The 72,089-nt window shown below is 35.6% G+C and overlaps 1 protein-coding gene across 2 annotated transcripts; it reads left to right on the top strand.

Annotated features, from left to right (window-relative positions):
- The first annotated feature begins 24,946 nt into the window (after nucleotides 1–24,946).
- On the top strand, nucleotides 24,947–56,163 carry LOC18431713 (Rubredoxin-like superfamily protein). 2 transcript variants are annotated; one of them, XM_088866453.1, is made up of 7 exons: nucleotides 24,947–25,197; nucleotides 28,685–28,776; nucleotides 28,892–28,942; nucleotides 29,859–29,897; nucleotides 54,910–54,976; nucleotides 55,163–55,242; nucleotides 55,766–56,163. In XM_088866453.1, exons 1-7 carry the CDS (start codon nucleotides 25,023–25,025, stop codon nucleotides 55,832–55,834), a joined length of 573 nt encoding a protein of 190 aa, XP_088722579.1. In that variant the 5' UTR covers nucleotides 24,947–25,022; the 3' UTR covers nucleotides 55,835–56,163. The 2 variants fall into 2 exon arrangements, with proteins under 2 accessions (XP_088722579.1, XP_011622412.1); XM_011624110.3 differs by lacking the exon at nucleotides 29,859–29,897.
- Nucleotides 56,164–72,089: the final 15,926 nt, after the last annotated feature.

Genomic DNA, 72,089 nt, shown 5'->3' with positions numbered 1-72,089 from the left:
TGGGCTGCACTAGACCAGACATAGGTGGGGCCTGTGAGATGGTTGGAGGATGGAATGGGTAAGCCTGAGCTTGGATTGGAGGAGCTGGAGGCTAATAAGCCTATGCCGAGGCCTGGAAATGGATAGTCGGGGCCTAGTGCATAGGATATCCCAGGTACGGGTGACTAGAGGATAGGACTGCAACCAGAGGGTATAGAGTCGACTGGTATGGTTGACTTGGGGGATACTAAGTTGGAATAGGATCCGAATAGGGTGCCTGTGACTGATGGTATGAAACTGGGGTGGTCTGAAGAGGCTACATGGGTAGATGACTATGCATAACTTGTGGAGGGTCAAGTCTAGACTAACTATGAGATGGACGGTCATGTGGTCGAGCCGGATCTATAAGAGTTTGAGGATGAGAAGATTGGCGATGCCGGCTCGCCGAAGGGGTAGAACTCACATGACTTTGTTGGTCATGAGCTAAAGAGGTCCTCTGATTTTGACCTGACTGATGAGTCGATGCCCTAAGTGAGGCATGTGACTCAACAAGGCCAGCACGCTTCAAAAAATCCTTGACCTTTGGTACGTTCTTGAGCCTCTCAAAGGTGTCATAAAACTCGGGGAGTTCTTGATCAAATTTATGGATCTAAAGGTGCATACCCTTGTTGGATGAACTATTATGGCTCAGATTCTAACTATTGGAACCCCATAGAATGCGTCTTTTGAGGATTTCGACGTGATTTGACCAAACTCTCACCTTGAGGAGGTAGACTCGGGTCTACTTGACCATGTGGGTCAGGCGCGTTAGGGGCTGCTGGGGTGTTGCCGATAGTATAAATTTTAGCAGCACCACTCTCAGACTTGGACTTTTGTAGAGGTGGATGGCGTGCCCCTAGTTGGGTAGCACCAGTCTTAGACTTTGATGATGATGTGGGGTGAGCTGCCAGTTTAGCGAGACTTCCTTTAGACTCAGGCACTTGTGGGCGATGCGACCTTAGTTGGGCAACATCTCCCCTAGATTTGGAAGATAGACGGGTTTTAGTTACTGATTGGGCGGAATGTCCCCTAGAACCAGAGTTTTGTGGGAAATGTGCCCCTGATTGGGCATCATCTCCCTTAAACTTAGACCTAGAAGATGAAGTTGGGTTCAACTCTGATTCTTTAGACCTAGGTCAACTACCTTGACTATTGAGGGTGCCTCAGGCCATACATACTTGCTAGACTCCACGACTAGAATGACTTACAGATGTGTTAGCTATGCTTAACCTTGGGTGTGGGACAATGGACCCATTAGAGCCTGATCTCAACCGACTTGAGAGTGGGTAGGGCCAGGGAACTGAGCCGTAAAGTCCTGTTGGTCTAGTCATCTTAAGGGGCCTAGATGCCGCAGTAGACTCAGTATCCGAGGCATCACGAACTACAGACATGACTAGAAAAATTATGTAACAAAAATCTTCTCTTTTTTTCTTTTTTTTTTAACTTTTTTTTTTTTTTGCCTCCCTAGTTTTTTTTTTAGCTATCTAAAAAAAACAAGATAAAGATGCGTCTAAAAAGAAACAGATTTTTTTAAAAAAAGAAGGAAGATAATGTAAAAAAAATTATAAGCTATGCAAATAAGATTTAACAACAAAATATAAGATATATTTCTAATCTAAATAGATAAAACAGAGAAAGCCTAGATCTATCTTCTTTTTCTTTCTTTTTTTAAAAAAATATTTGTCAAAAGAGGTAAAAATTATTATTATTATTATTTATTAGGAAAGAAAAAAAAATTATTTCTAAAAGATGTATTATAAAAAGACAAAGATGCACATAAAGAAGATAATTATTATCTAAAGAAGATAAGTATGAATGAAAGAAGATATGAAAAAGATGATAGTGATGATATAGATGATATCAAGATGGATCTAAAGATGTTCTAAAAAAACAAAGATGATACAGAAGATCTAAAAGGTTATCTAAAAAGATGATCTAAAGATAAAGATGATCAAGATAGATTAAAACAAAAATGATCTAAAAATAAAAATGATCTAGAAGGATCTAAGAGAAAGACGATCTAAAAAAAAAAACTAAAGATAATCTAAAAGATGAAATAAAGATTGAGAGGAAAAAGATCTTAAATTTTTTAGGGAGGGAGAAAAAAAATAAGATCTAGAAAGAAAGATAGAATCTAATAAAAAGAATTTTTTTAAAAAAAAAAATGTACCAAGTTTTTCTTATTTTTTTTATATATTTTTATTTTTATTTTTGCTGAAAAAATAAATATGAGAAAAAAAAGAAGCTTTTTTAAGTCTAAAATACGGATCTGAAGCTCAATGTGCCCCACGGTTGGCACCAAACTATTTACTCTCAGATTTTGCACCGATCTTTATGATGAGATCTGCTGTAAAAAGTGAGTTACTTTTTGAAAAGGTAGAGAAAGTAGGGTGGCTTGAATTATAGGCTCAGAAAAATCCCAGATCTATCCAGATTCGGTCTTTCTCTGAGTCCACTGGCAGCTCCAACTCGAAATCCGTATTTTGATAAAAAACGCTTCTAAATAAGAAAAACAATGATTTTGAATTCATAAAGGCGTAGATCTTGAAATTCACCAAATGAACGGTCTAGAATATTGTTGGAGGGGACTCATTTTGATCATATATAAGGTGTAAATTAATTAATTTTTTTTTTAGATTGATTATTGAGATGAAGAGAATGTGAGTGCAAATTTTGGGTCATACAAATACCACAAGCATGATTTTCTAGAAGTATGCTTTCATTATATTATAATGGCATGGTGACATATCATTTCCAATGTCTATTACATATAATATATATTGTATTATACTATCTTATATTATATTATATTATTATAATATTATATTTTATATTGTATTATTAAAATAGTTTATATTATATTATAATATATCATTATATTATCATGTTATAATACTATTATATTAGTATGTTATATTATAATGTATCATTATATTATTATGTTACAATACTATTATATTAGTATGTTATAATATCATAATATTATATAATATTACTATATTATATATTACATTACATATTAAATATAATATATATTGTTATGTATATTATAATGTATATAATATTTATAATGCCACTATCTTAGTGTTAATTCATTGATGGCATGAGTTACGTTCAAAGTAGTCACGTTGAGGTACCTTAAAGCAGCAGTTTTCTTTAGAAGAATAGGGAACGAGAGAACTTGTGTTCCGACTTTCCCCCATTTTACTGTTCCCAAACAAGTGAAAACTTTAGTAACAACGAAAGTTAAGCACTTTCACTGCTTTACGTAGTTATCAAACACCCCTTTAAGGGTGTTTTAGAGGAAAATATAAAGGAAAATAAGAGAAATGAGTGTGAAATAGATGGCCAAGATTAGGCCAATCTCTCCATACCAAAGATCTACAAGCCTCAATAGTGGGTCTTTGATCTTTTTTAATGTAATTTTTAGCTACACTATGGGTTTTATTGGCTTGATCTTTTTTACAATTTACATGGCATGTTTTTTCTAGGGTTCAATATGGGGTTCAATATGGAATTACGGAGATACATTTATGTTAATTTATTTTTAGTTTTTAACATCTATCCAACTTAAATTTGTTTTTACAATATGTTGTTCTATAGGCTTATGTTAATTTATTGCGAATCCCAAATTTTCGTGATGCCCAAAAAACTACAAATTGTACGATTGTATTTATTTTATGAGTTGTTGCATAAGCAGCATTTACGTCTTATTAAATTGATTTTGCATTTTAACATCTCTATGTTTTTTTATGTGTGCAGTTGTAGTAGTCTATGTCAAAGGTTCATGTGACACTAACATTTCTTGTGTTGATTTATTTTGAGTTTTACTTTGTTTTTACAGTATGCTTTTATGTAGGTTTGTGTTAATTTCTTAAATTTTTATGATGCCAGAAATAAAAATTTGTGTGATTGTATTTAATTTATGAGTCATTGCATGAGCTACATTTCCCCATAACATCTCTTTTCATTCAAATTATTTTGCATTTTGATATTTCCATGTTTTTGATATATGAAGTTTTAATGTAGGCTATGTTAAATGTCCATGTGACATTGACATCACTAGCACATATGATGTAAGATTGTGCGATTGTGATAATTTATTTTGAGTTTTTGATGCCTATCCGGCTTCAAATTGTTTTTATAGTATGTTTTTCTATAGGTTTGTGTTCATTTCTTGCCAATCCCAAATTTTTGTGATGCCAAAAATCTAAAAATTGTTTGATTATATTCCATCTAAGTTGCAGCATAAGCTACAATTACCCATAACACGTATTCAATTTATTTTGCATTTTAACATCGCTATGTTTTTTATATCTAAAGTTATAATGTAGTCTATGTTAAAGGTTATTGTGACATTGATATTTTTGGCACATATCATGTATAAGATTAACTCAATTTTTACAAACAAATGTTAATAGTAGTTGCTTTTTTTATTTTTTTTCATTTCTCATTTAATATTTCTTATTGTGCTAGGACTTTGGGGCTTGTTTGCATTTTATAGTTATTTGAATTTAGGTGGTCATTTTTTGTTTTGTGAACATTAACACATGACTATTATTAATTGTGTAAGGGTGGAAACACAAAGGGAGAATTATAAACAGAAAAAATACATCACAAAAAGTAGTAATCACCATGGAAGATTAATGAGCACCTCCCTTGACTAATGAGCTTCAACATTTGCATCATGGTAGCAATGGTGTCTTTCAACTTTAAGTGTCTCAAGAATATCTTCAATTTCATGAAAAATTGTGGATAGTTTCCAAGGTAATCTAGCTTCTCCTTTACACCATGCAACAATCTTTGCTGAATCTCCTTCAATGATCTTTCCTTCATCAAATTTTGTAAGCAGTTTAAGTCCTTCCAAGAGACCTTCAGCTTTGGCTTTATTCACCGTTGTGTTACAGTAAGGACCAAAGTAGGACAAGAGTATGCGCCCATAATGATCTCTAATAAGCCCCCCCAAATCCTGCAATCCCCAGAGTTCCAAAAGAACTTCCATCAAAGTTAAGTTATAAGTTCTTTTGTTTCGCTCCTTCCAAATTTCCCAAAGCACACTCACCCAAATTGATCACCAAACGATGGTACCTATCTTAGGGTTATCCACTGTTCAAGGAGAGACTTAGCATTTCCTGGAATAGGCAAACGAAGATTGAACAATTCAACGAGCCAACTCTAAAGTTGCATAGCAAAGGGGCACTCCAAGAAGAGATGGTAGACATTTTCGTTATCACCTTTGTATAGGATTCATACGTCGATGATGTTGAAGCCCTTTCTCCATAGATTATCAATTGTGGCTAGACATTCTTGACAAATAATCCATAAGAATATTTGAATCTTTGCTGGAACATTGATCTTTCTAGTCTTTAGCAGTCAGGGATTCAAAGCTCTCTGAAGATTATTGTACAACATATTATAGGTAGATTTTACTGAGAAATCCCCAGATTGCGTGCACTCCCAAACGATTGTATCTTTCTTATTGGGTGTAATAAAGACATTCTGTAGTTTATTCAGTAGGTTCATCAATAAAATAATCTAAGACTCTCTTGTACCTACAAGGAAAAGACCAAACCATGTTAGTATAATCATCCCCACTAGCCACTTTTACATTAGCCAAGGGGTTAGTAACTTTGGTTAAGACCTCAGGGTATTGTAATCTCAAGGCCTCATCACCCAACCATTTATTAAACTAGAATAATATCTATTCATCATCACCGACAACCTTCTTGACATGGTTCACGTAAGTAACCTTGCTGTGATTAATGCCTTTCTGTAAGAAAGTGAGATTAGATTTATTTCTTGGAATTTTATGTGAAATTATCCACTCCGTATTTGTCTCTTAAGATCTCTACCCAAAAGGCATTTTATTGTGTATATATCCTCCAACACCACTTAGTCAATAGTCCCGAATTCATAATATTCAATCTTCTGATGCCCATGCTTCCTTCCCTGACAGATGTACATATCATTTTCCATTTTACCAAATTTAGTTTCTTTTTTTTGTCCACATTCCCATATAGCATTAATTTCTCAAGTTATTTAACGATTTGAATTGGTATACGGAATAAGATCATATAATATACTGGGAGATTGGATAAAGTGGACTTAATTAAGGTATATCTTCTTCTCAGAGATAGGGTCTTTGCCTTCCATAATTCAACTTTTTCTTAAATCTTTTTATTATTGGATGCCATATAGATATTGGAGGTTTACAGTCCACCAAAGGAATACCTAAATACTTACAAGGAAGTTTTTCTGCACCACAGCCCAACAAATTCGACAACCTATCGATAAGATTGTCTTGACATCCAAGCCCAATAAGTTTAGTCTTGCTGAGGTCAACTTTCAAACCTGTTATCAATTCTACACATTTGAAAAAAAATCCAAAGATCAGTAACTTCCCTTTCACAAAGATTATAGAATATAATTCTATCATCTACATATTGCATATGGGACACTCAATTTTCACACCTAAAATGTATCCCTTGGAGGCTACTCTCTTGAACATAACACTAAAACATTTAACAATCAAAGTATATAGAAAAAGCGAAAGAGGGTCACCTTGTCTAAGCCCTCGGGAACCTTTGAAAAAACTAGTAGCTTTCCCATTGATTTGCAACGAAAAGTGTGTAGAGATCAAGCAACCCTCAATCCAAAACCTCCATCTAGATCTAAAACCCATACCTCCCATTATGTTCTGTAAATCCTTCCAATCAACTTTGTCATATGCCTTCTTCCTTTTCTTTTTCTTTCTTATACTAGAAATTTCATAGAATTGATAGTTAGTTTTCACTCTATTGAGTAACTTGCTAATATTTAATCGAATCAATCACTTTTTTACTTTGATGTGATAATAACAAATGCTTCTTTAAGGGAAAAAATAGATTTAAATAACGACTTAGGTTTATTCTATTATCAATAGCCTTAACCTGATGTCTTTCCTTTTATATTTAATAGGGTCTTATTGGTGTTGGTGTTCATTCATAACTATAGAAGTTATGCGAAATGAACAAAAAATCATTATTTGAAATTTTCCATTGATGATTATAAATGCGTAGGACATCAATAAATAACCAAACCACTTATTTTTAATTTAAGAATGCCTTCTAAGTTGGCAGACTATTACAAAGAAAGAGATCAAAGTTGTACATTAGTCATTCTCTTGCCATAGATGATTGAATACGATTCACAATCCCTTCCCCTTGGATGATATACACGAATGGGATTAGTCTAGCATTCTAAGAGTCATTTTGTCAGCACAAATAGGAAACCTTGGTGAATGAGCAGTGGCTATTCGTCTCCTCATTTGTATTTCCCTTTCTCCGAAACAACAGATGAATGAGTTCGGGTAAAGAATCGAGAAATCGCTATTATCCAAGAATTAGCATTGAATTTTAATCAAAAGCAAGTAAGTGAATTTCATTGAATTTGAATCCCTTCAACAAGTCCAAATTTAGCCCTCATAATGAAAGAACTTGTTTGAAAGGCCCGAAATTACTTATGATGGTATTTTTAGTTTGAAGTTTAAAATTCCTATATGTAAGCATAAACTATCAAATATTTGATAATTTTTTGAAGTAATAATTGTAAAATCTATGTATACTAGCAACATATTTTGAGGCACCTATTTTCTTTAATGTAGATGTATCACAATATCAATTTGATGCATGTCCATTTGTGAATAATCTTTTCCATAATACTTTGTTCATTTCCATTTTTCATGGATTCATTTTTGTTAATTTGGGGTTTAGGCAAGCACTTGTATTGGTTGGCATGGATGAAATTGTTATTTCATACTTTGCAGTACATGTTTGGTTACAATTTTCCTTGATCATCTATTTTTTATAGAACCTAAGGTGTCATATTCTACTGCACTAGTCAAACTAGGGAGTAGATATTATTTGTGCCCTACATAATGAAGGAGAAACTAACAAACGTGAGAGGAAGAGGAAGATGGTATGATTTATGTTGTTTACACTGTAATTCTATGTACTATAATTGCAGTTGTGGCGGCTTGTACTTGTTAAATAAAGGATCCCAGACATAGGTCATTGGCTACCAAGTACCACCCTATAAGGTTTATGTAGTCATTAAACGCCTTATGAGAGCATATAATCAATATCTAATATATTAGATCAAAGAACTCCAGTGGGAGTATGGTCTTGAAGGACCAAGAGATTATGGTCTAGAGGGACCGAGATAGACAAATGTTATTTGCCGATACTCAGAGTTGACTTGACGAGTTAAGCCAGTCGAGTTGGAAAAACCCTGAAATACCTGAGCATAGAGTACAACCGATGATGGTTTATGGGTTATACCTTGATGAGGTTGGAGTTGCTCAAGGGAGTGAGCCAAAGGACTATGTAACTCTTTGTTTGTGATGGTTGACCTCTACAGACGAGGGCCAAAGCCTCATCATTGAACCATCACATGGCATGTGCATATAATAGCATATAATGAAAGCAAGACACTATTACAGGTGCAACATGAACATGTGTGAGAGATTACTCCTATATACCATAGAGTTGTGGTTGCATTCGGTTTAGGTTACTATAGATTCGTCTCTAGGGGAGAACATGCAATCTATAGAGTGGAATTATGTCTATTTGCCTATTGGCTGACTTTGGTAGCTCAAACAAGAACCCCTACAGTAGTATGTGGTCATGGGAACTGTTGGGTTAGTTTGAGAAAGCATTGTCGATTATAGTCTATAATAGAAGATGGAGTGCTTCAGAAATATTAATTCTTAAACCTAGAAGGATCCTATTCCCATCAAATTTATTTGGTTTTATTTATTTTGATGTTAATTGATTTTTAGAGTGATTATGTAAATTTTTGTGCATCTCTAGATATTTTATTTTTGTAAAATGAATTTATAAAATAAAAAATATTTAATTTTCAATATTTAAATAATCATAGAAAAATAAGGATTATTTCTCAACTACTAAAAGTCAACTTTCTTATTTTAAAAATTAATATAACAGATGAGGGCTCATGAGGGCCCATCAGGACCCCATTGGGATGTGTATTGAGGTCACTATGGGAGCCCTAGTTGGCACGCCCCACTAAAATGGGGAATTGTCTACAATTTTGAGATCCACTTATTTAGGATCTATTGATTTGGATCATGTCTTGTTGACCAAATCAATTAAAACATGATATGCTCTATGAGTCATAAGAAATTAGGATTTCTAAAAGAATTATGCTTTAAAGACTTCAACTCTTAAAAGGATTAGAATTACGTAAAAAAGATATTTACATAAATATTTTACTTACCTTCTATTTGATGGGATAAAAATTTAGGAAACTGATGGATAAGGTTTTACATCATCCTTTAAATCATCAAATCACGATGGCTGATCTAAAGAATGATATACTTAGATCTCTCACCTTACTGGTTTTCTATGATCAATTGGTCGGGATCAATCTATAAAAATGGTTATCCCTATGGAACCCTATCACCCTGAAAAGTCTATAAATAGGGACATCCTCACCTCTCATTCTCTACACTAAATCTCTCTCTCTCTCTCTCTCTCTATATATATATATATATATATATATATATATATATATATATTAATGGTCCTATAGGACCCTCTCCCACCCATGTGTGTAGGACCTCAAAGGATCACTATTAAATTTGGCACGGATCTATAGAAAAGTCAAGTCCCACACCTATGTGATAACTTTTCTGGAGATCCGTACCAACTTTAATAGTAATCCTTTAATTTTAGGTGTGTGTTCATAAAAAATAGGTGAATCTTCAAAAAATATCAAAAAAAATATTTTACATGCAAAAATGATCAAAATACCCCCCTAAAATTTTGGGGGTTTTTTGGTCAATTTTATTTTTGCAGATTATTGCTTTTATATTTTTATTAGATGTGGCTTGATGAGAAGAACATATCCTAAAATTTCAAGTGATTTGAATTTGTAGAAAAAAAATTAAAATTCAAATATGAAATTAGGTCGTGACCGTCAGATCGGCTCATATTGAATCTGGGCCGTCGGTCACATATCTTCCTGTTAGCCCTTGGGATATATATATATACTCTCATAGGTAGAGGTGAGAACGGGTCGGATTGGGGCCAGATCTAACTAGATCTGAATAGTATATTTCGTATCTGGATCTAGATCTGGATCCAAATAGTATACATCGGATCTGAATATGGGTTATATATATACTATTTAAAAAATATATATATAATAAATATTCTATTAAAAAAGCCAGGGTGGATCCGAATCTAAATCTGGGTCGGATCCGGATTGGATCCACCTGCACTCAGATCCAATCCAAATTTTAATTTAGATCTGATTTTTGGATCCGAATCTGGATTTTAGATCCAAATTTTGAGTCTACCCGATCCGAATAGGATTCAAAATCTGGTTTCGAATCCAGATCATGTCAATTCTCACCCCTACTCATAGGGAGTCACTCCACCCCTGGGATTTCTTCTCTCTCTCTCTCTCTCTCTCTCTCTCTCTCTTAAAGGTATCATCTCTCTCAAGAGAGATAGGGGGACACACCCCCAAAAGAGACTATAGAGGTGGGCACACCCCACTCATAAAATTCCCTATGGCTCAATCAAATAGTTCTTGCTCTCATATTTCTATGAAGGGATTTGGACAAGTGTAACGACCCAAATTTCTTGGGCATGTCGCTGCCATGTGGCGATGGGAGAGAAGAAGAAGAGGAAGTGCGCGGGACGATAAGAGAGCGCACGGCTATAGGAGAGAAGAAGAGAGCACGTGGCAATAGGAGAGAAGGACGAGAGTGCTCGACGATAGGAGAGGAAGAAGAAAGCGCACAATGCTAATAGAGAAAGAAAAGAGCGCGTGGCAATAGGGGAGAGAAGAAGCATGCACAATAGGAGAGGAAGAAGAAGAGAGAGAGAGAGAGAGAGTGCGCAACAGAAGTGTGTGTGGCGATAGGAGAGAAAGAAGAAGAGAGGAGTCACCACCGTGCATGCAAGACGACCACCTGCTTACGCATGCTGCCATGTGTGCCATTTGTCAACTTGCATGACTTTGAAAAGGCCACTTAGCAAGCTCAGAGTGCCACCTTCCCACCTTTGGAGTATAAGTCTCTCTTTCTCTCTCTACACCTCAGGTTTTGGGCCTAAGTTTAGCCCTTTTGTGCCATTAGTTGGAGAGCTGGAGAAGCTTGCTGAAGTGATCGGTGGAGGGAGATTGCAATCACCTTTGGGGACACAAAAGGTAAGTAGATCACTATTTTGTAGAACCCTGAGCATGAAAACATGAATGACGCATGGTTTGAGCATAGTATGAACTTAAGCATGTATAAAAATGGTGACTGCATTTTTCAGAAAGTCTGCCTTCTTTTACAAGGTGAAAATAAGCATTGAAATCCTTTTGATGGCCTTGAATTTCTATGGGGTAATACTCTTATGAGTCTACTTTAAGCTAGAATTGGTCTCATGTTGTTGCCTTGCGTAGATTACGAGTTAGGAGATGATTTTGGAAAGTGTGTCATGGCTAGACTGTGATTTTTCAGGGAATTTACATGCTTTTGTAATAAGATTTTGACTAGGCCAATGATGCCCAATTGGCTTCAAACCACCACCATATGAAAGATCTTTGAGTCTATCTCGAATTTGATGTTTATATCTAGTTGATATCCTTGATGGTTAGGAAGATATGTTGCATTTGGTGCTCACATGCCACTGTTAATAGACTGTGATAATTTTCAACTTTGTCTGACTTATCGAGCCCAAATGACACAAAAACACAACCATTAGATAGATGCCTAAGTGTTCTATGATTTTCATGTTTTAACCTTGCCCAAATTCTGTGTTACTGAGGAGTTATGCTCAAGAATGTTCTAGTATGTCACTGTCGACAGATCGCACAGAAACTCATAATTTTGGTCTCTGTTGCCATGGATTTTGGTTGACCAAATGGAGCCCAATTACGTCGAAAGCATAGTCATTTAAAAGCTCTGGATGTCTACTAAAAGTTGCATGTTAAAAGTGTTTTGAAATTCCTGCTAGGTTGCAAGCTATGATTTAAATTATGAACATATGTCACTATTGGCTAAATTCAGCAAGGTTCAAAATGATAAGCTAAACCCTTAATTGACCAAGTAATGTTCAATTAGTGAATTGGAATCGGAATTTAGTTAAGTTCCTCTGATAAAGTTGGGTGCTATGCCTCATTCTATGTGTGCCCATGATTGATAAGAACAACAATGAATTTTAAATTGTATATGAATTATGCACATGTCATACATCGATGTTTTTTAACATAGCTTAAGCCGTTTTGCAAGGTGATTGAAATTTTCTGTTATAAGACACCGAAATGGCATGATTGTGATCTTACAAATGTTCAATGTTCCTGACCTCTTGAAAGAGTAAGGTATGAATGAATGAGGGTTATGCATGCTTGCACACGGTGAATTCTATTATACGTGATTTCTGGCCACTACGCAATAGATCCTCCATTAGTGGTGGATATTCTGATTCTGTGACCGCTACGCAATGGGCCCTCCATTGATAGTCGGGTATACGATACCTTGACTCCTATGATAGGAGTGGGTCTCGCCCTCCCCTAAATAATCATAGGCACTATGCATTGAGTTCTTCAATGGTAGTGTAACGCCCTCTCGCCTCAAGGCATAAAGAGAGAGTCGTGTCTTGCAAGGCCACAACCTATCGAAACCCCAAAACGTGTTAGAGATCGTGTGCGTGAGTGAGGGCATTATGAAATGGGACCTCCATTTGTCATTGTCCTCGCTCCCGAATGAGGGTAGAACTTCTAAGTTTCAGGAATGGCTTATCCTGATCGATGTGACTTCTACGTCGGGAGTAATTATATTTCTATTTCTGCATGTCTGAATTAGGTACTCTGTAAGATTGTCTGACTGTGAATGAGATAAGCATCAATGTAACTACCATTTCAGGAAATCTTAAATACTCTAACATCCGAACAATACTCATTTTATAATACTAGTGTGCAGATTTTGATGCATGACTCTACTTTCTGATGCCAGTACGATCTTTGATGATCCAGCGACCATGTTATGATTATATGCTAATAGTCATGAATACAAGGGTAGTGACCTACTAACTGGGCTTTAGCTCATACCTCTCTTTTTCCCTTCTTTGTAGAGTGAGAGTCGATAGCTCGTGTGTAGACAGTCGGACGGTGGTAGCGGACTTGAAGCTCGAGTTCTGTCCAGGGATCTTTTGAGTGTGGGTGTTTGGTGGCTGTGCCACCATGTGTTTTGATGAATATTATAATTTTGTTGTTGGGCCAGTAGCGCCTTAAACCTTTTGTAAAAGATTTTTTGGAGGTTGAATCTGTATAAATGACTTTATTTTGCTCAGTTTATGGCCTTTTGTTTTATGAGTTTATTTTGTTTCGTGGTTTGCTTTGATCCCAATAATTTACATGTGTGATGCCACTCCCACTTGAGTGACGTACGGGGCCTCCGGTCGCGATCCCGCACTCTGTCGCCCTCCGGTTTGAGATGGCAGGGGTCAGGGGCCGGGGTCGTGACACCAAGGCTTTCCCATATTTGGAAGATCCAAAATTGACCATTGATCCTATGTGTCATTTGAGGAGGAGACCTAATGTGGGGTGTGCTAAGTCCGGTTGAGGTAATCTTCTGACGTCTTATTTTATGGTTTGCAGTATTTTATTTTTTATGCTTTGTTATTCCCATAAGCACTGTATCCGTTCTATTCATTGAATAATAGAAGTTGTAATTAGTGGTAGCAAGTGAGAACCATTTTTGGTTATTTGTTATTTATTTTGAGTTGAGTTTATTGTAATTGGACATTTGTAAGTGTTTTAATTGATGTGAAAAGAAAAAATTAAAAATTGTGTACACCATGCTAGATCGCATTTGTCCAACTTTCACACCTTGAGATAATTAATAGAGGAGAGATGGATTGTCAGGACTAAATTCATAAGAGTAGGGTAGTGTACTTCACCCTACGAGATCTTCTCGAGGAAAAGGGAAACATAAATGACACAAAGTATCACTAGATGAACAAGTAGTGATCTTCCTACATACTATAAAGCATAACTTGAAGAATCACAATATCCATCACGAATTTGGCCAATCATGAGAGATTATCAGCCGTCGCTTCAATTAACTGTTGGACGATCATAAACCTACAAAGACAATCAAACCCCCGAAGTAGTTCCTCATAAAGACAAGTCTCTCCCTTATTTTAGGGTAATGTAAACATCTCTTTGACGTGGGCATGCTTCTTTAATTTGGCATACCAATACATCCTCAGAATGGGAAGGGTCAATAGCAGATTCACATATCCTATATTATTCTCTCTTAAATCTTGACCTCTGAGTTTCCCTGGGTAAAAATCTCTGGACTAGATTAGTGGACTTATGACACTCATATATCCGTAAGGCCATACAATGAGTTTTTGTATTCTATCATGTGGATGCGGAGTATCCAAATATGCTTGGATTTCTATCCTCCTATCATCATACTCATTACTTCTTCAGTGATTTCTGTTAGGGTGGACAAAAGCCCCAGACTACAAGGAGTTTTTCAACAAGAGACATTCCTATCTAAAAAATGCCATTTGAACGGGCCTTCGGTGTCTTAAAAAGCCAATATCCCATCTTTAAAGTGGCGACTACATACCGATTGAAAACGCAAGTGAAGATTCTCATAGTATGTTGCATTTGCACAACTTCATCATTGGCGTTGATGGTCCTCCACTAGACAATGAGGTTGAAGTCTATGCTGAGCGTAAAGAGGAGGTTTACGTATTAACATTCGGAAGCTTTGAAAGGAGTCAAAGCGATAGAAATGAATGACACGAGATGAAAATGTGATGAATTTGTTGGAAAAATATATGCATTGTGCTTCTTAGATTATGTTTATCTTTCTTGTTTGTCTGAGACATCTTAGTTAACAAATGCTTGAGGGTCTTTATTATATTTGGAGACAATTTTTAGGTCTCTAAATACTTTTTGGATGATTCAAATGCGATGATGGGTAAATGGGGGTATGTTATCCTATGTATGCAATTACATGGTCTTCAATGCAGTTGCAAGACATATGTATGTTGTACACATGCTATTGGAGTACTACAATCACAGGCATTGTAAGCTTGGATGATGATGTGATTGTAAGTCAACTGGCTCCAAACAAGGCAAACAGAATGCAATGGACTAGAGAGATGGAACAGGCATTACTGGATCTCTTTATGGAGCAAACCAGAGTCCAACAAAGGCTCAAAGTACTTTAAAACCCAACAGAGGGCTGTTGTCAAGAAGGGATTTCTAAAGGCAATAGGAATGAACGTGAGAAGAGACATTTCAAAAAATAAATTGAAGACGTGAAGGACCAAAGAATCATACTAATTTAGGTTGGGATAATGTCAGGCATATAATAATTATTGATGATGTAGTATGTGATGCTTATGTTGCGGTAAATCATGTTTTCATATTTATTTTTGTTTTTTATTTACATGGACAAATATACTGGTGCAGTCATGTGCATCTGGAACATTGGTCAAGATAGTAGTTACAAAGCCAAAGAAGAAGAGGGCAATATCCGATTTGATTGATGCCATTGTCGAAGCTGTGTTCAGTCTCGAGGAGGTTATGTAAAAAAAAAAAACAAAATCATAAATTCGTACACAAGTGAGGTTAGCTAGGTCTGGTCAGGGTGCCTAGGTCAGATTCTGGATCAAACCCCCTCTCAAACAACCGCGTGTTGATTGCACAGCTCGCGCGTCACTCTTGCGAATAGGTGTGTCCAAATTGTGAGAGAATTTCAAAATAACAGTGAAAAGATGAACTAGTGCACCTACCTCACCATGGTTGGGTTTGTGGGATAAGCTCGGGCGGACGCCCTCTTAGATCAATTCACGAAAGCCCTGCGGCTGTCCAGCAACTCAGTTTGGACACGGCTCCCCCTCGAACTTCCAACACCTCGTCTCGTGATCTTGTTTTGATAAACTGCCACTGAAGTTCGCGAAAAGTATACTCTTGAATGTACCTCTTAACAAATAAGTGGCTCTGGATGGTTTAGAAATAGATAGTGGTAAGTCTCTCACAACCTGTACATTGTATAACTCGGAGGTTAGAGTAGTGAGAGGTTCAGAATTATAAGAAAGCCAACTCAAGATCATTCCAACTCGAGTAAATGGGTGAAAGAGAAGCAATGCCTCTTACAACTTGAATTCACTAAACGAGAAGGTACTTAGAGCAACGATCCTAGAATTAGGGCCCTAAGATACTATCTCATAATGTCCTTGAGTTAAGTGTTTGCGACAATGAGAGAAACAATCAGTAGAGAAAATGAGATTAGAAGATAATGGTATGGAAGGTTATGAGTCGGTTAGAGACTATGGGGGCGGCGGTGTAACCGCATGTAGAGAGGACACAGGGTTAGTGTTCACAAAACCTGCCAGTTAGAACTGGAACTGGTCGGTTAGATCACTACCGGTAGGGTGGCGACTCCGGTTAAGGTCGGTTTTGGTGGTCTACTCAGTAGCGGTGAGCTCCAAAAAATTTGGGTACAAAAACTAGCTGGTTAGCCCCTGAACCAGCGGATTTTTCTATAAAACCGGCCGGTTTCTACTAACCGGACCGGTTAGCCTATATAACGCCCAATATAATGTAAATAATGGTAGCGTAGTAAATAATGACCGTTATTTGACACAGGGCCCGTTATTTTTAACATAACCCGTGAATAAGCTTTTCCAGTTTTTTTTCTTATTCTATTTTTGGTTTTTTTGGTTTTTGTTGGTGAAATATCGATGTTATACACGGGAAAGTTTCTATAAATCCTCGATTATTGAATCAAAAGTCGAAAAGCAAAGAGTTCTCGGCGGATTGAAATGGGGATTTTTGAAAATTAAAATTTTCTGCCACTCTATCAAATACAGCTTCAATACTTCATAGAATTTCATAAAAATGGAGGGCTTTGATTCATTGTTGATGGCTTCAATGTTTGCATAATTCAATTTTTCCAAAACGATGAAGATTTGAGGTTTTTTTGGGCTCGAAGTATTGCTGCTCAAAGAACTATTTTTTATCCAAACAAATTGATTTCTGATCAATCAATTGATCGATTTTTATCGAATTGATCGGTTCAGATTGATCATCAAGGCTTCATCTATCAAATAAACTAGGTATGTTGATTTATTATTGATTAAATGTTTTTAGATCGATTCTTTTTGCTATGTTTTTTTCCTAAAATTTTCGTGAAGGGAAAGCTCCATATTTTTTTGAAGAAAAATCTAAATAGTGAATGGATCTTCATGAAATTTGGGGCATTTAAATCGTAATGGAAGTATCTATCATGTCCCCGTGTCAATTTATTCAAAAAATAGAAGATTTGGGTTTGAATTTGACTCTAAATTTTATGTGTTCTTGATAGTTTTCTCTTGATTTTAGGGTTTATTAAAAAAAAAATTGTTTTTCAATAAAAATTATGTTTTTTAAATGTTATATAATTTTGGTGAGCCTTTGTATTTTTTTTACTATTATATATTTTTTTATATAAAAATATGTTTTTTATGATGAATATGAGAAAAAATATTTCTTTGCTTTTAATGTTATACTTTTTTGGTGAGCTTGTTGGATTGTTTTAATGTTATATTATTTTATAAAAAAATGTTTTTTGTGATGAATATGAGGAATATATATATATATATATATATATATGAAAACACCATACAACGCTTATAGGCGAAAATGAACAGTGATTTCATCATCGTCCAAAGTTATCGCGTGGTCACGATTGTTTTGTAATGTTTTATTTTTCATTTTTTTTCTACAAATCGAAATGACCTGAAATTTAAAGTGTGTATTCATCAAAAATAGGGGAATCTTTGAAACATATAAAAAGAATATTTTACATGAAAAAATTGACCAAAATCCCCCAAAACATTTTGGGGGTATTTTGGTCAATTTTGTTTTCACGGGTAATTGTTTTTATATTTTTATTAGATGCGCCTTAGTAAGATGTACATATCCTCCAAATTTCAGGTCATTCCAATTTATAGAAAAAAATTAAAAATCAAACACTACCTAAAAATCGTGACCGCACGATGAAACTTGGACGGTAATGAGGGTAGACGAAATCACTATTCATTTTCGCCTATAAGCATTAGGAAAACTTTTCCTATATATCTATCTATATATATATATATATATATATATAACACAAAATAAGTTAATTCCCCATTTAAATAGCACAAACCATGGAGAGTTTGCACTTTGCAGAGAAAGTCGAGGCTCGCATTGCTTAGTTTTCGAGTCAGAAATACACATAGAGTTGGGTTTGTTTGGTGAGGGGGCACAACTGCGGCATTACAGATTCCACCAGTCCTTACTCAGATTTTTCACCCCGTAAACCTTGATAGTGAAACACAACAGTATGATGATCCCCTTCATTACTCTCATTACTACTAGTCATTTGTTAGTTGGACTTTGTAACTTCATTAATTGAATTAATGTCAATTATAAATTGTCTTGCATATCTCCATAGTATTCAAATATTAATTTATATAAAAAGTTGTATCAAATTTGTTTTTTGTAAGATAAATATATGTAATATGAAAGTATACACTTAATCTAAGTTTTTCTATTTTTTTTATTTTTTTTAAATTTTTTTGGGGGTTTTTGACCCATTTAAAAAAAAAAAAATCTAATTGACCGGTTAGTCCGATTCCGGTTCAAATCGCTCCTAGCCCCTTGACCAGTTAATCGTTCTGGTTCGATTTTACGAACATTACACCTGGTTAAGAGTGAATATGTGTGGACATGTAGGCGCAAGTGCAAAGAGATAGATGTGAGAGGGAGTGAAAGAGTGATGATGACGGGAGTGTGCAGGATTTGGCGCTGGTGGAGGTGTGGGTGGTAAAATGCGGGCAGAGGTGCACCGGGCTAAGCGCAGGTGAAAAGTGCATTGAGCAAAGCGCGAGCAGGAGTGCGCAGAGTAGAGCACGGGCAGGAGCGTGCATGGTATAGCACAAGTAAAAGTGTGCAGAGTAGAGCGCGGGTAGGAGTGCGCATAGTAGAGTCTGGGCAGAAGTACGCAGAGTAGAGCACATGTAGAAGTGCGCAGAGTAGAGCGCGAGTAAGAGTCCGTAGACTATAGGGTGGGCAGGAGTGCACAGAGCAGGGCGCGGGTAGGAGTACGCTGAGTGGAGCGCAGGCACGAGTGCGCAGAGTATAACATGCATGAGAGAAGAATAAACGAGAGAAGTAAAGGAGGAAGCCAGACCCACCTTAGGCACGGGTAGGTGATTCTAGACGAGAAAGAGTAAGAGAAGAAGAAGAGCAGGTAGGAAGAAGAAGAAAAGCAAGTAGGAAGAAGAAGAAGGGGAGTACATGGCCCGCCCTTAGCTCGTATAGGGTAGAGAAAGAGGAAGAATGAGAGAGAAGGAAAGAGGAGAGAGAAAGGAAGAGAGGAAAGAAATTGGACTTAGGATGTGTGAGTGCATAGGCACACCTCCATGAGTCTCCTTGAGTGCACGTGTGAGAGAGAGAGGGTTAGAGTTTAGGTGTGGTGTATGATGTATGGGAGAGGGTATCGTGTTTGGAATGGACTATGGTGTATATTAGTCTAAGGTTTGAGGTATAGGGAATGGGCTATGGTGTATGGTAGTCTAGGGATATTTTTCTCTCTCACAATGTTTCTCTCTCATCTCCTTTAGGTCTTAAACTTATGAGCAAAGCAAAGAGAATAAGCCAAAATTCACTCCAAATGCTCAAATATTACAACTGAAAGGCCAAAAATTCAAAGACCTTCAAGAGTTCAAAGACCCTATTACAAGTGACATGGGTTCTTTATATAGAGCAACCATTAAACAAGGGTTAAATGCTCAAAAGTACTCAAAATTGTCACAAAATATACATTTACTAAATTAAAATAATAATCCCGAATTTGGACCTAATGACCAAAATTCTCCTAAGCACTTTTCAACAAATGACAAAATCCGCATTCCATGAGGAGCCTCTTGCCATTGCTAGTCTTCAGGAGCTTTTTCGAACACTTATGATGGTAATCCAGGTTATCAATCATCGTAGAATCAATGTTTGTACTTTTATAAACATTTTGATATACTTTGACCATCTTGAAACATATTTTTTTTGGAAGAACCCAAAATCCGGCAAGGTCCATAAACTTTGCAATTCTTCATCTATCATTGTAAGTTGATTTGTGATGTTTCAATCATTCATTTTTATCACAACTTGAAGAGAACATTGTCACAATCATTTTGCAGTAGATTTCATCCGTTTTGGTCTTGATTTGAGCATTATTCCAAATTTGGGAGGTCGCCAAAAAATAGGATTTCGATGACTTGAAAGGTATGCCTTTCTTTAACCTTGAAAATCTTGTCATCTAGATTTCGATCGTGCTGCTTAGATACCGACGGGACCAGGGTACCACAAGCTCTGTCCTTATTTGCCTTGGAGATACAAGTACGTCAAAAATGACGTATAACAAGGTCATGTTTAACATCCAAGACCCACGCCTATGATGATTGTAATCAAACAAAATATTGCCAATGTAGAATGTAACAAGATAAGAAAGTGTATATTGCATGTGACAAGATAGGAAAGTGTATACTACACCATTCTATTATCATTATATATACAATGAAAGAACCACCACAAGAAATAGTGTGGGGCACAATTATCTTCTCAAAAGTTCATTTCTCTCTCTAAAATTCTTTATGGTATCAAAGCATTCACCAATCCTCTTAGTCTTTCTTCTTAAAGTGGTTTATCTCAATAGCAAGCAAAAACCTCCTTCTTTATGGTTCTTTCTTTTTAGATGGTTCGCAACATCAAGAAGAGAGCTCTTCCATACTCAATAGCATTGAACTTTGCAAAATCAATAAGAGAATCATCAATTGTATTCCATAAACTTGAAGATTGAGAAACTCATCCATCCTTGTCCTATACCTCCATACGTTCATCTTAGGTTTGCATCTCTCTCATATTTCTCAAAGCCTTTTTTATTATTGTTTTTTAGTTTATTTTGTCTGCTACTCTTTCACTTCTTTATATCCATCAAAGCCCACTATCTCTCACGTCCGTTATATCCATCAAACCAATCATCGCCCCTATCTCCACTACTCTTTCACTCCTTTATATCCATAATATCCATCTCCTTATATATCTTCCAAACCATCTCTATTCCTGGCCATGAGTTCAGAAGATAAAGCTGAGTATATCTTCAATGTATAGGGTGTGCATGACATATCAACATCTCCATAGATGTAGATTCTCTCTCGCTCTATATCTCTCTTCACAGATGACAGATCAACATCTTCATAGATGTAAACTCTGTCCACTCCTCTCTTTTTCTCTTCCTGAACTCCTCCCCCCCCCCCTCTTTCTTCCTGCTTGGGGTGCAACTGTGTTCTTTTCAACTTACATTTTGTATGCCCACTCGATTTGGAATTTCAACTACATTTTATATGCCTACTCTATTTGGACAAGGAATTGTATAGAGGTATTAGGATTTTTTTTTGAATGGGGCAGCATGTTGTATAACGTATCTTGCATTTGGTGTATTATTTTTGTGGATGTCTTTTACTATAGTGATATGGAGTGATATGTGTGCATGTAGCTTATGTTCTTTTGAATGAAATGCGAATGAGATATGAACTGAAACTATTAATTTATATTTCATGCTTGTATAAACAATACCTGCGGTCTATATTGTTTTTGTGGGGGCCAAACACCAGGGGTGTATAGGACATGGGCTGAAGGCCCCAGGCAGGTGTCAGGGTACTCAAATGCCGTGCACTATTTTTATTCCACTTTAGAGGATGGAGATGAATAATTTCAAGACTACCAAAGTTGTCATGGATGTGTAACTATTTCCACAAGTTGGAGTGCTTTGAAGATAGTCGCATTTGTAGTGATGCTTGTGTGAACATCGACATTATTGTATTGCATTTTTTGTTTTTTCATGAAGTATCGGCTCATTACAACTCAATGAGTTTTTTTTTTAAAAAAAAAGTAAAATGAAGTTTCGAGACATTTCCAATAAATCGAGGTTTAATATCAACTTTGGGATGTAAAATTGCTAAATACAGATAATATTGGAAAGGAAAACGAAAATTCAGTATTTCATCATATTAAGAAATAATAGTAAGGATTGGAATGCAAGTGAGAAGAAGTTAATTGCTAAATCCTAAAATTAAATTCTAAGAAAAAATACAAAAAAATGGCAGTACCAAATTTATGGGCTAAACATTTTCCTGGCAATACAAACTGTAGATATGCAAATCTCATGTTTCTCATCAGGTGCTATCTAACCAATATACACCCCTATCCCGGGCATAGACCAAGTCTAAGAGAAGTCAATTCCATGGTAAGCCAATCCCCAAGATAGGCATCTTGAGTACCCAAATGAGCCATAAAGATTTTTGGTCATCTCTTTCTTTCACTTTAACACCGATGAGACATAGAGCGAGATGAAGATGAGAGAGAGAGACGCAAATTTGCCTTTGCGGGAGGAAATTTTAAATTAATTTTCGAGTTTCATTAGTAAATTTTTGTCGTATATTATATTTAAAGGAAAAAGTTTATATAAGGTTACAACCTTAAAATGTAGAACTACAAATGTACTTCAAAAATTCATTGGAAAATGTTGTTTCAATGTTAAAAAACCCTCTAATTGATCATCTCGACATCGAGATGTCTAACTATGAAGAGAAAATGGATTTTGAGTTCCATAAATAGTGCATCTTACATCACATTATCTAGACCATCCATTTTCAAGATTTTCATATGTTTATAGATCTACTTGATTTAAACGATTTTTGGAGTTTAAAATTTTATAATTAGGTATGAAAATAGATTTTGAGATAATCCTAAGAACATTTTATCATCAAAATTATATGTTATGATAAAATTTGAAGGTGCACCTTAATTGGAGTGTTTAAGGTTGCAACCTTATGGAAACTACACCCACTTTTAAAAAGGCATTGGAGAAGTGAACAAAACATACCTTTTGATAATGAGTTTTGGAGATTTTTCATCACAGAGGGTATCTTAAGGAGGTTATCTTGGGCATAATATTATGCCTCTAGAAATTATATAGATGGAAAAGGTTTATAGAATTAAGGTGCACCTCAAGAATCTCTCACTGCTTTGACATTGAAAAACCATCTAATTGATCTCGATATTGAGATGTATGGATATGAAAAAATAAAAATAAAAAATTAAGTCTTAAAAATAGTACATCTTATAATACATTATCTGGACTATCTAGTTTTAAATTTTTTATGCGTTTATAGATCTACTTGATTTGAACTATTTTTAGAGTTTAAGATTTTATAATTAGAGATAAAAATAGATTATTGAGATTCTAATAATTTATTATGCTAAAATTATATCTTATGACAAAATTTAGAGGTACACATTATTGTGATTGTTCAAGGCTCCGTGCATGTCTTTTGCTCCTTTGCTTTTAGACGATAGATGTCCTTGGATATATCTTCACTTTGGGAAAGGTTTCTATAATGACCTATGCTTCCCCTACCATCCAGCCGTCTAATTTTGGTCAAGTGAGTCACTCACTATTTGATCTTAGATTTGATGCCTCTGAATATTTTATTTTTAATTTGTTTTATATAAATTGTATGAATACGAAATTTTGTACGTGCTATCTTCGCATTGGATGCACCTACAAAAAATATTAAAAATAATTTTTTGTTAAAATATAATGACCAAAATACCCCTTGAATATTTCATAGGTATTTTGGTCATTTTATTTTGCTGGGAATATTTTTTTTTTTATATTTTTTACAAGTGCGAGTCTAATATAGGATTAAACACCCAAAATTTGGTGTGAAAATAATTTATATAAAAAAATTTTTAAAAAAATAGTTTAGAGATGTGACATTGTGATTGGGACAATCTTAGCCCTCCATTCATAATGGATGGTTGGATAGTGGAAAGTATATAAGTTTTATGTTGGGGTATGGTTTGTATAGAGCTGAGGCTCTAAACAATCAAATCAGAGTATGCCTTCATATACTTTCGAAAAATGTGATTGTAATACTAGAAATCTTTGATTAGCTTTAACATATATATTTATCTTTAATTATAAAATTTAAAGCTTAAAAAATAGTGTAGATCTATGAAAACTTGAATAACTTAAAAATTGACGGTCCAAAATATGTTACAAGATGCACTATATTCAAAACTTAAGATCCATTTTTTTCTTAAGTCCATGCATCTTGATGCCGAGATGATCAAAACGGTCCCTACCCATTTTTTCAAGGAAAAGTTTATATAAGGATGCAACCTTATAATGTAGAACTAGCACATAAAAAATCTATCGGAAAAAGTAGTTTTCTTGTTGAAAAACCCTTTGATTGATCATCTCGACATCGAGATATATGACCATGAAAAATAAAAGGATTTTAAGTCTAAAAAATAGTACATTTTACAACATATTATCTACACGGTCTATTTTCAAGATTTTCATATATTTATAGATCTACTTGATTTTAACTATTTTTGAAATTAAAAATTTTATAATTAAATATAAAAATAAATTTTAAGATAATCTTAAAAACATTTTACATCAAAATTATATAACATGATAAATTTTGAAGGTCCACCATACCTCTAGAGCTACGGATGCATCAGTATGCCAACTGCACCCTCTTATTCAATACATTGGGAAGTTACGGATGCATCAGTATGCCATCTGCATCCTCTTTTTCATTGGGAAGTTAGTTACATTTTGAAAGTGTTAATCGGGGATGTCAATAGGAATCGCGATGCAACCACCATGCGAAATGGCCCTGAACTTTTCCACCGCAAGAGGGGGAACTTTTTTGCCAAAACTTCTATAGTCTCTCGGGAGCAAAAAGACTTAAATTTCTTCTTAATAGCCGGCACGATAACATTAACCCCTATACACCCGTTTTCGGGCTCTTTTGGCTTCTCCGCATCAAATTTTTAGTGAGAGAAAGAAAGTAGAGATACAGACGACTGTAGGGGCGACCTGGGAAACAATGTGGAGAAGAATTGCAGTGAAGCCTGAAACCCTAGCCTCCTTTTCTCTGAGGCTATCCAATTTTTGCCCTCGCAGGGCCTTTGCGTCTTCCTCTTCATCCTGTCTTAACTCCTCTTCCCCTCCTTTCCATAGCACTGCTCCTCTTTTCTCTCAACAAGTTGCTACAGATGCTGGTAACTACTCTCTCTCTAAAACTCACTCTTTCTCTCTCTTCCTTGATGGCTATTTCTTTATATGAAATCTCATTTTTTAAATTATTCCTTTTCTTTTTCAGTTGCTCTGAATTTGTTGATGGCGTGGCTTTGATAGTCTATTGATTTGTTTGTATTTGGAATTTGGATCCTATTGTGATCGACTGCAGCAATTAATTTATGGTTGTTTGCTTGTTTGCCTTCATGGAGTTTGTATTGATTAATTGCATTTCGTGACTTAATTATAGTTAATCAGTTCTGGTTATTTGTTTTTACAGAATTTGTAGTGATTGATTGCATAGAGCTTATAAATACTTGAAAACCTTGTTATAATGGTTGCATTTCGGGTCATCTTCTATATAGAGATCGGCAATTCCTTTTTACCGAAAATGATTGTTGCTTTATTCTTAGTTTTGGCATTTTGTTGCATTTCTTCTTTGCTCAGCACTGGAATGACATGTGTGAAGTGTAATGGGGATTGCAGTTGTCTACAGATCCTGTGTATTTTTATCTTTCGCCATTATCAGTTGAATCTACACTGCTTGTTGTGATTTGTTGACTTCTATTTTCATCCTATCTCTCCGGAGACTCGTCCCCAAAAGATCGTACTTGTGTTAATTAGATTGTTGTTGATGTAGTAGTATTAGTATTTCATGTTGTTATGATTGTTTTGAATAATTATATTCTTTCGTCTTGGCGTTATCTAAATGAGTAACATGAATGAATTTTGAAAAAATGCTAAAAGTGGAATACCATTGAAGTACTTGGCTCATGCCAGTGTGTTTTAATTTCCATATTTTCCTATGTCGTGTTTGTTGTATGCATCTTCGCTTTTTAATTGTTTCTTCTGGATTTTTCTTCTTTATAAAGAGATCTTGGTTTTGCTGGAGAAGAGAAACCCCTTTGATCAAACAAAGAAATAAACACTCCAGCATTAGGGTAGACTTTTTATTCAACTAAGGGATATAGAAAATTTAGGAAATTAGGAATTCTTATTAATTTTGATAAAGAGTCAAAAAGTTAAAAGCAAAAATTCTCACGGATGATAAAATATAGTTATTCCACATGTGGAATTTAAGCATTAAGTTTGAGTTTGTTCTCATAGGCAAGCAATTCATGAACTGAAGTGAAAAAATAGAACAAAAGTTAAAAAATTTATAAAATTCTAAACATTAAAATGAGAAAACATTGTCTTACTTGGGGAGGCAATTTTTGCTCTTTGGACTCTACATGCCGTGGTAATCAAAAGTTCTCCATTGATAAAGAAAGGTCTCGATTTGCTGCGTGAATGCATCTTTCTCCTTCCTTAACGACCAAGAGAAAAAAAGAAAAGAATGCATCTTTCACTTTTCCATTAGTCTCTCCTTCGATGATTTACAAATGTACAAACTGTACCTTCTTAGGCTTTTGAGAAGAAAAGGTAAAATCCCTATCTTTTCTGATCATAGTAGCAATTTAAATTGTTTTAGACTGCCTGACTAGAATCTTTTTTTTCTTTTTCCCCCCTAAAAAGATCGGCAAGTAATTTTTCCTTGGGGAGAAGCCTAAGTAAAAAGGTGATGAATTATGGGATTTTGTTCCCTGTGGCATATGGTCTGAATTAAAAAATTTCAGTCAGAGGCCAAAGTAAAGATATCATGAAACACTTATTTTCCTTTTTTTTTTTTGATAGGTAGTTATCTTATAACATGAAGGGAGTAGAATACAATGCTTTAAAAACAACAACCATGGTTGCAATTGATCATAGCCTCACATTCTTTGTGATCCTATTTGCCAACAATCCATAAGAATATACTTTTATTTTAGTGTTTGAGGGAACAATATTTAGGATAAACATGTGTCTCTTCAAGACAAGAGTCAGTTAAATTGTAAATTGTCTTATCCATATCTTTCATGAATGATCCTCAAATAATTTCTGAATCCTGTTATTTTTCTTACAGTATATAAATCCTAAATCCTATGAATGTGTCCATCCCGTGGTTTCCTCTTAAGAATAATCAATGCTTCTGCACACCAACTCCTTATCAACAAAATTTGGTGTTCGTAGTTTCATACAACTGATTGGATCATCGAAAGTACTCTTAGAGTCTAAGAGATATGGTTAGACCTAAAATGTCTAGAATTTATCTCAATTACATACACATGAATGAGGATGAGGGAACTTGATAGTAGGTGGAAAATTAGTTTCTTATGAAGTGGATATGGAAATCAGTAGTGTCACAATTCTCAGGTTTCTTAGGAGTTTGTTCCAACAATATTTTACCAACCTCTTTTAGCTGCATTTACCTCACAGAGTTTAATTAACTTCTACATTTTCCCTTAGTACTAAAATTTCTCTAAGTTTTCCTTGTATTTCTCTCAAACTTTCATAGTTTCATTTGATTGTCAAGGCAAATTAAGGAAAAAATGACATTTTAACATTCCTATGAAAGTGAGAATGTTTTTGAAAGGGAAAGCCCATTAAAAGAACTTTGGGGTTGATTTCTGGAAACTATTGCTACAGTAAATAAAAAGCAAAATGAGCTCTAAGAGATTTGGGCAAGAGGCCAGTCTGAGAGTACCTCAGAGCATAATCCTTAGTTTAGCAAAATTTGATTTTTACAATATCCAAATCCATCCTGCTTGACGCAATTATGACTGAGCTGTGATAAATTCGTATTTCCTGAGGTTCCCTCTATGACGCAGAAGGTTACCTTCGATAGCTGAGACAGCCAACGCATTAACCACCAAATTGAGGCTAAATTTCTTTTTTAATTGGGAATTTTATGGAGCCTCTTTTACCTTTGAGGATTCAAAATGAGGAGATCAAACAACAATGCAACAAATTTGGACTTTGTGAATTGATTTGGATTTCCTTGGAAGATATGGGCTTTGTTTGTAGTTTTTAGTTCGATTGCATTTATCATATGTACTATAAGAAGCTCTATGATTAAACCTATTAAGTTCTTTTATGACCTTGGCATTTGAACTTATTCTGTACAAGTCAGTTATCTTTTTGGTCATTCTTGAGTTTTACTTTGTGGGATGCCATTCTGCAGGCCATTTTTTCTCACAAAAACTTCTCCAGTGTTGCATGACCCCTTACTGTCATTTTGTTTCCAATCAACAGTCATTACTATGTGTTTTATTATAAAATGCAACTAGAATGTCTGGACAATTTGGAAAGCTGAGGGAGTGCGTAGGCTTTCTCTGCTAATTTTGCTATTGCATTAGTGGTTTTTCCAGGTATTTGTTGCCTCATTAAAGTTTAGGGCTTAGGCATGCATTATAATTATGCTCTTTTTCCTCTTCTTTGTCTTGTTCTTTTAGAACCAGTGGCCTTTATATGAGTTTTTCTACGAGAATTTGATGGCGCAATACCCAAACTATCCTTTTTCTTTTTTTTTTTTTATCCTTAAGGTTTTCTGGTATATAATGTAATGATTTATCCTTATCTCAATACTCCCTGAGACAATTTATAACATTGCAGAAAATACTCTGTCAAAGGGTAAACAGAGAGTGGAAGATGTTATGCCAATTGCAACTGGGCTTGAGCGAGAGGAGCTAGAAGCTGAACTTGAGGTTTGTTTTCTCAAGACACCTGAGGGACTTTTTTTGGGAAACTTAGTCACCTGATGGACTTATGTTCACTCTTATTTTGTATGGATCATCTTACAATTTTCTGTGCTGCTTACAGGGGAGAAAACGATTTGACTTGGATCCTCCAACTGGTCCATTTGGTACCAAGGTGAGTTGGGTGTTTTTGTTTGTGATATTGAGCACTGCCTACTCTATTGATCTTTTGAGTTCTAAGTGGTTTCTGTACCTTCATTAGAACAAATTGTTGAAGGCCGCTAATAAAATTGATATTTCTTATAAATTTTAGCTCCAATAGTTAATGATTTTTTACTTGAAGCTATTGCTAATCGGGGTACATCTCTCCTTCATTATTGCTTTGAAAACTATGTTGTTTTCTCTTGCTCTAGTTCTTCCTTAATCTGGGTTATAGAAAGGGCCTGATGGAACATTAGCTGAACATTTCTTTTCTTAGTGACATTGACCGCATCTTTTATTATGATTGGGACAATTGCTGTAATTCCATGCTCTTTCTACTTTGTTCATCTTATTTAGTTCTCTATGTTAGTGAAAATTGATAGTTCTAATAAATTTTAGCTCCAAGCAGTAACGATTTCTAAATTACTTCATGTGAATTTGTCGTTAATTGGGCTAAATTTTAGCTGCATGTTCTTTCTACTTTGTTGATCTTATTTAGTTCTCTATGTAACTTCACTAGGAGAATTGTTCGACATTTAGTGAAAATTGATAGTTACTAATAAATTTTAGCTCCAATCAGTAATGATTTGTAAATTACTTCATGTGAATCTGTCATTAATCGGGCTAAAATTTCCTTATTATCGCTCTGAACATTGTTGTTTTCTCTTGCTTTAGTTCTTCCTGAGTCCAGATTACAGAAAAGGTCATAAATAAGTCTGTCTTGACTTGCTCATGGTCAATTTGCTATTTTTATTAGATTTTGTGTATAAAGGCTCGAGTCTGGCTGATGTTAACATTTCTCTAAAAATAAAGGCTCGAGTCTGGCTGCAGCAATGTACTATGCCATGAACTTTGTGTGGATTCACTATTTATGAAATTTTATTCAACAGACTCATCTTCTGATGTCTACATTTACGGCTAGCGTGACGGTAATTCTCATATGTAAATGTATAGAATCAGTTTTACTCATTGAATCATTTCTTCTGATCTTTTTACTCTGAGACTGCCCCCTTCAGATTGATAATGGTGAGAAAGGTCTAATTTAATGGTGTTTATATTCACATATCATCCAAATATTAGGCATCATTTGTGAGTTATTTCTGAATTTATTTGAAAGTTTATTTTATGGCTAAAAGGTGCTACTTGGATAAGCATGGTTTCCATAGTTACCAGGATTCTCCCAAGCATCGTTTTCAGGGATCTCGCTCAAGCGCTTCGAATAGGGATATCTATGGGATCTCAATCGCTACTTTTTGGGATCTCGATCCCCACCTTTTAAGGACCACTCCTAGCCACTCAAAGGGGCACCAAGAGGCCAAGAAGATGATTTATATGGATATTAGTTGCAACTATAATCTGTTATCGTAATGCTTTTGGATGTTGTAAAGTGTAAAATTGCAAATAAAGCAGCATGCGATGTTTTTGGATGTTGTAAAGTGTGACTTTGTAAATAAAGCAGCTTGAATTGTTATCTGTTGCCACGATATGCTGCATCATAATTTTTTGGTTGTATTTTGAGGGATTGTTATTACATAAAACTTCACATGAAAGGAATATAAAAATATGACTGATTAATTAAATAAAATTTATTAATAAATAAAATTTAATTAATAGTTATTACTTCTTACTGTCCATTTTTTTGTGTGGCTATTTTTTATGGTATTTTGTGGGATTACTGGATTTTTAATTTTTAAATTAGTTTTCTAATTTTTAACTTTTTAATTACTAATTAAAAAATTGTATTGAATGCGCACTTGACCTAGGAGCTTCCTGCATATGTCGATCTGTTGCTCATGCTGCCATTCCTGCCTGCACTCCCACTCCCGCTTCTGCTTCTGCTCCAAGCAAACTTTGATGGTGTCACTTTTTTGTCCTGGTTCTCGTCTAGAGCAAGTGTGTTGTCCCTGTTTGCCTGATGTTTACGCTTTTTCTTCTTGATTCTTATCAGTTGGATTTTGTATAGGCATCAGGATTTTTTTTAATTTATAGGAAGGTTGGGTAGAAATGGAATGTTACCCTTGAGAAATAGGCATCAGTCAAACTTGTCAATTTTCACCTTTGATGGTAGTGGCTGCTAACTTGATTGCCTGCCACTTTCTGCGTGCTTTGTATTGAGAAATTGGCTCATAGAGATTGAACATGACAATATGGGAACTTGGCATGCTGACATACTGTGATGAGCTAACTCCATTGAAGTGCTTTTGAGCCACAATTTACAGAAATGTTTTTTTGTCATGTTGGTCTGCTGTTGATGCTGTGATGGTCAATGGTTTGATCTTTGACATTTGTGTTGCCTAATAGTTGTTGTGAAGATTTTGAAACTATGGGAATCAACTTCAGAAAGATCAATGGTGAAGATTTCTTTTTCTCCATATTGCTAGCAAGATCATGGTTAGCTACGAATGCAAAGTATGTCTCCAGCTTTTATGCTTGTAAGCATCATGATGCATATGACATTAATCAAGTGACTAATACTCAGTGATTTCTTTTTGCCTTGTGTGAATACTTGGATGTGATGCCTTTTTGCCTACACGCATTGTTCACATGCATTAAATATGATGTCTTGAAGAGAGATAGTGGAGGAAGAATTGGTGGAGGACGAAAATGTGATACCTCTGAATGCCATGAAGCGCGTTTCAGATGTTCAATGTTGTCTTGGATTCCATCTCTATTTGTGGTCTCTTGTGACTCCAATTAAATAACATCTGGATCATATGAAGCATATGTCATAACTGACCCATACAAGGTCACCCAATATTAACCAATTTTTCTGATAGAATCGAAACATTTGCAGCTTATATAGTCTATGCAGTTGCATGGTTTTTATCTCTTTCTTTTTAAAAAAATGATTAGTTACTTGAATGATGCAGCTTCCCAGGTTGTTAATAAGACCTGTAGGACTAGGATTAGTTGTAGTGGGGAATTCAGGGTTTTATTCTATCAACCATGGTTGCAATGAGGAGCAGAGGAAGTTCACACTTGAATGATTTTTTTGGCATGGACTGACGCCTTGGACAGTCAATCTTCTCATTTAAATGAGGTTTCTGGCATGGAATGAGGCCTTGGCCAGTCACATCGCTGGTGGTTTTATCATGGGTCTCACTAGAAATGATAAATTCTGACTCCAACTAAACAAAATCTGGATCATGTGAAGCATAGGTCGTAACCTACCCATAGAAGATGCTTCTAGGACCCAAAGTTTCTAAATTCTAACCAATTTTATTGATAGAATCGAAACATCTGCAGCTCGTAGAGACTATGTGGTCCCATGGTTTTTGTCATTTCCTTTAGGAAAGATGATTAGTCTCTTGTATGCTACAGCTGCCTAGTTTGTTAATAAGACCTATAGGACTAGGATTAGTTGTAGTGGGGAACTCAGGATTTTATGTTCTTCTGTCAACCATGGTAGCAGTGAGGAGCAGAGGAAGTTCACACTTGAATGACTTTTTTTGCATGGAATGAGGCCACTTAATCTCCTCATTTAAATGAGGTTTTTGGCATGGAATGAGGCCTTGGACCGTCACATCGCTGGTGGTTTTATCATGTTTCTCTCTAAAAATGATAAAGTTTAGACAATTATGTTACAAGAATTGTTATTGTACTCTTTAGAGTATATCAGGTTGCCAGTTATGCAATGGGGTAGCTGAAGTAGTGATAGGCAATTTTCAAAAAGACGGATTCGGGCGTCTAGGCGGTTTGGGTGCCTGGCTGCTTAGGCCGTTGGGCGGGCGCCTAGAGACAGGGAGCCCTTACCAAAATCAAACAACCCCCACCCCGCCACCCCAAACATCGTCCAAGTTAGAAAAAAATTCAATTAATCATCAAAAAAATCAATTTTTTAATTACAAACATGTTAATATATCGTAAAAGAAAAAATACATGATTTATAACATAATATGTTGTAGCAAAATAAAATCAAAACAATCAAAACCCTTATTCAAATATGATAATATTTTGAAAATATCAAAATGAAATCAATCTCGGTGCAACCCTCATCTATTGGGTCGCCAAAAGTTCTCAAAATCAACTACTAGAAGCTCCAAATCCACTTTCGAACTATTTTGCCTTCATTTTGGGAAGAAATCGAATAAATAAAAATTTATCGATCTTTCGATAACTCACAAAAGAGTGGTTTTTGAGGGGTTTTTCTCACCTTAAAGGCCACAAATTTTCTATTGGGGGTTTAGAATACTCCCTAAAACCCTTTTCCCCCCATTTTAGGGGGGAAAAAATTAAATATTTTACCCTCACCGATGGGTTTTTTTTTTTTGTTCTTTTTCCACCTGCCCTCAAGTTGTCACGGGGCGGCGCTTAGGCAGGCGCCTAGACAATAACGCCTTGGCGGCACCTTGACTGCCTAGGCGGGCACCTAGAAGCAGGGTGCATAAGGACCTTGCCCATACTGCGCCTAGGCGTTTTTTGATTTTTTTTGCTTAGGCGGCCCTCCTAGGTGGTCGGGCAGTTGAATTTTCGAACTGTGGTGATGGGTACTGCACCACACATTTTACTGATCTGTCGGAGTAGAAAAGGACTGAGCGATTTGTCTTGAATTATACTTGCCTTGGGATCCTTTATTAGGTGCATGGCTAATGTGATGAATTTCTTCTTTGGCTGGAACATGTGGTGCTGAGCCTAACTCAAACCCAGAGGCTAGGCCAGCCTTCCAGTACACATACACAAAAGGGAAATGAAGCCAAGCAAACACACAAGCACACATGAGATCCAAGAGGGCCAATGTCTGCTTCTATTGCTTTTGACTTGATTTTTATATAGCACTGAATGCACCTCAAGACTCTGTGTATGCAAGAGAGGAAGGAGAGGCAGGGTGGGGGATGCTGAAATCCACTCTTTGGGCCATTAATGCTCCACACTTGGCTGGATGATGCTCGTTCAGTCATGCGCGAGTGTCATAAACCATATAATTAGGGGTGGAAACAGGTCAAGTCCAAGTGACATGGACCTCGACCCGGACCTGGGTTGGGTCCAAGTAAAGACAAAAATATTTTATATATTATTTAGTATTATGTTTTATATTTTTTATATGTTTTATACCGGGGTTGGTTGACAGGACCCGACCAGATAGGGTCCATCTAGACTCAAACCTAGACCTGACTCTGGGTCGGGTCCAATCATTTGGACCTAGACCCGACCAGCTGGGTCCAAAACTTGGACCTGGACCCAGAACTAGTTCAGGTAAACTTGTCGGGTCAGCAGGTCAACCCGACCTGATTGCCACCGCTACATATAATCTCGCAAGGTCACATTATCTGTAACTCACCCATTCACATATCGCCAATTGGCATTACTTACATCAAGCCTGTGGTTGTTGCGTGATATGAATCTAATGCTCGACTATTGGATCCATGCACTCAGCTTAGGTGCCACAAAGCCATTCCCTAGTGCTTGACACTCATACTCCATATTGGGCCATATCAGGTCGTTCTTGATGTTGATTGGCCTTAAGCCTACTGCTTATTGCACTTGTAGTCCTCCAAATCCCATCAACAAGCTACACTACCGAATGGTCGTGCGCAAGGCCTAACACTGAGGGTTTTTTCATTTAGCTGCTTCCTCTTATCTGTCCTTGGCTGTTGAGGTTTTATGTATACAAGGATAGGATGTCTTGGGACCAGCGAACACCTCTCATTCAACCTTGCTAGTTCATAATACTTCCTTGCTAGGTCAGGTATATCTAATATGGACTAGCTAGTGAAGTCCGTACAGGAGGTGTAGGTCATTTTAATTTTGGACATGGTTTCTATGAGTCCATGTAGAAATGAGTCACCTCTTTCTTTCTGCCCTCTCTCCTTCACCTAAAACCCTCTCTCTCTAACTTTATTTCTGCCCTCTCTCCAACCAACCAACCCACTAAACTTCCTTTTCTATATCCAAACCGCAGTTCTCCTTATACCCAAATACACCAAATGCCCACCTTCTCTCTCTCTTCTGCTTTCTCTCTGTTTTTCTCTTTTTCTTGTTAAGAGTACTCTTTGTACTCTCTTTCCTTATTTTCTCCTTTCCCCTCCTCTCCCCTCTCGTCTCTTCTATCCCTTTTTCTCTTCTCTACTCTAATAGCTGACCAGAGATTGCACCTCATAGCTGCTAGCAACTTGCTCTTTCTAAGTACAGTTTTATGTCCCCACATGGTCGGTAATTTCTCTCTTCTCGTTTTCATAACTCTAATACTTTCTCCTTCTCTCATTCTTTCTATTCTCTCCTCTCGCTTCTTATATCCCTTTCTCCTCTCTCCCCTCTCTTTTCTTACAGTAGTCCAGAGATTGCATGGTGCAATCAAGGCTACCTCGCCCCATCTTATTTCTCCTAGTTCTCTCCTGTCATCTCTCTTCTCTCCATACTTCTGCAACCAATTGGTAGTCGTCTTTAGACTACATAGCGCTATTGGTGGCTTCTCCTTCGACAGTCGGAATAGTAGTGTGATGGTTTTTTAGGGCCAGTGTATTAAAAAGCGCTGTGCGGTTCCTAGGCGGCCTAGGGGGTCCAAGCAGCCCAACGCCTAGGCGGGCGTTCAGAACCTAGGCGGCTGCCAGTTAAAATTTGAAAAAAAGTAAAAACCATACCAAATTACCAATATAATACCATATTCCAAGTTGAAAAAAAAAGATAGACGTTGAGAAGAGAATTTTGATAATTTATATTGTTAAAACAGTAAATTGTAAAACCATACAAGTGTAGGTAGGATATAAAAGTCAACACTCAACACAATTAAAATTTAGAAAATATACAGTATAACAAAAGTCAACACTCATGACTCAACACAACAGTCAATAGACTCAACACTCGACACCAAGAGGCAAGAGTCTTCAGTCGTCGTCGTCATTATCGTCATCATCATCATCATCATTAGAAATAATATCAATAGGGCAAGCCTCTTCATATGCATTAGAGTCGAGGCCATCATCATCAGAGTCATCTCCCACTTCAATATAATGCTCGCCCTCCTCTGTTTCTTCAGAATCTACCTCTTCCTCCTCCTCTTCCTGTACCTTCCTCTTACTAGTTTGTGCTGATGAGGCCCTAGCTTGGCTGCTCTACCCCTTTCTTTATACTTCTCTGAACTCAAATATTGTATAATTTCCTCTTTAGTAGCCTCATGAACATTTTTACAAGGGGCAACATCCCCCTTAATACCGACAAGGTGTCTTTTAAATCGGTAAATGCCCCTATTAGTATCTTTTCCACAATAATTACATTTAATACGATTTTTATCACTTGGATTCCGGTTATAACCATACTTCCAACCCGGTTATAACCATACTTCCAACTCGGATCACCACTCCGTCTAGAACCTGAAGACGATGCTTCCATAGAACAAGGCTTATTTTCATCATTTTTTGGTTCTACAAATTTCAGAAGATGTCTAATCTCATCCTGAACTGCTTCAGGAACCTTTGTACAAGAAAGCAACATTAGCTCTAAAACCAGCAAGGTGTTTTTTGAATCGGCTAATACCCCCATTGGTATCTTTTTCACAAAAATTACACCTTTTACAATTTTTATCATTTGGTTTTGGGTTGTACCTATACTTCCAACCCGGATCACTTTTTCTAGGAGTAGCAGAAATAGATCTATGACAAGGATTTTGTTCTTGTTTTTGTTTTACATAACTTATAAATTGCTTAATCTCCTCTCTGATAGCTTCAGGAACATTTTTACATGGGGCAACATCCCCCTTAATATCGGCAAGATGTTTCTTGAACTGGTTTATGCCTCTTTTTGTATATTTCTCACAAAAATTGCATCTAATGCAATTTTGTCATTTGGATTTGGGTTGTATCCATATTTCCAACCCGGATCTCCATTCCGACTAACTCCTGAAGAAGACAGCTCAAAATAAAACAAGCAATCTAAAAAATGCACTTACTTTGGTTGCTCGAACTCCAAACTTTGAGAAATACTTTGATGATTCGATCCAATGAAATGTAGTTTTTTGGAGGTTTCTTTCTCTCTAAAAGGGTTTCTTGTGGGTTTAGGTTTCAAATGAACTTAAAATCCATCTTTTTAAACTTTTATATCTTGAAAAAAAAGAAAAAAAAAAAAAAACTTTTCCACCTCTGGGCGAGGCGCAAGCCTTGGGCGGCCGCCCGGGGACCACTGCCCAGCTTGGCCGCCTAGGCCTGGGTGATGTGCTCAGGCCTTCTGGACTGCCTAGGTGGCCACCTAGGCGCTAGGCAGTCCATTTTTTTTGAACGATGTTTAGGGCCAGGTCAAGATAGTTAGGAAATAGAGGGGATTGGCACTTTCGGGGTAAAAAGTTGTTGGATAGTTTCTAAGGATTTCAGGACGATGAATGTCTACTGGATAGCCTCTCACCAGTAGCTGGAGCCCTCATTGTGCACCACAATATTTCAGTTTATTTTTTATCGTGTCTCCTTACCTCCCCAACATCACCCCTTCTTACCTCTCCGAGATGCTCCACCTACAAGCAAAGGAAGCAAATTAGAATGTCGGCTAAGTTGCTTCACCTCCAAGCAAAGGAAGCAAATAAGAATGTCGGTTTCTTAGTTTGCACCAAAACAGTCAGTAGATGAAGGCAATTGAAAGCTTGCCAGTCAAAAGCATAGTCTCGTTACATAAGTTTTTTGGGATATTGTCGAATATTGTATTTCTTTTATCCCTTTTTTTCTTCCTTCCTTTTGCTATGTACATCTCCCTCTTTCTCCCTCTTCTCTTACTACTGTTTATTTGAGCACCCAACTTGTGGGAGTGCCATTTTTAGTTTATAGCCAAATGTGTTATTTCTATTTATTTTGTATTATTTCTATTTATTTACGAAGTTAACATTTCTCCGCAAAAAAGAGTCACCTCTTAACTATCTATTTTTGAGATGGATTTTTGGACCTAATTTGTAAGGACATGTAATCTCTAACACTGAGATCATGAATAGGAAAAATAAATAAATTTTGAAAATTTAAAATAATAATTCTATTAAGAAAACACTTGGACTGTTAGTTTCAATTATTTTTAGATGGACCACCTATTTGCATCTATGTTTAAGATGGTTGCTTATACTTCAGCGACTGCAAATGTAGTAATGCGGTCCCCGCCGCATGAAACAATTTTCCTTTACTTTTTCCTATAGCCTAGGGGGGCTCTTGCACGCCTCTCTTAGCTTTGCATAAATGAAGCCAAGACTGGGGTCCAAGAAATACATTCAAAGCTACCCATGTTTCTCTTGCTCTTTATTAATGCCAATTTTTAAATGTTTTACCATTTTTTTTATAAAATATCTTTGTTCTCTCTTTTTGAAAAACTTAGTCTGTCTTTTTTACTGAAACCAAACTAGAATAAGCCTTCTTTCTACCGAAATCTAAAAACCATGCCATCTCTCTCTCCATGCAATTCTTTGCCCTAGGACTTGGGTTTGTGTCCTGTGAGAGAGAGAGAGAGAGAGAGAGAGAGAGAGAGAGAGAGAGAGAGAGAGAGAGAGACTTTACTGCTTTTTGAGTTGAGGGATCTTTCTTTTTCTCTTTCGAAACCCAAAAGGGCCTTTCTCTCTAAGTTTCTGTCTCTCTACATTTCTGTCACATATGAGATCAAAGCAGTCCAATATTAAGGAGGGAGAAACAAGTTGAGTTATCGGGAAAAAGTAGACTAGAGACTAGAGATATTTTATAACAAAATTGTAAAACATTTTGGTGACATTAGCGAACAGTAAGAGAAACTTGGGTCTTTAGACCAATGTTCAAAAATTCGGCCACCCAGCCACCTAGGCGGCCAAATTCCTAAATTGCCTAGGTGGAACTTAGGCGAGGCACCTAGGCGGCTTGTGTTTAGGTGCCTGCTTAAGCGGTCAATTCACCGCCTCGATAGAGGTTGCCAAGGGCGAAGGAATGCCCTCGTCTAGGTCAAAGTTAGTAATCCTCCCCCCCCCCACCAAATAAAAGGGGGTTAAAGGGTTTTGGGGGGCAGTTTCAAGCATCACAACCTAATCCGTGGCCCTCTTAGAGACATTAGAACTGAACTCCCTGAAAACCTCGAATCGTGGGTTTTTTGGAGCTTCCAGTAGTCGATTTTGAGGATTTTTTGTGACCCAATAGACGAGGTTTGCACCGGCATCGATTTGGTTTTGATATTTTTAAAGCATTATCATATTTTAATAAGGGTTTTGATTTGTTTTTGCTATAATGTATTATGTTGTGAATTTATTTATTTTTCTGTTACTTTTTTTTCCCTTTTATTATATGTTTGCATGTTTGTAGTTGAAAGATAGGACTTTTTTGTGATTAATTGAATTTTTCCTCATTTGGACGAAGAAATTGGGCCTCTATTGGATTCTTTTATGAATGGTGGATTCCTTTTTCGTACAATTTGTCATGTTTTGATATTTTATTGTTATTTTTTTTACTTTATTTGATAAATTAATAATTATGTTATATCTTCTTATGTGATGGTATATATGATAATTTTTTTAGATTGACATCATATACTCATTGTTTCTTGGGACTAGGGTGTCGGTAAAACTAACATCTTATATGTTCATTTAAAACTTATATCGAGTTTCTTATGTTTTTTATATCTTCATTTAAAACTTAAATCGAGTTTCTTATGTTTTTCTTGATTTAAAACTTATATCGAGCATTCATTTAAAACTTAAGGTCCACTGTTCTTGGGCGGGCGCTTGGCTGCCCGAGCGGCCATGCGCCACAAAACGCCTAGGCCTTGCATGCGATTTTTTGAACATTGCTTTAGACATGGTAGTTAACATTCTAAGATATTAACCAACGAGGCATGCCTATTTACTCAATAGTTATATACTCTAAGGTTATATGTAATAGCTTGGGTTTGTCGGGTTTTAGGGGACTAGCCCCATAAGCAATTGGGTCTGAGTTCCTAGGCATTGAGCCCAGACCACGGATCTAATATGGGGGAGCATAGCCCTTGGCCTACATGGTCCATTGTCACTACTGTAGAGATCAAATTGGACAAGAGATCATGACTCTTGTTCATAGGATCCTAATGAATTTGGAGAGGTCGACATGTGGTAATGCAAGATATTAAACAACCTTGTGTAGCATATGAATCACATCATCCACCTTGCTTAGAGGGGCTAAGATTATCAATTGAATATAATGCCTGTGATTTTGTAGATTAGACACCTTGAGGCTAAGGGTGGCAGTAGGTCTGGTCGGTTCTGTCTGGACCCAAAAAGAATATTATGGGACCTGGACCCTAACCTAGCTGGGACCCGACCGGACTTGGACTTGGACCCGAGAATATAATGTGGGACCTGGACCCGACCCAAAACTCAAAATGTCTATATATTTAAATATATTTTATAAATTGGGACCAAAAAATATAACGTGGGGCCTGGACTCATACTTGGACCGGGACCTGTATAGTGTTCGGATCCAAGGTTTGGACCTGGATCCGAGCCACTAGGTCCAATTGTTGGACCCATACCCGGACCTGGGTTAGGTCTACCCGTCGGGTCTGGGTCCATTGCCACCCCTACTTCAGGCTCTATCGAAGGACTCCAAAGTCGGATGAAAGATGATGCAAATAGATATTATCCACTTTGAGATCTACATCTATGGATTTTCAGTACTTCATTGGCCAGAACTCTGTATGGATTTATTCCCTAGCAAACTTTTGCCGTTAAATGGTGAATTCAAAGTTCTAAACAAGGCTTTCATTGGCTCGTCATGCTTATCAGAAAGAGATTGAGTTAGTGGATCCTAGCCATTCATCGTTTTCTCCAATGAACAACACTTATGTGGTGCCAAATAATCCTTTCTAGAAGCCCTAGAACACTACCTTAAAGCATCTGTTCTCTCAGCTGTAAAACCCACAAGGCAATTTTCTCTCCCTTGCTTCTCTGTCTCTCATATACATGCACACACACACACACACACACACACAATATACATATACACACACACACACACACACAAAGGATATCAACAAAAATCCCAATCGCTACTATTCCCTTCTCTGAGCTAGCATGTCTATTGAAGCCCCTAATTGGTTTTATCTTTTAATGACCAAAATTTGTTGTGAAACAATTCAATATAGAGAACCAGTAAATGAAATGAAATATCCATAAATTGATGTGCAACTCAGTGTGGAGGACTGTTTACATCATCATACATGCAACTATTGAATGTCTCAGGGTGCCTTCTTTTGAAAATTGTGGGAGGCCTATTGTTAAACTCACTCCTTCACCTCATGTTTGCTTGCTAAATATGGTGCGTGGGCACCTCAATTGGTGATAAAACAAATTTGGAATGACCCACAAGTCCTGTATGGATTTGTAAAAATTTGAGCTGTTTGGTTTTGTATCGTAGAGGACTTTTTTTGAGCTGATAAACTTATGAGGGGTATTGGCTAGTCTCAAGACGTTCCGTTGTTGTGTACACGAGGCCTTGGCAGCCAAGTGTATGTGAGAGCGGAGTATGCCAATGAGCCATAGACCCTTGGTGCCAGCATTTTGTTGTTGTTTGTTGATGAGGCTTAATGGTGGGACTTGGTGGACTACTAAGAACATGGACATGAGGTGTATATGGTAAACCGACCAGCGTGATCTGAGAGGACATGAGCCTACATGGCTCATGATATGGTCATTGATCTATGTGCAAAGGTCATTGCTAACATGGCACCTGGGTTGGGGAGGTGTATTGACTAGTAACTATCTGGTTATATTGTGTAATTTCCCTAGGCATGAGCTTATGCAACGGTCATGGGTCACATGGACTGGGTGGTACACTGGTGTGACCTTGCAACACCTATGCATGTCTGTAGGTGCATGCATTTTGCACTAATGAACCATTGAGTGCATTCACTAAGTCCAGTAAACCCCCCCTTCTATGAATTGGTGCGCTATAAATGGAGGGGGCTTGATTCGGTGACCTCCAAATCATATAGTGGCAGTAAAGGAGGTCAGGCCTTGTTTCTTTCTTTTCTCTTGTTAATTGGGGACTTGGTTAGAATGGAACTCTGGACGTCACATTGCGACACCGGCTACCCTGACCACCTCTGCCTAAAGCCTGTAGTGGCAGTGATGCTGGTGTAGGCCTTAAGGGCCATAAAATTGACAGGTGAATATATGGGTGCGTACTCGGATTGCTCCTTGCCCAGACTTCTAAGGGGCATCTGCTGCAATATGCTGTGCAAGTGTATAGAATGAATAAAAGCAGGCCTCTTTCTTAATACTTACCATGCATACTGTGGGATTTTTCCCTATCTCATGTATGTTGTGTTCTTAGGTTATGTTAAAAACCCTTGCTAACCTCCTATACTTCATTCAAGGAGTCCTTTCATAGCAAATTAAGGCTTCAATAAAGATCTTTCAATATCCGGCAACCAAAACTGCTCTTTATAATTTTTGATAAAGCATGATAAAAGGATTTAGCTAATAAAAAGCTTGATGGTATCGGAGAGCAAATTATGCTCGGTCTGTGGTCTGAACTACTAAAACCATCAAACTAGATGCAAATGGTAGGGAGGGAGGATTCCCTGAAAAAATGCTTTGATGTTTTATTGACAATAAAAGTCTAGCCAATAAAATACTTTGTTGACGATAAAAATGAGGCCTCTTCCTCATGATGCACAGACGAACCCCCATGATACCGATCTTCCACCCCCTTACCCTTATCTCTCCCACGCCAACTATTCTCCCAAAACAGATCAACTCAACTTTAACACTTCCCAACCTATACCAAAAATACATAAACTGGATTATACCAGCTTCCAATCACACCGCGAATGTCCCAAAACCAACAATACCCATGTCCCCTTTCCCTAACTTCCCCCACACCAACTACTGCTCCATATCATAATCTCGCCCATTCCAGCCACAGCGTAAACCTAATCCCACTCAATGGTATTCCATCTCAAATGGGCTCAATACCCTGTCATTAATAGGGGTGTTCTGCCCACGAAGAGACAATGTCAAAGGTATCGAAAGATGGAGCAATGAAAATTGGAATGAACCAAATTCAGGATGCCAGAAGGATGCAATTCTGTTCTTCTTCCCCACTGTGACCTTTGCAAAGGCTGCCTTATCTACCCTCCCATTTAAAGTTGCCATGTTAAAGCTACCCCCTAGTCTGAAAACATCGATGCAGTAGAAAATAGAAGATATGGATCATTTCCACAAACATCCCTTTGCACACATGGCCCCCGGAAACATTTAAAGAAATTGGCGACTGATGTGGAGAATTTGAAACCTTGGGCATGCGATGCCTTTGAGAGAACGCCTCTTACAACATCACCAAGGAGCCCAAGCGGACCATGATTTGGGGGACCTGATTTCACAAGAGTGGTGAACCATGGTGATATCAAGGTGCACAGGTAGGGCAAGTCATAACCGTAGATGTCCACTCCAATACGCCATGATCATCTACGTTTTCCAAAACCAAGGGGACTATGAGCACAACTCAAAGAAACTTGAGAGCCAGCCTTGGCCTTTGCCAATCAACGAATCCAAAACTGCCGAAGACCAGAATTCCCCTTATCAACATCAATGGCCCACACCTAACCCCACTCAAAACGAGCCCCTGCACGTGGCAGAACATCTCATGGTATTCCCACTGAGATAGCAATTAGCCTTATCCCACATGCCCACACAGCTGTCGCACCTAATTCAAACCTGAATTTCACATTTCAACAGAGTTGTTCACACACGACCCAATTCCTTAGCCTACAATCAACCTTAATTTCACATTCTAATTCCTTTTGTTGCGCCCTGTCGAGCTTCTCCTTCCTTTGACGATCTAATCCATAGACATCGTCCCTCGGCCCCCATCTCATGAACCCCAAACACATGTCGACCTCCTCTATATCCGATGCATACATGGTAGCAAACATAAACCCCACAAACATTAGCCCTAAACCACCCAACAGTACCCATGGTTTACACCACCCAAAATCATCCACCATCCATGTTTAAAAAAATGGCCTGCTCAGTGCCTTGTCGCCTGCCTAGGAGTCGGGCAGACAGGGCTGGGTGCTAGTACTTGGGCGCCCGCCCCGGTGGCCTAGGCGAGTGAGAGGCAGGTGCCCAGGTATTGGGCCCTTTTCTTGAGAATAAAGTGATCCTTAACGACACTTTGGATCATTTTTGACCCACGAATTTTTCATAAAAAGCTATTGGGGGTATTCTAAACGCCCAAATTAAAAACTTTTGGAATCGAAGCCCCCCAAATCTTTGATTTTGAGGTCTCTATTAATCAAAACAAAAAATGAGATTGTAAGAAACATCCAGAAACTTACTCTTCATTGTTGGAATTTCATCCATAAGCTTATAGTTCTCTTTTGTAATTCATCTTGTCTAGTTGAGATAGTGGTTCATATGTTAATATGGAGTATGCCATACTTAATTTGGATTGGATAGTTGGAGGTTAATGCACCATGGACTTGTTTTTGTTTTTGATTTTCTTCACTAAATTTTCAATGATTTGAAGTTTTGAATGTGTTTCAACATTCATGCATATATATTTGCAATGAAAAAGTTAGTTAGTATATAATATATATATATATAGGAAAAAGCTGGGATTGGCCCACTAGCTCATATGAACATATGAGCCCAACGGCCTAGATTGAATCTGGGCCGATCTGACGGTCACGACCTCAGTTTGTGTTTGAATTTTAATTTTTTTCTACAAATCCAAATCACTTGAAATTTTAGGCATGTGTTCTTCTCATCAAGGCACATCTAATAAAAATATATAAAAAAGTTATTCGCAAAAAAAAAATTGACCAAAATACCCCCAAAACTTTTCCGGGGTATTTTGGTCAATTTATTTCAGGTAAAATAATTTTTTGATATTTTTTGAAGATTCAATTATTGTTAATGAACACACTCCTAAAAGTTCAAGCGATTGGGATTTGTAGAAAAAAAATTAAAATTCAAACACTACCGGACATCCGTGATCATCAGATCGGCCCAGATTCAATCTGGGCCGTTGGGCTCATATATATATATATATATATATATATATATGTAGGGCAATGATTTCATGCAACCGTTGTATCGTAATATGATGCAACAACCTTATCAATCAAAAAACAAATATGATGCAACAACCTTAAAAAACCATCATATGGCCATTTGTTTGATCCAAATTTTGAAATATAAACTCTTTTCATTCTAATGAACAATCACAAAAACAGAAAAAATTGAAATCACAACCTAGAAGGTATTTTCTTAGCCCAATTAATATAGGCCACTCATTTTGGTGAAATGTTTAGATCTAGGCCTTAGAAGGATTTTTTTCATTTCCAATTTTTTTGGATGGCTTTATTATTATTAGATGAACAATTTTAAGAAAAAAAAAAAAGATTTTGAGTTTATAAAGGCTAAGATCTTGAAAATCACAAAATGAATGGTCTAGATTTTTTTTGGATGGGACTCCTTTTGACCATATCTAGGGTTCAAATTGAACTTTTTTTTTTGGGGGGATTGATTAATGAGATAAAGAGAGTGTGTGTGCAAAATTTGGGGTCATACAAATACCACAAACATGATTTTCTAGAAGTATCGTTACATTATACTATGATACAACCGTTGCATTGGATCATTGCTCATATATATGTATATGGAAGCATCTACACGACGCCTATGGGCGAAATGCTACAATGATTTCGCCCATAGGCCAATCATCTTCCAAAAAAATCGGACGGCGTGAGTTTTTAGACCGCCACACTGTCACAGACATATTAGGTCCGTGGCGGGCCAAAAATTCATGCGGAACAGCAACGGACGGTGCCGTCTGTTGTGGGTCCGTTCAATAAACTGTCACGGACATAGCAAGTTTGTGACGGAGGCGAAACACTGTAGCATTTCACCTATAGGCGTTTTTTAGGTTTTTCCAATATATATATATATATAAATGCAAAAATTACAAAGTTAATAGGACATATATGCAACTTTTCACTCCAGGGTGCTTGAGGTTCTAGGCGCCTGCCGAATGCCTGGGTGCTGGGTGCCATGCCGGCCGCCTAGTGGCTTTTTGCAACATTGCCCGTCGTAAAGCTCAATACTTGGTGCCCTTGTCCTAAGCCAGCTCTCAAGAAACCCCCCCTCCATCCCAAGAGCCCCTTGCACAACCCCACACCTGCTGCCAGTCACCACACCACCACCACCTCTTAGTATGACCATATGATGAACCTTCCTCCTCCCCATCTCCCACCCCTCCGCTCGCGCCCCCCTCCACCCAACAACCCCAATCACCTGCCTCCACTATCCCTCCCATTTTTTTCATACCCATAACTTCTTCCTCCTCCACCCCACCCTACATGGCTCACCTCTTTGGACCCCTCAACTTAATTTCCCCCCCAAAATTTGCCTTTCCCCTATCACTCATTGATTTCTCAGACAAATTCCTTTCATTGGTCCACCCTTCCCAATCCTACCTCAATTTCCTCGCCCTTCTTGTGGCCTCAAGCCCCCATTAGTATTGCTTACGTTCCTCCCACAGCCATGAACAACTCTTCTCTCTCTGACCACATCTCTCCAACTGCAGAAATGTCCCCCCACTCCACTAGGTCCACATACACCATACCTTGTCCTTCATCTCGCACACACACCACAACTAGTTGCAAACCCTTTACGTATCCATGCTCTGCCTTCAACATCAGTGGCAAGTTGGCAACACTACAACACCTTGTTACCACGAACTTGGATAGACGAGATCTCCCGACTTCTACCAAACAACAATCAGCCACACCCCATTGAAGTGATAGCTTCCAACCCTTGTCCCCCTTTCTTCTTCAGTGCAACCCCCAAAGCTCACAGACAGCACCCGGCATCTGGTCATCAATTGCTTCTCGGATTTGGAATCCTTCAAAGAATCTGAAGCTGATTCATACTACTCGATCGACTTTAAGGAAATCGATAGGATCATCAATGTCTAGGGAGATAGCCGCGAGGTACTGAAAGCAATGGGAATACACCATGATAGGCTAGAAACGAACATCACTGGTTTCCTCAAAGCTAATGTCATTATTAGGTGTCAAGAAAAAGGAAAAGGGTTGAGAGAGGGTTGCAACCTCTCCTTCAACGTTACATATGATAAGGGAGGCCCTATTTCTTGAAAGGCCCTATCCTTGGCTCAACTCACTTGGTCTACCAGCCAACCAGATACTCCCCTAGGCGCTTTGTCGCAATCTCATATGCCTCTTCATGAAGAATTTGGTATGGAATATGAGGTGTTTCGGTGACATTGAGAAGAAGGCTGTTCCCTTCAACCACAAACAGATGTCTTAGCATTGCTGGAGACTGAGCAATTCAATACCAACCTCTAATTGGTTCACTAATTTGGGGCTGCAACCCTGTCAATGGGAAGCCCAAAGTGTGTTTGGTGGAATTTTGTTAATTTGGGGCCCTATCCTCCACTCCTACATGATGGCCCTTGTTGCCCCCTTTCATTCACCCTCTTCTCGACAGCTTTGCTTGGAAATTGTTTAGAAGTGCCGAAGCTGTCTCTCATGTCTGGTGGTTTGGTCAGGTGTCTTTGGTAGTTGTCGTTCTGGGCCATAATCGGCGCTTTCGTCCTTCTCTCTGTCTGTTCCATGGAGCTACTTGTTCTTCTAGGATGATTCCCCCATTAGCCGGTGGTGATCTCTCCGTTTTATTTCCTTTTCCTTGTGTGTGTGTTGGAAGGCTGGCCTAGCCTAGACACTGCAAGGTGGGTATAGGAGAAATTAGCCTTGTGGTGCCTTCCATATATGTATGATGATCTTTATCTCTCGAATTGAGTTGATGATGAGATTTATATGCTATGCAAGTGGGCGTTGAATCTGCTTCGATTCCTGCTTATTGGCCTCTCTAAATTCTCCAGGATCCTGCTTATTGGCCTCTCTAAATTCTCCAGGGTCCTTTGGACTGGGAATGCTTAGCGCTTCCTCCGTTATACTGGTCTTTCCAACTCGTCATATGCTGGGTAGCACCCCTCACTATCTGTAGCTCGCTCATAATTGAGGATTCACTTATTGTTTTCTGATTTTGATTCACTTGATGTTACCAAAATATCAAATTCTAGAAAGCTAAATCCTGAGGTTTATGGAGAGTTATTGACATTTTTGGGGAGATTCTCAACTTGACTCCTAGATTTTGTGTTTTTGTTAAGCTTACTTTTTATAAGCTCAATTTAGATTTATACCATGTCCCAACATGTGTGTGTGGAATCAAACAACTTGGGTAGGAAATTTTTTTCATATTATGGAAGTAGACAAAGGGGTCTTATCTTCCGTAACACCTTGATAGCGACAAGTATTAGTTGTTAGAGCAATGACGCTCGTACAATAGAAAGTTTGAACTGGAAGGGGAGAGCTTTGAAGTACTAGTGATACTCCAAGGCAGATTGGTCCCTATCCACATGTCTAGGAAACAATACATATGTTGTATATATTGACAAGGTTAACTAGTTTGCCAATCATGGCATTTTTACTGCATTTAGATGATTAGATCCTTTGGGGCCGTTTGGATCCATGGAAAAAGATTACTTGGAAAAATTTATTTCCTTTGAAATGTATTTTGAGAAAAATATTTCCTATAAAATAAATTTCAGTTGTTTGGATGGTACATGGATGCATAACATTTTCATGGATTTTTTATTAAATATTTTTATTATATTATTGATTATAATCTCATTTTTTTCATTGAAATTGAGAGAGTTTCTCTTTCTAAATATTTGAGATAATTTCTCTTTAAAAATTTTCGAGGAGTTTCTCTCTCTAAAATTTGATATAGTTTCTCTCTCTAAAATTTTAAAATATTTTCTATCCCTAAAACTTAAAATTTGAGATAGTTTCTCGCTAAAAATTTTAAGTACTTACTCTCTTGATATAGTTTGTTTTTCTAATATTTTAAGATACATTTCTCTCTAAAACTTAAAATTTGAGATAGTTTCTCTATCTAAAATTTTTGATATAGTTTCTGTCTCTAAAACATTTTTAGGTACTTGTCTCTCTCAATGCTTTAAAAAACGGTCTGCCTGGCGCTTAGGCGCCCGCCTAGGTGGTCTGGACCAAAAATCAGCATGCCTAGACCCAGGCGGCCCTACACAGGCGGATGTACCTGGGTGGGCGCCCAAGCAGGCTAGGCGGGTGCCCAGGGCCGTAAGGCCATTTTTGTGTTTTTAAACTGCCGAAAAGGGCAAAGAGTGTCATTTTGACCCCCAAGGTTGTATTAAAACATTATGGGGTTTATTTTTAACCCCCAAAGTAAAAAAAAAAAAAGGAAAAAATCCTCATAATATGAAAACACCCAAAGTGAAAAAACTAAAGGGTGCCTCGAGGTTTTGCGCGCCCGCCTAGGCGTTGGGCGCCAGGCAGGCTGCCTCGGGGTTGCCTAGCATTTTTTGAAACCTTGGTCTCTCTAAAATTTGAAATAGTTTCTCTATAAAAACTTTGAGATAATCTATCTCTAAATTTTTTTGATAACTTCCCTCTCTAAAATTAGAAATAGTTTCTCTCTTAAAATTTTTACGATACTTTCTCTCTCTATTATGTAAAATGTGAGATAGTTTCTCTCTCTAATTCGTGGGGGTGTTTTTGTGGAATTACTGAATTAATTGTATTTTATAAAATGGACGTCTCTGTAATGGGGAAATCTGGCTGGAAATCAATTTCGGAGGGTAAAGACAATTATACAGATTTCTTTATTTTTGGTTTGAAATGAGGAAAATAATTACAGGTGAAAATGCTTTTCAGTCCCAAACTTGCGATCCAGACGCCAGAAATGTGCCATCTCGACTAAAAATCTTTTTTGAAAATGTATTTCCAAGTATCCAAATGACCCCTTAAGGTTTGATAGGATTATGTAACACTTTGGTCAATGAAGAAAGAGGACCCATTTTGTGCTAAAAAAAAGAAAAAGTAGGTTCTGATTTGAGATCAAACCAAGTCCCATGTGGGTGTGTGTGCAATTAGGAATTGATTGTGAATAACATCTAGCTGTCCAGCTTATTGGAAATAGCCAGGCTTGAAGTGGTTGGAGGAGGTTGGGCTTGTTCTGCATGATACTCATACTCATCATCATCATACTCATCATCATCATCATCATCGTCCGAGCTTTATCCCAACTATTTGGGGTCGTCTACATGAATACTGCTCCACCATTTCACTCTATCAAGGGGCCATACCTTCTGTCAATCTATAAGTCACCATATCTCTTCACGCTACTTCTATCTATACCCTATTGGGCCTTCCCACTTCTCTTTTAGAGCCTTCCACTTGAATTAAATCACTCCTAACCGGTGTTGTTCTAGATCGACACTGCACAAGGCTAGAACACCTAATTCTACTTTCCCTCATCTTATCGCCTACTAGTACCCTTAAGTTTCCTCGGATGTATTCATTATGAATTCTATCCTTTCTTGTTTTACCACTCATCCATTTCAACATCCTCATCTCAACTTTACTCATTCTATGGATATGTTATTTTTGATATTATCAGGCATGTTCGCATTTCTTGGACCCACATTTGGTGAGAAGCTTTCTGATATACTCGCGAAAGAAGGGGCAACATCTTCATATGGGGGTGGAAATCCGTTGACATTTTAAAGACAATGGCTTCCTCGATTCTTTTGTCACACTGAGAATGTATAACATTTTTTGTATCTAACTCACCATCTTGGTGACATACTGCCCATTAAGGGTTATTTTTTTGTATACCTATTCCTTTCCCTTAGTAGAAGTCAACTTTTCTCAAAAAAACATTCCATCCTATGAAGCATGGCGGGTCTTATAGCCATCCTATAGAACTTCCCCTTCAATTTCATTGGTATGCAATGGACGATCACATAAGACTCCAGAAGCACCTCTCCACTTTGTTGACTTAGCTCTAATTCTATGCGCAACATCTTCCTCATTTTCTTCATTCCAGTGTTTTAAAATGCGGCCGCATCACCGCATATGCGGCTGCATCATGCGGTATGCGGTGGGCTCCACATCTGAACTGATCGCATATGCGGTTTTGAGCTATGCGGCTGCATATGCGCAGCGTCGCATCGCACCGCATCTTTTCTGCTGAATATTTTTTCGATTGTGCCCCTCTGGGAGGGGCAAAATGGTCTTTTTGACCATCCAAAAATGGGGGAAACAGTTTTTTTTTTTTGGGGGGGGGTATTAAACCCCCTAAACGATGATTTACAGTCACTTTTGTGGCTTTTTTTGGATCAAATCGAGCAAAAAAAAAAATTAGGCGGAAATTTTTTTCATTCAAATCTTCGATGTGGTGGTTGTTTGATACTTGGATGTTGATTTGATGCTTTTGATTGTTAATTTGGGGAGGTTAGGGTGAAAATATGATGATTTACAATCACCTTTGTGGTTTTTTTTTTATCAAATCGAGCAAAAAAAAAAAAATTAGGCGGAATTTTTTTTTTTCATTCAAATATTCGATTTGGCAGTTGTTTGATATTTGGATGTTGATTTGATGCTTTTGATTGTTAGTTTGGGGAAGTTGGGGTGAATTTGTGACAAGAAATCGGGGGTTTCAGAGGCTGTGAAGAAATCGAGCATTGTTTCAAGAATCAGTAACTTTTTATTCCTTCTTGTACAGTAATATTGTAATACTTATTTTTGGGGCAATGTCTTCTTCCCAATCTTCTAGTAATAAGGATTCAGCTTGGAAATATGCCAAACTAAAAATCCAAAAGATAGAAATTGTGTGATATGTTTGCTATGTGAAAATACTTATATAGGTGATATTTTTCGACAAAAAGAGCACTTAGCCGGAATTTCTGGGAATGTAAGAGCATGTCCACAATTTACAGATGATATAAAAAAGGAGATTAGAGAATACTTGGATAGATAGAGAGAAGAAAAAAATGAAAAGAAAAGAATTACTTGATGATATTATTTGATGATGATGATGATGATGATGATATGTCTGAAGTTGCTATGAGGCAAAGAGTTACTCGTACTCCAATCTCAAGAACACCTCTCTCTAGGGGGCGAATGGATGTTTTTTTCACCCCTAGCCCTGAAATTGTGGTTCAGGAGAGAGAAAAAAACAAAACAAACCACAATTAAAAATAGATACAAGAAAGAATAGAGAAAGTCGGTATGTAAGTGGATTGCAAAGTGGATTTACATGGCCGACATTCCTTTTAATACTTTAACTGTAGATAGTTTTGCATGTATGGTCCAGGCAATTGGGCAATATGGCCCAGGACTTGTTCCTCTTTCATTGCATGAAGTTAGGGAGCCCTTGTTGAAGGATGCTGTATATGATGTGAATAAAATTTTGATTTCTCAGAGAGCAGGGTGGGAGAAATACGGGGCCACTATTATGTGTGATGGTTGGTCGGATGGGAAGTCGAGGGTATTCATTAATTTTTTAGTTAACTGTCCAACAAGTACTTTTTTTGTTAAGTCTGTTGATGTATCAGACAAGTCACATGATGCTACATACTTAAGTGGCTTGATGGATGATATTGTAGAGTTTGTTGGAGAGAAAAATGTGGTACAAATTGTCACTGACAATGGTGCCAATTGTGCTGCACTTGACTTTGAAAAGGACGCATATGTTTTGGACTCCTTGCGCACCTCATTGTGTTAATCTTATGCTTAAGGAAATGGGTACAATATCTTTATTTAGTGGGGTGATTTCAAGAGTTATATTTGTTGTTGGATTTATTTACAGCCGCACCATAGTCCTAAGCATGATGAGGTCTTTTACAAAGAAGAAAGAATTAGTGAGATCGGGTTTCACTAGATTTTCCACATCATTTCTCATACTTCAAAGCCTAGCCAAGCAAAAAGTGCCTTGAGGACCATGTTTTCTTCAGAGCAATGGAGTCAAAGCAAATGGTCAAAGCATAAGGATGGGAGAAAGGGTGAAAAAAATATTCTGGATACATCTTTTTGGAGTCAAATAATTCTCGCATTGGAGGTGACTCGCCCTTTAGTGAGAGTGCTTCAACTGGTTGATGGTGATGTGAAGCCCACCATGGGCTATATACATGAGGCAATGACTAGGGCAAGAGTAGAGATAAAGAATGCTTTAAAGGATGATGAAAATATGCGTAAGGCTATACTTGAAATTATTAATAGCAGATGTAATACCCAGCTTTACAGGCATCTCCATTCAGCCGCTTACTTTTTAAATCCATCTCTTCACTACAAGCACCCATCCATTGAGTCTGATCGTGTAATAAAGGGTGGGTTCTTAGATGTGCTTGAGAGGTTGGTGCTTGACAGAGATATCCAGGATGCGATCTAGAGCCATGAATTGATTAAGTTCAAGTTAGCCTTGGGAAACTTTGGGAGAGATATTACTATTTAAAATAGGGATACTACAGATCTAGGTAAAGGCCAAAAGTACCCTTACTTGTCTTTAACTTTGTTTACCCTTAATTTTTATTTATACAGTTGCATGGTGGGCATTATATGGAAGCGAGACACCAAATCTACAACGTCTCGCTATTCAAGTGTTGAATCTCACATGTAGCTCATCTGGTTGTGAGCGCAATTGGAGTGCATTTGAGCATGTAAGTCCTTAACTCCTTATTCTTTAATCCTTATTTCTTGAATTTCAATTTCAAATTTCAATTTTCTAATATAAAATCTAATTTCAATTTTCTATCACAGCTTCATATAAAAAAAAAGAATAGGTTGGAGTAGAAAAAGTTGAATGATTTGGTTATGTGTGTTATAATGAGCGTCTTAGGGAGAGGTATCAAAATCGCATGAACCTCAATCCTATTCAATGATATGAAGCTGTTGGTGATTCCACAAGTCAGTGGACCATGGATCTAAGACTAGAGCGCGTGTTTGAGGGTGAGGATCTTACATGGCTCGATGTTGAGCTAGCAACAGGGGCTAATGCAGAAGATCGATCTAACACTAGAGCACAAAAGAGTAGAGCAGCAACAGGACCTGGGTCTAGTCGCACTCACACATTAGCTCCAGAGGTTGAGGAGGAGAAGCCTGACTCAGAGGAGACCAAGGAAGAAGAATACATAGAGGCCGCTGAGGATGATATTGATGATGCATATGACGACTCTCAAGATGACTTTTCTGATTAATATTTGAAAAATTGACTTCAAAATTGTCTGGGATGACTATATTAAGTAACTATTAACTCTTCTTGAGCTTAACTTCAAGACCCTTTAATATTCATGGAGACATGGACTTTTGGTTTGTAGTATCACTATTTTGTAACTTTGAAGTTTGTGGTTGCAAATTTGTGCTTATGGTTGTTGGTTGTTGATTGTTGAATGTTTTATGAAACTAGTTTCAAGTTTCTAGTTTCTAGTTTTTATCAAGGGATAGTGGATATAGAATCTCTGACAACTAATATTTTTGGACTTACTCATTAAACTAAAATACCTACTATCACATATATCACCCCCATATGTTTTTTCTATGCACTAACCTATTTTTGTAGATTTTTTAGAATTTTTTTATATTTATTGACCGCATTGTCGCGATGCACCTGCATCCAGACCGCATCGAGCCGCATCCCACCTCTTTTGGCCGCATCCCGCATTTTAAAATACTGCTTCCTTCTCATGGATTATCGACTGAAGATATAAAAAATAATCTCTTTTTGGTGCTTCTTGGCCATCAATATTAACTAATTCCTTGTTTCTACTCTTGTTATTATTAAATTTGCATTCTATATGTTGTCTTAGAATTGTTAATTTTAAAACATTTAGATTCTAGAGCATCTCTCCAAAGTTCTAACTTTGCATTGAACTGAGGTCTTGCTCTCATAAGGTGCTGAAATCTTATGTGCATGTGTGTGTGTTCATGTTCCTATTAATGTAGTTTGTGCATTAACTTTCATCTGCCAATTACTTCTTATACACTACGCACTAGTAGTCGAGTCCGGTAATGTATGTATCAGTCCTTCACCTGTTACTTTTTATAAGATGCACTGTGATTGTTAAGTCTTAATAGTATTACACATGTACACACAAACACCCAGAAAGATACTTTTTATTTATTCTTTGGGGTTTCTGTGAGCAGGAAGCACCAGCAATCATACAGTCCTACTACAACAAAAGGATAGTCGGCTGCCCAGGAGGGGAAGGTGGTAAGTTTTTGTTCTAATTTAACTGGTTACTGGTTTGTTGCGTATGTAAGGTAACTCTGAAAAATGCTTACAACTGTTCTTTATTTTTGTACCTTTTTTATTTTTATTTTTATTATTTTTAACACTTTGACTGCTTTCTTTTATAGTTCATTTTATAGTTTGATGATTCTGAACATCGTTTTGCAGAGGATGAGCATGATGTTGTGTGGTTTTGGCTCGAGAAAGACAAGCCACACGAGTGCCCTGTTTGTTTTCAGAATTTTAAGGTCAAAATCTGTTCTATCCCTCAATCATACTAGTTTATATCATGGGAAAGCATTCCACTACAGTGTCTCCACATCCTACCAACACCGGCTATTGACATTGGGTGGCTGGTGAGAAGGCATTGCGGTTAGCTTCAGTGTGCTCATGGCTTAAACCCCCATATGCTAGTATTATACGCACTGTGCCCATATCTTGTGTCCGCCCTCACTGAGGGACGGTGCAGATGAACCATTTTCTGCATTTGATCAACATGGCTTAAAAACCCATATGCTAGTAGTATACGCACTGTGATTGTTTAGTGTCAGCCCATCTCTTGTGCCCGCCCCCTCACTGAGGGACAGTGCAGATGGACCATTTTCTGCATTTGATCCACCATTTCCTGTCAAACAAAATTATCAGTTCACCTCCAATGTCCATCATTGAGGTGGATGGTGGAGATGATACTTATACTAAAGAATCTAGACACAAAGTTGTATATTTTCCCTTATTATTCCCCTTGTGTTGACTTTTCTTATTACTTTGCAGCTGGAGGTGATCGGCGAAGGTGGGTCACCTGAGGGTCATGGTGACGATGGTGAAGACCATCATCACTGATGCTGTGAACCCTGCCTAGTGTTTTCGACCACAATAAGAACTTGGTGAGAGAGATGATGACAATTTCTGTTGATTTTGTGTGGCAATGTCGAAGCCTTTCCTTATGTTGAGTTTCCTTACTAGGCTATTGTTTTTTCTTTTTTGTGCTTGGCCCCATAATTATTGTTTTTTGTGCATGGGTGTGGCCAGTCACACAGATTTGTGTCGACCTTTTTAACCCATCAATAATTTCTGGCCTTTTTCTTTAGCTTTTTTATTTCCTTTGTATTATTTCACCCTTGGTGAACCTCACAATGATTTCTTGGCAAGTAATTTTGAATTTTTTGTTTTGGGTGTTTCCTTTTTGGGATAATATTGAGAAAAAGGGAAAGCCTTATAAAAGTAAAAATTATGGAAGGCATTTAAAGGGAAAGGGGAAAATTTTGTGGTAAAATATCTGAAAAAGGAACACCAATTTGATGCCAGGACCTGAAAGTTTCAATATCTGTGGTTGTATGCTGATTGCGATTCAAACAACCATCTCTGGTTGAGACCATTGAGCCAGGAGGCCCAGCCCTTGTTGGTTGGCCTTTCTTTATTTTTATTTTATTTATTTATTTATTGTTTAAGGTCACAATCCCCAAAGCTTTTGAGAAGTTGTTCCTGGTGATTAACGTATATTTGTAGATGGATGATGGTAACAAAAGCTGTATTAGGAGCCTCCAATTTATTCATTCTACTCGTGTCTTAAACCGAGTAAGCGTGATGGAACCAATATATTTTAAATTTTTTCAAGGACACGGTTTCTATGAGTCACGTAGAAATGAGTCACCCCTTCAAAGTTTACTTTACTTCTGAGAAGGATTTTTGGACCTAATGTTTAAGAACATGCAATCTCTCTAACATGGAGATCATGAGTATGAAAAAATAAATAAAAATTGAAAATTAAAAATAATAATTTTATTAAGAAAACATTTGGTTAGTTAGTTTCAATTATTTTTAGTTGGATCACCTATTTGTATCATCTTTAAGGTGGAAGCTTTATACTTTGGGGATTGCAAATGTAGAAATGCGGTCCCCTTTGCATGAAACAATTTTCCTTTTGTTAATCCAGCAGCATTATTCTATGAACATTATCAATTGATTCACGAAGGAAGCTTGTGAATAGTTGGTGTGCGTATTCTCTTTCAACGATTTAAGACCTGGCCATGTATGGTTGAAGGGAATTCTATGAACATTATCAATTGGTGCACGAAGGAAGCTCGTACACCATGGGTTTTGAAGGAGCAAGTGGTATGGATATCGCAAGCCAAATGATTAATATCTTTTCAGCACGTTGGGTTTTGAATGAGCAAGTGGTATGGATATCGCAAGCCAAATGATTAATATCTTTTCAGCACGTTTATAGGGAGGCTAATACGATTGCCAATGGTAGGAGTTCAAATGGGTGATTTGTTGATTACCAAAGAACTTTTTCTATAATTTTTATTTTTTTAATGTATCTTTGTAATATTGTTGAATCATTAATGAAGTAAAAAAAAAAACAAAAAAAATCCAGCAGCATTATTCGTTCTTTTTTTGCTTATGAGGTCTTGGTTTATGGCCCATTTTCTGTAAGGGTGCAGGTGGTACACGGATGGATCCGTGGCTGTAGACTGTAGAAGTAAGGTGCACCTTCAAATTTTATCATTGTATATAATTTTGATGTAAAATGTTCTTAGGATTATATCAAAATCTATTTTTATATCTAATTATAAAATTTTTAATTTAAAACATAGTTAAAATCAAGTAGATCTATAAACATATGAAAATCTTGGAAATGGACAGTGCATATGATATATTGTAAAATGCACTATTTTTGAAACAAAATTTTTTTATTTTTATGGTCATACATCTCGATGTCGAGATGATCAATCAAAAGGTTTTTCAACATTAAAACTAACTTTTTCTTATGGATTTTTGAGGTGCATCCATAGTTCTCATTTTTTCCCTTCTTTAATTTGGCATGCTAAATTATTTCATCTGGGCAGTGCATGCCCGCATGAAACCTACACTATCCAACCTAGTTGTAGATTGGATCGTGGCCCTGCGATCTCCACTTGATACCTGGGGGATGGTCCGAAACCTTTAAGATAGCTATACGAGGTGTGATAATCCTCTTCTCAAAGTTTTAGTTTAATTGGTCGAGGCCTATTTCCACTTCCACTCGGTGCATACTCAACAGATAGGATGACCTATGGTAATTAAAATTGAGATATTTTTCAAATTATATGAAGATTTCTCATGAGACCTAGAGCATTAGATTTTTGCCTCTGCACTTTATCAAGAATGAGAGGGCAGCACTCTTATGGATTTTCCATGTGAAAGCAGTTGGAGATGCAATAGTAGTTATAAGATTATGCAAAAGCTTGATCTTCCGTTTGTAATATTTCGTAATATATAAGGAGTTTTTGCAATCATTTTCGTGGAGGTGTTCATCAAATGCTTCTCTACGAGTGTAACAAACTTCAAGGTCTATAATTCTTTGGGGTGAAAGCAATTGGGACTAAAATAGTCCGATCTTTTGTCAAAATCTATAGCAGAAATGTTTACCGATATTCATCTATTAAGGTATGACTCGAACCGTTCGATTCGTCTTTGGGTCCTCAAATCTTCATAAAATCTTGGGGACCTCTATCTTCATAAAAAAAATTCCAGGTTAAAGGAGATCACTCTTAGGAAGAGACCATAGTTGGAAGAAGAATCGCCCACCCATGCATTTTGGTTTGACTGCCGATGGTTGCGGATTGTCACTAAACCCTTTATTTTCTTTAACCAAATCAACACAATTCAAGTTGGTTTTATGTTCAGATTCAAACTTTAGGGTGGGCTAAGTTCGAAAATCGGTTGAAGCCTATCAAAGGGTGATTTATGTTCTAAAATCGGTTGAAGTAGCCATGCTAATTATCACAAAACTCTTGCAAACCATTCATGCGAAAAGAAGGGGGACACGGACTGATCCCATTTGTTCTTATGTATGTGTACGTGAGAGATGTCCTATTCTGAAGTTTGGTTCCCACGTAAATATTCTCTGGAAAATATTTACATATGTAAACACTTTACCTGTGTAAATATTTGCAAGCAATTAAAATACGGATACATCTGTAGCTGTAGAGGTAAGGTGCACTCTCAAATTTTATCATGGTATATAATTTTGATGTAAAATGTTCTTAAGATTATTTCAAAATCTATTTTTATATCTAATTACAAAATTTTAAAATTAAAAAATGGCTCAAATTATGTAGATCTATAAACATGAAAATTTTGAAAATAGAAAGTGTAGATAATATGTCGTAAAATGCACTATTTTTGAGACTTCAAATCTTTTTATTTTCATGGTCATACATCTCGATGTTGAGATGATCAATCAAAAGATTTTTCAACATTAAAACGGCCTCTTCTGATGGATTTTTGAGGTGCATCCGTCGTTCTACATTATAAGGTTGCATTCTTATATAAACTTTTTCCTTCTTTTTATGATGTTTGGCAGTACATTTTATGATGTTTGGTAGCACATTTAAAAAGCACTGCCTAAACAATTTCATAGGTAGCGCTTGGTTGGAGTGAAAATATTTACACAAAACCTTGAATAAATAATATAATAAATATATAATATATTATATATTATAGATAATATTTGTTTTATAATATATATTAGACATAACATGAATTGTATATTATATTTCATATATAATATAATAATAATAAATAGATATTCTATATAATATTATAATATATAAAATAAAATAATATAAATATTATATATAATGCATAATAAAAAATATAATATAATATAAATATAATATAAATATAATATAAATATAATTTGTAATATAATTTCCATTTATTTTATCAATATATATATATATATATATATATATATATATATATATAATTTTATAGTATTTTATATAACATAAATATTATATATAATATCTAGTCTAATATGTATTATTATAATATATAATATAATATAAATATTATATATATAAAATAAAAAATATATTTTAACAATATATAATATAATATGAGTATATAAATATTATATATAATATAATTATAATATACAATATACGAAATATATAATATAAGAAATATAAGATTTCGTATTTAATATATAATATAATATGAATGTATAGATATTATTACATAATGTTATAATGTATAATACAATATAAATATTATATTATATATAATACTTATATATTCACATTATATTATATATTATATACATAATATAAATATTATATTATATATTATAATATTATATAAATATTATATTATGTGTTATATATAATATCTATATATTCATATTATATTATATAATATATATTATCTTTTATATTTTGATATATAATGTACATATTATATTATATTATATATTATAATATTATATATTATATAAGTAATATCTATATATTTATATTATATTTATATATTATATGTAAAATTTATATAATATTATAATATATAATGTGATATAAATATAACATATAATTTTATCATATTATATATTATAATATTATATAAATTTTATATATAATATAATATGAATATATAACTATTTTAAATATAACTATTATATAATATTATATATAATAAATAATATAATATGAATATATAAATATTATATATAATATATTATAATACAATATATAATATAATATACTTTTATATTTATTTTATTAATTTATATTTGTATTAAATACAATATATAATATAATATTTATTACAATATAATATATTATATATTATATAACGAATTTATATAAAATTATTATATATAATATGGTAAAATTATATGTTACATTTATATCATATTAAATATTATAATATTATAATATTATATAAGGTTTATATATAATATATAACTATAATATTAATATATAGATATTACCTATATAATATATAATATAATATAAATTATATTTACTTTATCAATGTATATTTGTATTAAATGCAATATATAATATACGATATTTATATAAATAACATGAATAACATATATATATATATATATATATATATACTACAAAATGCCTATAGGAAAAAATGAACAGTGATTTCGCCTACATTCATCACCTTCCAAATTTCATCGTATGGTCGCAGTTGTCCGGTAGTATTTCAATTTTCATTTTTTTTTTACTAATTGGAATAATCTGAAATTTGGAGTGTGTGTACCTCTTAGTGATTTGTAGAATATAAATTGACCAAAATACTTCACCTATAAGTGTTGGGAAGAGTTTTTCCATATATATATATATAAATTATATTTCTTAAAATATTTACATATGTATTTGGAACGAACCAAACATGTGAAACACAATTTACATATTTAAATGTTTTTCAAAAAATATTTACGCACAAACCAAACATATCCTAAGAAATTGTCATTTCATCCTCAAGGGAGGACGTGAACTAGAGAGAGAGAGTGATGTCCTATTATTAAGGGGCGATTGATAATCATGTAAAGCAGTGAAAGTTTCTAACTATCCCTATCATGGTTGATTTTCCCTACTACGGTAGTTTTCACTTGTTTGGAAACAATAAAAAAGGAGAAACTAAAACTACCTTGGTTTGGAACAGTAAAAATAGAGAAAATCCAAACACAAGTTCTCCCTATTTACTTCTTCCCAGCAAAAAATGAACTTTCAATTTTATGAGAACATTTACGTTCCAGTTATCAAATAGGCCTTTAAAGAAATCTACTACTTTAGGGTACCCCAGTGCTGTTACTCTCAGCGAAATGTCTTGAAAGTTAATATGGCACAATGGCTTTGTAATAGTATATATTATAATACTATAATACTATAATAATAACATATAATAATATTATATATATATATATATATATATATATATAATTAAAACAAATATTTTTAAAATCCTTTGAATATTTTATTTTAGTAAAAAGGAATTCTAAAATAGTTAAAATTAAAATTTCTAAATTTTAGTATTTCAAAGAGAAAATAAAAATACTAAACGGAGTCTAAAAATTATTTTATTAATTTATAAATTAACAAGTAGGTATGGGGCCATGTGTGATGGGGACCCACCACATAGAATACATATAGGTGGGGCGTGGGGCACACTTGGCCCCACATGGGAGACACGCCCCCACCTCCTCCTTTCTTTCTCTATTGGATTAGTTAAGAATGTCTTTTAGAAAGAATTGAGGTTATGGAATTATTTAAGTAAGGGTGCGGTTTGTATAGGGCCGAGGTTCTAAACAATAAAAATAAAGCACTTTAAATAATATCAAAAAATGTGGTTTCAATACTGAAAATCTTTAAAATATATTTTCATTTTTAATTATAAAATTTAAAGCTTCAAAAATAGTGCAGATCTATAAAAACTTGAAAATCTTGAAAATTGACAGTCCAAAACTGCGTGATAAGATGAACTATTCCAAAACTTGAAATCAATTTTGTTCTCTTGTCTATGCATCTTGATATCAAGATGACTAATTTGAGAATATTTGAGCATCAAAACCACCTCTTCTAGTGAAAATTTTAAAGTAGGCTCTAATTTGATGATTTAGAGCCTCGACTCTATATAAACTTTTTCTTTTAAGTAAATAAGCTTAATTGATTTTAAAAAAAGAATGTTTGTGCATTGATTGAAATCAATATTATGTATTGCTTTATTTTCTATAATTCAATGATGGATGGGAATAGGCTTTAGAGAATTGAAGGATAATGGTTGTAGTACCTTGCCTTATTTATGATAGCTGATCTAGAGACTGGGTGGCTAAAAGTCTCTAAGATCGACGGTCAATATAACAAACCCTAAACCCCAAATCCCTAGCTTTGTCTTATAAATATTCTTTAAATACATAAACTAATATATCTCTCACTATATGAAATCTCTCTCTAGTGTGGGACGTCACTCTCTTCTCTCTCTTTCTCTCTTCTAATATCTCTAAAAGACTAAGGTGGAAGGGGCTGCCACGCCCTAGTTAGTCATAAAAGGGGATACGCCCAATCTTGTGAGAAAAACCTAGAATAGAAAGGTGACTTACTTTATGGTAGATGCTCTTCTAGATATTAGGGTTTTTCCTAGCTTCTCATATTGTGAGATAAGGTTGAGACCTCAATCCCCTACGCTATCGGTGGAGGAGATCTGGAGTGGGTTGTATCAAGTCTTTTCAGAAAACTCTTGACAAGGTAATTTGGTATTTTAAAGGTTCCATGTTTCTTGATTCAATATCATGTATTGTTTTTTTTTTAGTGTAAGAATTGAAATGACATACAAGTGAAGATCCTATATTGTATTAGGGTTTATATTTGTAAATAATTGTTGTATTTTTGGATATATGTAAGTGTTCTAGCTCGTATAAATAAAAAGTAAGAAAAAAGTTGTAATTGAATATACTTGGTTAAATCATATTGTCCACCTTCCAATATAAAAAGATTCATGGATCCTTGATTTGGATCTTAAAATGTATTACAAATCTTAGAAGAAAAATGTACAAAAGTATAGAGGATATCGATGCCAAGAGGTGTGTAAGTCTAAGTATCCGTTGACATTTTTCTATGCACAACATCAAGGTGTCTAGGCAATATCATGTGGTTCTTGTCCTCTCTTGAGCGTGAAAAGAAAAACTCTTAGGTGGTGTTTAATAACTTTCACGGCAGTTCCCCTCAAAAATTCTTGCACCTAACTTTCCTAGATGATGCTAGTATTTTTACCTGTTTGGTAATGGGAATGCTGGTATATATATATATATATATATACAGACAGTTATAATGAATAGTAATATAGGTAGAATCCCAACCGTTGGATCTTCATCATATAGTTCAAAATTCTTTTTTAATATTTTTTTTAGAAATCAGATCAAAATGAAATTTTAGACATAAGTATTAAAAAATAGGTTATATAATGAAAAAATATATAAAAAAATATTTACCAAAACATAAAATGATCGAAATACCCCTGAAAAATAACAACGGTAATTTAGTAATTTTAAATGATTAAAAATAATGTTTTTATATTCTTATATGGTGCGAATAGTGTTAGGTATATACACCCAAAATTTCATCTTAATCATGTTTAAAGAAAAAATATAAAAATTAAAATTGTGATATGTATTTTGAACCACTTAATGAAGATCTGATAGTTGGATTTACACCTATATTACTATTCATTATAGCTATTGTAAAGTTTACCATATATATATATATATATATATATATGGAAAATGCTGAGATTAGCTCATTAGCTTATATAAACATATGAGCCTACTGGTCCAGATTGAATCTGGGCCGATCTGACGGTCACGACCTCATTTTGTTTTTGAATTTTAATATTTTTTCAAAAAATTCAAATAACTTGAAATTTTAAGCGTGTATTATTCAACAATAGAATAATCTAATAAAAATATCAAAAAATAATTTGCAAGAAATAAATTGACCAAAATACCTCTGAAAAGTTTTAGGGGTATTTTGATCAATTTATTTTTTGTAAATTATATTTTAAATATTTTTATTAGGTGCGCCTTGACAAGAAGCATACAAGGTTAAAATTTCAAGTTATTTGGATTCATATAAAAAACATTAAAATTCAAACATGAAATGATGTCGTGACCGTTAAATCGGCCTAGATTCAATCTTAGCCGTTGGGCTCATATGTCCATATGAGCAAGTGAGCTAATCTCAGCATTATATATATATATATATATATATATATATATATATATATATATATATATGGCCAATGATTTCATGCAACAGTTGTATAGTAATACGATGCAACAACCTTAAAAAACTATCTTATGGTCATTTGTTTGATCCAAAATTTGAAATGTACACTCTTTTCATTCTAATAAACAATCACAAAAAAAGAAAATTTCAAAACACAACCTAGAAAGTATTTTTTTAGCCCAATTAACATATGCCGTTCATTTTGGTGAGATGTTTAGATCTAGACCTTACAATAATTTTTTTCATTTCAAATTTTTTGGATGGCTTTATTATCATTAGATGAACAATGTTAAAAAATAAAAAAATGATTTTGACTTTATAAAGGCTAAGATCTTGAAATTCACAAAATGAATAGTCTAAATTCGTTTTTAGAGGGGACTCATTTTGATCATATCTAAGGTTCAAATTGAACTTTTTTTTTTGGGATTGATTATTGAGATGAAGAGAGTGTGTGTGCAAAATTTGGAGTCATAAAAATACTACAAACATAGTTTTCTAGAAGTGTCGTTGCATTATACTACGATACAACCGTTGCATTAGATTATTGCTATATATATATATATATATATATATATATATATATATATATATATATATATATATATACCAACAAGTACTTTTGTTTCCTTGTTTGCGGAATTTGTTATATTTTTTATGAAATAAAGATATTATCTTGGGTTCAAAATAGTCAAGATACCATTCTCTTATACCTGTGTTTTCAACAGATAAATAGTCATTTTCGATATATTGATTATCAAATTGTTCTTCAAGTTGTAAGACTTGAAGGAAATCATATTCTTCAGGTTCTTGTTGAGCTTGTTTATATTGTGGAATAATAATATTATCTGGTGTTCTTCTTAATCCATCAATTTGTAGTCTCCGAGGAGTACTACTTGTGGATGGAGGAGTCCTTAAATGTGGACTATGGGTATATGTGGTAATAGATTATCTTGAAGGTTCAATTTTGGGAGAAAATTGAGGAACAGATATAGAATCTATTGTGGCAGTAGGAATAGTAGTTCTATTATTAGTAAATTGGATTTCGATATTTCCGTCTGTATGTTCTATAATTTTATCTAGAATATTTTGTATAGATGTTTGGGATGGTTGGTTTTCATTATGAATAGACTATGATTCTGGTAAGATAATGTCTGACCAGGATATTGTTTTTAGTATGATGGTATTGGATTTTTCTATATTGGTTTGGAAAAATATAGTTTGTCCTCGTGTGTCTACTTGGAGTACATTAGGACATAATGTAGTCATTACTTTGTAATAAATACGATATACAATGGCTATATTTTGGCAACCTAACATCATATCAAATCCTTGAGTTTTCAAGTTTAGACAAAACATTTAAGATATTTGGATTTGTAAGTGATACAGAATAATTAGGAAAATAATTAAAATATATCGGTCCACTACATAGGCTAGATTCAACCATTCCAAGTAAAGAGTCAGAAAATCTATTATGTCTAGTGTAACGTGGACATACCAGGATAGAATTATTAAGTCCTAAACGTGTTAAAGGTTTAACTGCAATTTGTATAAAACCTATATGGAGATATTTATAATTTTTTGTTTTATGGACTTGTAATACTTTATTAGATAATAATTAAAAATCTTCTTGATTACTTGTAACAGATAGAGTCTGTTCTACTATTTTGATAGCATACCCTATTTTAAGATCAAAAGTACCCTTTTTATAAACATCAGATATTGGAACCTTTGGTACGTTCCAATTTTGAATTTGGGCTTCTATACCATTTATGATAATTTCTTCTTTATTTTTAATTCTTAGAGTACTACTAGTTGAACTAATTGCTTTATCCGATAGATTCTTAATAAATTTTTCCATTATTAGGTTACGGTTGAGTGTTATCTGGACAGTCCTCTGTGACTACCTCTTATGTCTCTTTCAACCTCAACGGCTCTCCTGGCCTTAACGGTCTTTAGTTTGAGTGTCTGAGCGTCTCTAACCTCAATGCTTGGACCAACTTTCTCTAATGGATTAATTTAATAAGTTTCCTTAAATACAGTAACTAGTGACAAGTTTCTTTTCTCTAAACAGGGTGTGGCTTTGATACCAAATTCGGCGCAAGATCTACCCTACTAAAATGTCTAGCTTTTTGTCTTAAAAACGTAAAGAGAGCAGAGTTATAACTTATTAATTGTTGTAAAATCGAAACATAATACAAGAAAACACATATGAGAATTAAAGCAGAAATCCAAGATATATCAAGAATAATCCAAGAAGTATGAGTGAGATTGTGAAGTTTAAAAGTAAATACAAATTTCAACTGCATCATACATTAGGAAAGAAACAGTCGAACTTACTATTTGCATATACATAAACTGGCAAAGTATTTCCACTCGGAAAGATAGTAAGAAGCTAGAGAGGAAATATTACAATTACACATTTACGAAAGTATAAAGAGGTTACCGACTTTGATGTACAGATGGTTGAAGAGAATAAACCTACTATCTACAGAAAATAGAAAAGCAAAGGAGAAGAGGAGAGAAGAGAGATGAGAAAGTAATATGAGTCATTATGCTTGCTATTGATGCTTCCTGAGTAGTCCCTGCGAAGCCTGTTCTTTCCAGAGGTGAGAAGGAGTATTTATAGGCAGAAGGAGAGGCTCAGTGCCTTCGTTCTGAAGGAAATGATGTGGCTGAGGAGAGTGCCGTATCGAGGACGGTAGCTGAAGTGAGACACTTGGCTGGGAGAGATGCCGTGGTGTAGAGGGTAACTCGAAGTGGGACACGTGGCTGACGTTTGGTGAAGGTTGTGCGTCGGTGAGGGGACACGTGGACGGTTGTGCGTCGGTGAGGGTGACAGGGCATCTTACTGTGGTGGCGGTGGCGTACGTGCGAAGGGAAAAGAGGTCATGTGGAAGACACGTGGGTAGGAAAAGAGGTCTGATGTGACTCTAAATTAGTCACATCGGGATATTACTGTGCAAGGGTCTTGTCTCGGTTGCTTTAGACTGTGCAGTGGCATCTTCTTTTGGAGCGAAGGGGACCAAGGGAATCATTTGCTGGGTTAAGTCATATCGAGGGAAAATGGAATCTTTCTTTTATAGGGATGCTGATAGGGTCGTTGTCGACTTGGGCCTCTCGGGTCGGGTTATGCATTTGGATCTTGACTAAAATCTTCGAGAAGAGGGTTTCCTAATTGCACTGTTTCTTCTAATGTTGTTGGTCCTAGATTTGAAGAGGCAAAGATCTGCAAAAGATTTTCTTCGAGCTCTTCGAGAGTGGCATTTGGATGGGATAGTCTCATTTTTTTAAGATATGCAGAAAATGTGGGAAGGCTGACAGTATTATTTTTTTGGGTTTGAATATCCCACCATTTGATTATGATGGTTTTACCAAGGCAAGGGACATATTCAAAATTATTGGTATTATTTTAAGAAAGAGTGTAATCTCATTTTAGAATCCATGGGATTTGATAGATAGCCATAAAGTATAGGTGATAATCATCATGGGGAGTACATCTATTATGAATGACAAATTTTTCTTGAAAGGCTTGAAATTCATTTGGTAATATTTGAGTATGTGATCCTCATATCAGGAACCAATGTCGGAACCAGCCAGGGAACTGTTCCAAGATAGGGAATTTAAACTGGACATACCAAGAATGAGTATTATTTGGATTTTGATATGCAAAGACCTTATGCCTGGCCTCAATATACTCAGCATACTTATAATATTTGTATTGGAATCTAGGATTGGCTAACGTTTTGCCTTGCATAGGGTTATTACCCCAATTTTCACAAGATAATAGTTTTTTAATTTGTAACTTAGAATATGCATATAGTTTAAAATTACCTTGATAGAAATGTACGATGGATACTAAACCAGTTTCCATGAGTACAGCCTCGTACCATTCACGAGTCTTGGCGCCATTGGTAGGGTTCAAGTGATTAGTGAGATATAAGGGAGCTAATTTATTTGGGTCAATGTTTATATGCTTGTCGCATATGAGTATATCAGCTAGAAATGCGGTTTCAACATAAACTGACTTAAAAGCAGAGGGAGTTTGTCTATTTGGGTAAGCAGCTGAAGTAAATGCAGGACTAGGAGTTTGTATTGGATTTTGAGGAGGAGTCTGGATGAAATATTCTGGTACATTTGTCGACCGCATGGGTGACATAGGTGTTATTGGTTAAGAAGAACTGGGCATAAGAGGCCCAGATATGGGACAGGGTACCAAGTCCATTTTTTGTTTGCCATGATTGTTACCTTGAGATGTATTCATATTTGTATGAGTGTTTTGCAAAAAAAACTGTAAACCGTAAGGAATACTATCTGGCTCAGGTAGTGGTGGTAATATACGGCCCCCCTGTAAAAATTCACGGGTAAGAAAGTCAGGTAACGAATTAGTAGATAAGAAAGTCAGGTAACGAATTAGTAGAGCCTGAAAGATGTTCAATAGCAAAATCAAAGTAGATAAGATCACTTGCCAACGGGCAAATATTTGTTTTGAAACAAGATTTTGAACATCATTTTGCAGAATGTCCTTAGCAGCTTTACAATCAGTACGTATCAAGAAATGTTGATTCAAAATATCACTTTGAAACTTAGTAACACAGTGTATAATGGCAAGTAATTCTTTCTTAATAGTAGAATAATTCTTTTGTGTAGGATTCCATACTTTAGAAGTAAAGCGAATTAATTGCTCAATAGAATTACACCTTTGTTTTAGTATACCGCCGAGACCTAAGTCAGAGGCATTGCATTCAATGATTTTAAATGCTGTAGGATTGGGAAGTGTTAAGCAAGGTAATTCTTTGGCTTTTTGCTTGAGTCGTTGAACAACCAAAGTATGGAGCTCAGTCCATGGGGGAGGATTCTTTTTTAACCTATCATATAAAGGTTTGGCTTCTACGACAAGATTTTGATAGAAATTTCTAATATAATTAAGACACTCTAGAAATCGTTGTAATTCTGTTTTGTCTAAAATTTTATCAGGGAATTTATTAGCAAATAAAATTGATCTATCAATGGGGATAATTGTACCTTGATTAATATTATGTCCTAGAAATCAGATTTTGGTTTGGAACAAATTAACTTTTTTAGCAGAAACAACTAAACCAGCAATGTTTGATAGTATTGATAAAAGTACGAAGATGTTTGAAATGTTGATCTAAAGAATCAGAATAGACTAGTACATCATCTATGTAGACAATCATAAATTTATAATAAGGATTGAAGACATCATTCATAATTTTCTGAAATTCAGATGGAGCATTTTTAAGACCAAAAGGCATTACATTCCATTCATATTGCCCGAATGAAACATTAAAAGCAATTTTGTATTTGTCTTCTTCCTTTATCTGAATCTGCCAGAATCCTGATTTTAAATCACATTTTGAAAAGATAACAGCATGTACTAATCGATCCAATAAATCTTTTTTGTTAGGAATAGGATATCTTATCCATTGTAAGACCCTATTGAGAGGTTTGTAAAAGGCAGAGCAGCTTCATGGAGATAGGCTTGGACGAATAAGTTTCTTTTGAAGGAGATCTTTGATTTCCATATGACATGTTTGAAGTATTTCAGTATTCATTTGAATAGGTCGAGCTTTTGTTGGGATTTTTGTTTCATTAAAATCGGGCTCATATGGTAATCCAACAATATGCTGTTTTCTGTTCCAGAAAGCAGTTGGTAATTCATGACATATTTCTTGTTCAATAATACTTTTTAGTTGTTGTATTTTATGTATTATATCTTTAGTTTGTAGTTTGTCAGTAACAACTTTATGTTTGATTTCAAGTTGTAATGATCCTACAAAATTTTCTTTTTGTTTTATATGATTTTTGACTATATTGATTTCTTTGATTTTTGGTTTGTCAAGAAAATCGAATTTAATGTGAGTGTCATGAACACTTGTTTCAATTCCTGATTGAGTAATTTTCATTGTATATAAAAGTGTGAGAAAAGATACTCTAAGGATTACAGCTTGGCTGAGTCTTTTGACCATTATGAAAGTAGTTGGGAAGCAATGGCCTTCATTGCAGATTTTTGCATTTGAAAGTTTGTATTTGATAAACAATCTGCTTCCATCAGCAGTATTCAGGATTTAGGTTGTTTTATCAAAATATTTTGTAGGAACTAGTCCTTCATTTAGGCAGTTGAGATCTGCCCCTGAATCTACTAATGCTAAAGATTGAAATTCATATTCATCACTTATGACTATTGTTACTAAGATAAACCATTTTTGTGTAATGACTTTATTCAAAACATTTACAGATTTACTTGTTGATGTTTCTCTATGTTGTGGATGAGATGTTCTGATGAGGTGATCAAATTCAATAGAATCTGTATCAGTATCTATTCTTGAGGTTTCATTTTGGAGTTCTAGAATTTGTATTTGATTTTTTAATTGAGCAACTTCTGTTTTTACAATATTTACTTCTTGCTTAAGATCAACAATGGTTGGTTCTTTTTGATAGGCTTCATGCTGACTTATACGTTTCATGATATCAGAGAAATTATATTCATCTGGAGGTTTGATTAATAGAATAGGTGTTGATTTTGTTTTAGCAAGGTTGATAAACTGAGTAATTACTTCTCATTTTTGAAATTTTTTCTATTAAATCTAATATGAGATTATCTTCTTTTGTCAAAGTATAAATATTAGCAGTAGGAATAGGGCATTTACACATGTCATCATCATTTTCGGAACTACTAGATGTACTTGACCAATAAAGGTCTTCATCATGGATATTACCAAGAAAAGATGTATTACTACTGGATGAAGTAGTATCTGAATCTGAACTAGATGGAGAATCGTAGATTTGGATAATATCATATATTTTAGTTCTTATTTGTTCATCTAAGATTACATCAACAATCTTCTTTTTGACTTTACATTGGCTTTTGTAATGGCCAACTTTTCCACATTTATAACAGACAGGTAATTTTTTATCCTTTCTTTGGGATGATTTATTAGAAGCAAATCTTTTTGTAAATTTCTTTTTTTTTTCGGAAACATTTGGAGGTTTATCTTGCTTTTGTTTAGATTTAAATTTATGTTTACGTTTATGAAATTTATGTAAATCATGGGGTTTATTTTTATCAATGTGATAACCAAACTGTTCACAGAAATCTCCTAATTCCTTTTTACCACTTATATTTTGTTTATCGATTTGTTTCTTTAATTTCATATTTGTATATAGGGCTAATCCTTCCGCACATATTTCTGCCGATAATTCTCCTAAGGTGTATTGGGAATAGATGATTGTACCACCATGCTTACCTTTCAATCGTTCTTTCACTTTTTCAGCAAATAAATAGGGTAAGCCGGCTACGAATTTTTCTTTCCAATGATCTAAATGGCTATCTTCTCGTATAAGTAAACGAGAAAAGAAAACGTCTTTATACCATTTATAATGGGATAATGTAGGACATCTAAGGTTTGATAAACGATCAGCGAATCTTGCTGCTAAGATAGCAGTATTGCCTATAAAATGTAGGGCGATGGTATATATTAAAGTATTAACAGCATCACTTTCAGTGTATAACACAT

Source organism: Amborella trichopoda, chromosome 5 (genome assembly GCF_054954075.1).
Source record: "Amborella trichopoda isolate Santa Cruz 75 chromosome 5, AtrichopodaSantaCruz75HAP2 v2.0, whole genome shotgun sequence".
Classification (NCBI taxonomy): domain Eukaryota; kingdom Viridiplantae; phylum Streptophyta; class Magnoliopsida; order Amborellales; family Amborellaceae; genus Amborella; species Amborella trichopoda.
Note: the sequence above shows the minus strand (reverse complement) of the source record. Positions and strands in the feature narration are given on the sequence as shown.

What these genes read in the sequence shown, in the direction of transcription:
- LOC18431713 (XM_088866453.1), top strand. Translation starts at nt 25,023, where the DNA reads ATGTGGAGAAGAATTGCAGTGAAGCCTGAAACCCTAGCCTCCTTTTCT. An exon ending in ACAAGTTGCTACAGATGCTG is followed by an intron (nt 25,198 to 28,684) that starts GTAACTACTCTC and finishes ATAACATTGCAG; the next exon opens with AAAATACTCTGTCAAAGGGT. An exon ending in CTGGTCCATTTGGTACCAAG is followed by an intron (nt 28,943 to 29,858) that starts GTGAGTTGGGTG and finishes TTTATTCAACAG; the next exon opens with ACTCATCTTCTGATGTCTAC.